The sequence below is a fragment of the Henckelia pumila genome, chromosome 4, assembly GCF_033568475.1.
Source record: "Henckelia pumila isolate YLH828 chromosome 4, ASM3356847v2, whole genome shotgun sequence".
Lineage (NCBI taxonomy): Eukaryota > Viridiplantae > Streptophyta > Magnoliopsida > Lamiales > Gesneriaceae > Henckelia > Henckelia pumila.
In genome coordinates, this window is record NC_133123.1 from 14,675,097 (window position 1) to 14,736,044 (window position 60,948).

At 32.8% G+C, this 60,948-nt stretch overlaps 4 protein-coding genes across 6 annotated transcripts; 2 read left to right on the top strand and 2 right to left on the bottom strand.

The window, feature by feature from the left end:
* The first annotated feature begins 720 nt into the window (after positions 1-720).
* On the top strand, positions 721-4,740 carry LOC140865116 (general transcription and DNA repair factor IIH subunit TFB5). The gene is made up of 3 exons (XM_073269631.1): positions 721-980; positions 4,140-4,181; positions 4,286-4,740. The coding sequence occupies exons 2-3, from the start codon at positions 4,147-4,149 to the stop codon at positions 4,461-4,463; spliced, it is 213 nt and encodes a 70-aa protein (XP_073125732.1). The 5' UTR covers positions 721-980; positions 4,140-4,146; the 3' UTR covers positions 4,464-4,740.
* A 2,320-nt stretch (positions 4,741-7,060) lies between these two features.
* Positions 7,061-11,430, bottom strand: LOC140866883 (uncharacterized). Its single transcript, XM_073271946.1, has 8 exons — positions 11,084-11,430; positions 9,784-10,068; positions 9,230-9,289; positions 8,935-9,144; positions 8,225-8,343; positions 8,026-8,123; positions 7,554-7,678; positions 7,061-7,456 (listed from the first exon to the last, which is right to left on the bottom strand). The coding sequence occupies exons 1-8, from the start codon at positions 11,303-11,305 to the stop codon at positions 7,292-7,294; spliced, it is 1,284 nt and encodes a 427-aa protein (XP_073128047.1). The 5' UTR covers positions 11,306-11,430; the 3' UTR covers positions 7,061-7,291.
* Positions 11,431-30,619: 19,189 nt separating this feature from the next.
* Positions 30,620-36,928, top strand: LOC140867647 (protein NRT1/ PTR FAMILY 5.4). Its single transcript, XM_073272701.1, has 4 exons — positions 30,620-30,694; positions 30,799-31,016; positions 31,236-31,738; positions 35,848-36,928. Exons 1-4 carry the CDS (start codon positions 30,628-30,630, stop codon positions 36,719-36,721), a joined length of 1,662 nt encoding a protein of 553 aa, XP_073128802.1. The 5' UTR covers positions 30,620-30,627; the 3' UTR covers positions 36,722-36,928.
* Positions 36,929-37,348: 420 nt separating this feature from the next.
* On the bottom strand, positions 37,349-54,436 carry LOC140867646 (flowering time control protein FY). Of its 3 annotated transcripts, none has more exons than XM_073272698.1 (18): positions 54,050-54,436; positions 53,490-53,581; positions 52,041-52,109; positions 51,035-51,139; positions 50,010-50,105; positions 49,856-49,938; positions 49,702-49,773; positions 48,391-48,488; positions 47,757-47,816; positions 47,608-47,668; positions 47,421-47,508; positions 47,166-47,229; positions 45,206-45,284; positions 43,778-43,867; positions 40,591-40,679; positions 39,276-39,817; positions 38,973-39,182; positions 37,349-37,725 (listed from the first exon to the last, which is right to left on the bottom strand). In XM_073272698.1, exons 1-18 carry the CDS (start codon positions 54,360-54,362, stop codon positions 37,618-37,620), a joined length of 2,319 nt encoding a protein of 772 aa, XP_073128799.1. In that variant the 5' UTR covers positions 54,363-54,436; the 3' UTR covers positions 37,349-37,617. The 3 variants fall into 3 exon arrangements, with proteins under 3 accessions (XP_073128799.1, XP_073128800.1, XP_073128798.1); XM_073272699.1 differs by having other exon boundaries at positions 38,973-39,179; positions 39,276-39,820; XM_073272697.1 differs by having other exon boundaries at positions 39,276-39,820.
* Between the last annotated feature and the right edge of the window lie 6,512 nt (positions 54,437-60,948).

Sequence of the window (60,948 nt, forward strand, 5' to 3'; positions counted from 1 at the left end):
TTTACTATTATATTAAAGTTGAAAATATTAGAATAACTACTTTGAATACACCAAAATCTCATAATTCCAAAATTACCTTTTCAATTAACTACCCACAAAAAACTTTTCATTCATTTCATTCTTTATTTTTTTAAAAAAATTACATATAAAAAATTTTTATTTTACACATGCGTGCATTTTTTTCTAGTATATTATATATATATATATATGTGCGTGTGTATGAATATGAATTAGCGGTTTGTAATTTATCAATTTATGCTACCAATAATTTAGTACCGGACAAAGACTTTTACTTATTTTTTACTCCATATCATTATTATTCCCATTTAAATTTATTATTATCTTTACTATCTAATAATAAGTGAATGTCATAGAAAAATTGACTTTGATCCTAATATGGGTGAACTAATATATCCTTGGTTGTCTTTTCTATTTTTATTTTTTCAAAAAGGGCAAAATGATAATACTACATGAAAAACTTTTCCACTCTCTCCATTTCCTTCCACACGTTTCTCAATATCTCATCCATCATTTTGTTACATATTATTACATAAATATCCTCTTAATTTAATATTCCCCTACAATAAATTTTAACTATTAAATATCATTTAAATTATAATATTAAAATTAAAATATCGTAACAATACAAAATATTTTTAAATAAATTTTTTGTATTATGTTACACCCTTAGTTGGCTAGTTATTATTATATTTACTTATCACACACTAACCATATTCCCTTCTCCCAATTTCTGTCGCCGGTTTTCTCAAACCCATCATCTCTTCCTTCCCCAATTTTTTAATCGCTACTTCCAATCTTGCCCAGCGTCTCCCCTCGCCATCGAAACCCATCTGCCGACCAATGATGTCGAATACAACTTCAAAAGCCTACGGTTCGAGCAAGCCCATCAACAAATAGGTTGAAGCAAGCGACGTGGGTGAAAGACAGAGTCGAAGCCAGCCTTTCAACTCGGAAAAATAGTAAATTTCTTCCATTCTCGCTGCTTTTGGATCGATTAATAGTATTATTCTATGATTTTTGAATGAAGTTTTTGTTTGGAGGAGAAAATGTGTCGTGAGATTAATATTGGAGAGAAAAAATTATCAAAAAGGTTGAAGCAAGTGGAATTTTGCTCGCTACCTTTAATAATTGGGTATTTCATGTGTTTTGTGTCTTTATTTATATATATAAACATTCTTGATAATATTTAAAGCCAACTTTTACTGAGGTTAGGTGTGAAATCTGTTATTCTCTTGATTATAGAATCAAATTATTTGAGATTGTGTGCCTCAATAAGTACTATTCAAAGTTAATTATTCTGATGATTCGGAAACTATAACGGTAAATAATTATAGTATCAAAAGTATTTGCATATCTAATATATAAGCATCAGCCGAAGTTGTAAGTCTGAAATTCCAATATTTTCAATCTCCTTTTATGATATATCTACATTTTCATGTGTCTCTTTCCTTTTCTTTATTTATGGAGTTCATATCTGTATCAATGTCTTTTCCTATGTTTAAATCAAATTACTGTTTCCAAATTTTATTTCATGTGAGAAACAGTAAAATCATGGTCTTCTTAAAGGTGATGGATGTTTGAACTAATAGCTTTAATCTAAATAGACCTTGTAATTCACCTTGGATGTTTGATATAGTTAGTTGCTTATGTTGATATTTTAGTTGGATGATTTTGATATTCAACCTGTTGTTTAGTCATTTATTATTATTGTCATTCTACATGTGCTTGTTCGTTCTAGCATGATTCTTTTAATTTCTTGAAAATTTCCAGATTGTGCTTAGTTTTGTTAAAAAACTGTGCAGTAATGATTAATGTGTGTGTGTGTTTATGTCTGTGTGTGTGTATATATATATATGTATATATAAAAGTCGTCTTATAAACCTCCATACCTGATGTGAGATTTTGAACATGTTATAACTTATAAGTTCTTGTTTAAAGTTGTATTATGTACACATCAAAAATATTTCCAATCAAGAAAGTTTCCTGACTTCCGGTGAAAGAGCCCATTTTGTTCCAAAAGTTTTTTCAGCTAATGAATTTTGTTCTGTAACCATTCAATTTTATATATTGTTTATTTAAATTTTAAGAGATTAAAATACTGGTATAATTTTTTACTACTTCTCTCGAATTGCACTGACAAATAAACTTTTTGCAAGATATACAGGGCATGGTATAGAATTTATCAGTTCAAATATGTTTGTTTCATAAACCTGATTTTTTTTTAATTCTAAATAAATTATATATTATATAAAAACCAATAATAAATACACCCCAAAATGCTGGAAAACAAAATAAAAACAAAAAAAACAAATAAAAAAACCAGCGTATACCATTATTGGTACACTTTTAATGATTCCGAAATTTCCGGATTTGCTGGTTTTCGGATTTGAGGGCTGGCTTTGGTACACTTTTAATGGTTCCGAAATTTCTGCTAAAACTTGTCCTTCGTTGATTATTAGCTTTGGGGTTGATTTTAGAATCATTCTCCTATCATGACTGTGATTCAATTTTTAATGCTGCATGCCGATATTTGCTGGTTTTCGAATTTGATGGCTGTTTTGGGCTGGTTGTACACTTTTAATGGTTCTGAAATTTCTGCTACAACTTGTCCTTCGCTGATTATTAGCTTTGGGGTTGATTTTAGAATCATTCTCCTATCAATAGTTAATGAATTGGCACCACGTATTAAGATTTTGTTGTGAATGACAGATGTATGATAAATTTCAGATTTTGTTAACTCATTGTCAAATGGCATGTATGTGCATATGTATATTTGTTTTGAGGATAGAAAACTATTTTCAGCAATAGTGGCCTGTCTGATTGATCTTAGGATTTGTAATGGGATGGTTTAACCAAATTTCAACTAATCTATTGCTTGTTTGGCTTTGGATTGCATGGGGTACACGGTTGATCTGAGGGTTGTTTATGACAATGTTTGAATAATCCTAAACCACATAGATGTCAAGTTTACGGTGAACATATCCCCGGGACCCTACATGAAACAACTACCCAATGATAATAGTTTTACCTCCATCAAATGGAGCAATTTGTTCAAGTTGACACAGATGTGCTAGACAGTTAAGCCGTTGAGGCAACAGATTTGCTATTAGCATAGAAATAGTGATAGACAATGCAAATTGATTGGTGAATAGATACGCCAAATTGATTGGTGAATACACGAACAAATGTCCGTGGTACAGAGACAACCATGAAGCATTTATTTATGGTGCAACGGTACCATGTTTATCTCAGTTTGCTCCAGAAACTAGAGTCCTAATTGTGATATATTTGTACCTTATTTTGGCGTTTCAGCATCATATTTTAAATAGTAACACTCATGTGAGACGGTCTCATCCGTGAGACGGTTCAACTCTACCTATATTTATAATAATAAGTAATACTTTTGGCATAAATTGTAATACTTTTTAATGGATAACCCATACAAGAGATCCGTCTCATAAAAATGACCCTTAAGACCGTCTCATAGGAGTTTTTGCCTATTTTAAAACATTGAACAAACTAAGGGATGGATTAGTACTGAAATCTGAATGCATGCGTAGGATTGTCAATCTCATTTGCAGTTACCAGTTATTAATACTTTCATCTGATCCATCATTTGTATCACATTAGTTATTTAAGCTATACAAAAGATTTGACGAATATGCCGGTTATCGAAATTTCAAATATTATGTATTTGTTCTATAGAGTTTCCACAGTAAGGCTTCGATCAAAACATTGATGCAGTTTGAACTTTGATCTGATAAAACTATTCATTTGATATTTTTAAAAATTTTATAATTTTGTTGAAAATAAACCATTGAGTAGATGGAGTGCGATAAAGAATGAAAATATAAAAATCGGACTTGTTGGTCTTAGAGGATAAATGTTAGGTTCTTTAGGACCTTGACATGTGAGAAATGGGAAAGGAGAATTTTGAGGTCTGTAGAGTTCTTGTTAATTTTCTGAATTTGGGAAATTATTACGTATGAGTTAAGGTATTCACAATGGGGAAGGCATTAACCATGTTATGAACTCTGATTAGTCGGAAAAAAATGTACTTTGAAGATTTGAATGATTTGTGCTTATGTAGTCTTACTGATGATGTGCGTGTGTTGCAGAATTATCATGGTGAATGCCATCAAAGGATTGTACATTACATGGTAAATATTATAATTATCATTCAAAAAGGAAAACATAGTTGTTTTTTCCTCCTTTTCCCGTTTGTTATAATTTTCATCTTCGAATTTGATCTGTCTTTATGCAGTGATATTCCAATGGCACAATTCATCATCAACATGAATTCTTCGCTGCCTCAATCCCAGAAGTTTATTATACATGTTTTGGATAACACACATCTTTTTGTGCGTTCGGATATGGCCGGTATGATAAGAAGTGCCATTGCAACATTCAGAGAGCAGAATACTTATGAGAAACCTGCTTGATTTACATGACATTTGGTAATGTTTATGAAGCTAATTTGGAGTTACATTGTTGTATACCGGAAGTGGGCGAAGTTTATGCTATATCACGAAACACCACCAATGTAGTTTTTATTGTTGAATCATGTAATTTATATATATCTTGGTATTTGGTGGATACTTCAATAATCGAGCTACATCTTGTGTATTTATTCTCTAACATGGATTAGAATATGGAAAATCGTGCATTAAAAAAAGATGTAAATTGCATTTACCATCCGGCAAATTCGTGTGCGTATGTAAAGTTATGTTGTTATCTGGGTGCCTGATATTTGTGTGTGGAAAACATTAAATTCTTCTGGGATGTTTGTGCGATCTTCTCGTGTCGTTCAAGATATCAAAATTATATATATTCCATTCGATGCAATGAAAAGATATGTGAGATTTTCCAATGAAAGTGAAGAAGTAATCTTATTAAAGCGGAACTCCCTATTGCTATAGTCTTACTTTAATTTACAAGTATGTTTTATTGCATGTATCATTTTATTTTAAATGAAAATGAATTTCGCAATTAGAATTTTAATTTCTAAGAACACACGCGTAAGGCACATCCATATAATTTTCCCTTTAGATCATGTGATCGGGAGATTTTGATGACATCCCATTAGATTTGCGTCGGTGTAGATAGACATTTACACCAACAAATTAACTAAAGATGATAAAGATGCATGCATTTGTGTGTATGTATTGTGCATGCATCTGCATGTGACATGTATTGTGCGTACAATATGGGACCTTATTGTTCCAACTTAAGAGGCTGATGAGCACTAACATTCGATGAGTTCAAAAAATGAAGTTTGTGATATGTTTGCCAATGATTTAGATGGCAAAAACAGCAACCCTTTTGGAAATGCATGCATAAGTATCCAACTTGTACAAAAATCATGAGGCAATCCGCATGCTAATATTAGTGCTTCATGATTTCCTTTTCTCTATTCTACATGGGGAAAAATGTCATTCTTTACCATGCATCACTTACTATGTAGTAAAGAAAAAAAAACTATGTAGTAAAGAAAGATTTTACAAAACTTCTGCAAATCTATACTATATTGTAATTTGTAAAGCATTAAGATTTTAGATTAACCACTTTTGTCTTCACTATCACACCAAATTTTAAAATTAAATAAAAAGATACTATACATACATATATATATATATATATATATATATATATATATATAGATAGATTTGATGCATTCAAATTTGAAGGACGGATATTGGCCTCTCATTATCCCTGTATTGAGGTATGCCCAAATAAGATACCGTGTTGATGGATATCATACGACACATGGTAGTTGGATTCCTCAACTTGTGAACTATTGTGTGGGGTGTGGGGTTGTATCGAGCCATGGGCACAACCCATTGGCACACTAGGTTGCCCCTTGATTGCTGAGTTTAAGCATATCAACAAGCGGATAAAAAAAAACTTACAATAATTCCTTAATAATGACGAGTGAATCGGGAATAGCCCAACTTGAGAATTAAGCAACCATGTCGTTCGAATCGTATTCTGAACCTTAGCGGCAGGTCGGGCCCAAATCCCATACATATCAAAACTATATAACACATATATGAGCACTGTTAAGATGACGTCCATTTATTGAATCTACAATGGATATGCAGCATATCAAAATTATATGTGTGCGCGCGCATATAATTTCAATATGTTGCATACTCATTTTACATTCAATAAATAGACACTATCTCACATAAATGTCATATATATTTATATATATATTTCACGTCTAATAGATAAACATCATATCAACATTATTCACATAAATGTCTAGAGTGGATATATGACATGATAGCGCATGCCTAGAGAGGCGGGCGAAGGGCTAAGCCACTAATGTCGTGGCGAAGGAGGCCTACTATACGTATACTGGATTAGTAAGCGATGAAAAGTGACCAGGGCTATATTCAAATAATTGAAGAGGGAGGTCTATAAGACTCGTCAGTTAAAGACGTAGTTATTGTTGCTGACAATCAAAGACATCATATAATTGTATAAATAAAAACAGACAAAAATTGGACTGATTTACCTCGAGGTTACTTTCCAAGGAAGGGCGTGCCAACGAGAAAGCTCAATTGAAGGACGATCTATGACAACTACTGAAAAGGACTCGGTCTAAAGTCTAGCGCCTAGTCTTCCAAGCAAGGGACACAAAGAATCATATCAAACTGTCCGCTTTCTCTCTCCTATATATATATATATATATATATATATATATATATATATATATATAAAATATTTTCAGTTAATTTTAATTTTTTACAAAATAAAGAATATACACTTTCGCTAGTATGGATGTAACATCCATAGATGGAGCTTCGACCCTGCAGTTGTGGTATTGCCCCAACTGTATGGAAATGGTCCAGATTTGCACATATAATTATTTTCATGTGGGGTTCATAAAAAATGTAAACCCCACATAAAAATAAATCAAATCTCAACCCTTCACCCTACCGTTGGGGCAATACCACAACTGTAGGGTCGAATTTCCCCACCAAATAGCCGAAGTATAACCCCAACAAACAAAACAAAACAAAACATATCTCATTCATCAAATAACGATACAAGCGTTTACATGACTGCAACCTCGCACAAAGGACGTGCAACCAACATTCCCGAACTAGGTGCATTTCTTCAACTGAATTTGGTGACATTTTTGTCTTCATATCCTGACTTGAATCTATTATTTACAATCATTTTACATCTATACAAATAGTTGATCATCTTCTCACATTTTCCCCATCCAAAATGAAGGAAAATATCAGGCATGGCATTGAAATTACCATGGTTCAGTATTGTTGAAAAGGACACTTCTGTTATCTGACTGACTACTCCAACCTTCCTCCATCAATATCAGCTTCAGACGAATAATTAATTTCTCGACAGCATCGTCTTCCTCCAAGCTGTTGGCTAACTGGGATTTCAACTCAAAGGCGGAAGATCCCTACGATACATTTATGATTTATCAGTAAAATTGAAAAAGGGAAACTGGATACACATACATTTAATACACACACACACACACATACACGTGCATATACCTTTTTATCTTGGTAGAGCTTAAGGTACTGAAGTGATTCAACATAGAATCCACAATGGTACAACAGAGCAGCATAGTCTCTCAGTTCTTTTGGATCGGTCTGGAGTAAGATGAGACGTTCACATGCTGTTAAAAATACATTTCAATGAGAACGAAAATGTGAAGCGGCCACAAGCAAGGAACGGACCTTTAACCTCGAAATATTTTACAATAACAACGCAATAATAGAAGATAACAAAAAGAACCGCAAAACCACATTGTTGCTATGTTCTTCGAAAGGTAAGAACACTAAAAGACTTCGGAATTCAGTTCCACCATTTTTCATATTTGCACTCTATAGGCTGTTCCGAATTCACCTAATTTGGTCGACATATACCAGAATTATGCATGTTGTTCATCGTACTTCGTGTGCTAATAGTGAATATAGCAACCAATCAAAAGGATAGAGAATGAACTCACAGCAATCTACAAACCTGACAGAGCACGGCGTATATCCCCAAACCGAACGCTGGTCCAAACACCTCGTTGCAGCCTATGCCTAGCAGCCTTGGCAGATGCAAGCTCCAATGCACTGATCATACAAAGAAACGGGCTCAAACAAAAAGGCAATCTGAACCTGAGGAGAAGATGAAAATTTTCTTGAAATGGTCTTGAGAAACTACACATCAGTACCTTTCTTTATTTTCGTTGGGTCTGTTGTAACAATGAGCTGCATATGCTGCCCTTAGGAATGGACTTCTAGCCTGATCAAGCTGAAATGGCCAGAAAGCATGCTTCAAATCTTGCAATATCTGAAAATAGTCAATGTTACCAGATAATCAACAAAATATACACGGGCGAGTAAACAAGTGCAAAGTTAGATTAAATAAATTTGAGTATCACTCGTTTTTCAGAGCTAACAAAAACTATAAATCATTAAACCCCAATTAGACTTTTGACGCAGTTCAAATGTACCTAATCCAAATCTCAGAACTATTATCGCAAACCACACAGAAAAACACAACTGCACTGATTTAGAGAAAACTAATTAAGTTTGCTCTAAAAGACCAGATAAGGAAAACTTAGGATCACCAGGCTTTTCAATTTCATTATAGAAGGGGTGTTTGCACTAAATTCCTGGAAACTATAAGAAAAAGCACGGTAAATATTTATCAGTCATATATTTCAAACCTGCTCCAACCAACTTCAGGACACATAATGAACAATTAATTGATGGTTATAAATGACCAAAACCATCAGATTAAATGGTAAACATGCACAAATGGGAACGTAAAGCATGTCTAAAAGATGGCCATTGCACGTTGAAGAAGCAAATATATACATCGATTACAAAGTAAGCACAGGCACACTACAAAATGCAGTGGACAAACAAGGAAGATTACCTCCACCAGTAAAGCCTGTGATGTCACAACATCTAGCTGATCTGATTCTTTGCTTTCTTGTTTGTGATACCCTATGGGAGAACTATAAGAATCACGTGGGAAGAAAATTTCCACATCAAAATTTAGGACTCCCCATAAACGTAGCATCTTCAGAATCTCTGAGTAAATAAGAGAAAGCATTGGAACAGAACCTGAACGGTGCGTCAACACCTGGCCAAAACAATCAGTACTTAACCTAGAGCCATAAACTAGTCATCGAACTTGCAACAAAAATAACCATGAAGGAGACACATACTGAATTCAGATAAAGAGAACGCTGCTCCACCTGATTTCTCGCATCTGTTCTTCGAAAAGCCTGAAAATCAAAAACCACAAGTTGCACTTAAGAGCCATGAAAAAGAACAAGATGTTTCCCAAGACAGAGAAGGAGGGAGTTATTTTGCTTCTCAGGGGTGCAGGACCGGCTCTTGAGAAATAATAGTAAAAAACAAGAGGTCAAGTATCAATTATATTTTATCTTTACAAACGTTTTAACTGGATAGCCATTTTTCCTTCCAAGAATTCTATCAGAAACCTGTCTGTTTTCTTTAGAATTTAAAACTCAACACTGTAGATGATGCAGCGTGCCTGATGTTCATAAATCAATTTGGTAGAAGTGTTTTAAACTAACAAGCAGCACCTCTCTTCATATAAAGGATAGTATAGATGAAAAGAGAAGCTTTTAACAACTAAGGATCACAGATAATCAGTTTTTTACCACAGCATAGTGACTAACTGCCCACATAAGATAGACACATATATATAATACTCACGAAATTGTTGACAAAGTGGAAAGAAATAGAAACTTACTTTGTTCACATATAAGTATCTATTTAAACACTCCAGAAAATCATCAGGGGAGGATCTAAGAGAATAGCTGTAGCGAGAGCAATATTCCACAGCAAGACTGTCCATCCTAAAAAGAAAATCGTCAACTGGAAGCGGAACAGAAGAGTGTGATATTAGGGAGTCATCCTCAGCAGCTATATGCAGAGCGGCTCTTCGCAAATCAACATCTTTATTTACTCTCATGCTCATGTCTCTCTCGACATCAGATAGTTTTTCAATCTGTGAGTAGAAATCCTCCCTTGCTGCCTGTTCAGCACATATAAAACATTAAATCTTTTTCCGAACATTAAAATATCATTCTAGGAGGAAAATCCATTGTTGAACAAAAATATTCGACAATTTTTTAAGGAACAGATAAAAATTCTTAATATAGTTTCCCAACAAACAGGTCATGTGAAATATGACAACTTTGTGGTTCTTCCCAACTTGCTATTCTGTTTCTCTCATCCTTCAACTGAAGTAAAAAAATATGTTACCAGAAAACATTGAAAATATAGCAGATTGATGGTGACATATAATGATGATGAATGTTAAATTTTATCCTGCATCCTAAACCCATCCTTTTGTTAGTAACATAGAAAATTATCTACTGGAAGGTCTTGTGTACAGTTTTTGCCACTCTTTGTAGCGAGAGATCAAATCCTTGACAAAAACTATCTTTATCACTGTCTCCATTTCCTATATTCCTTTAAGTAAAATCATGCCATGTCATGAAACAACAAAAAATTGACTTCTGCTTGCCACTTCCAAGAGGAGGCTGGGAACTTGACTATCCTCCCTCCTCCCAAAAAATGAGTACTATATTAGCTGTACAATAATTTAACCAATTTTATTGATGGATTCTTGAGAGTTTGTATGGCTAACGTTTTTCATATCTAAATTCATGTCATATAAGTTAATTAAATTTAATACACTACAAATAATTGTTAACTGTAGTAACTGAGTTCTCATTATTTACTTCAAAAATAAGTCAAGTCGACATTTTGACTGAAGTGATGAGATCAGGAGATAATCAAAAGGGGGATAAATAAACTAGCAAAACGCTCGATAAACACTGGATTTCAACCACTATAAACAAAAAGCTAATAAAGCACAAAAACATGCAATCAAACAGCACGACCGACCTAGATGATTTATTGTATCCAATGATGAGTTATGCAAATGCTAATTTCACCTCAGATGAATCTAGCAAAATCTAAAAACTTCAACAAAACAAAAATCACATAAAGCAAAATCGTATATACTCAAAAGAATAACCCACCCGAGCATGAGTGGTATCGAGGCCAGAAGAATCAAGAGCATCGTGGAGCACAAATTTCAACCCATTATCCGATGAAGGTGCTTCACATTTACAGCAGCAATTCAAAAACCCAGCTGAAGAAGGATGCGTACGGGATTTCGGAAACTTCCAAAGATAATTACGATCATTCGACGGTGATGAAAACGCCGTAAATGTATTTGTGGAAACCCACGCAAACGCCATAATCAACCGATGAATTTCAAAGAATCTACAACTCTAATTGCCAAAACAATGTTCTAATTTCTCGTGGTTATATTATATTGCATGTATATGTGCTGGAAGTATCGCGGTTTCCAGGTGGAAATGGAACCGCCATTGTTGTGAAAATAAATATCTGTTTTTGTTTTTCGGAAATATCATAATCATAAATATTAATCTTTACTATTATTAGCTACACACGTGGAGAGAACATGGGCTTGTGATAATAAATTGGATTTAAAATGGGTCATGTAAATTATCATATTATTATTTAATTATTTTTATTAATAAATAAAATTGAAAAGTATTTTAGTCTACACACATAAATTACCAAATCAGTTATGAATAAAGTTGAGGTTATTAGAGGGACGACCCACTGTATCAAGCCGGTCTTTTTCCATCCTATAATTTCTTCAAGTCAAGCACGCTTAACTTTGGAGTTTTTATGTGATGAGCTTCCGAAAAGAAGATGCACTTTTTTGATATGAACAGTACATATGAAATCTTTTAAGCGCTCCTCAACTATGCAGTCTGATAACTACACAGTCTTAGAATCCCTCTCATTCCGGCACGGGATCGGTTCATTCATGTCTCCCTCCGCCTAGAAGCCTTCTAGGAGCCGCTCATTGTCCGTGCAACCTCTTGGCACCGGCGATCACTCCCCGCCTCCTCAGCCCCGGGCGTCACATGCCCACCAGCTTCTGCTTGGTTCGTCCACGAACCATACCGTACTAAGAGAGGTTGGCTTTGATACTATTTATAACGACCCACTGTATCAAGACGGATCTTTCCAGCGTGCTTATGTCCTCACTCACACACCTACTTTTGCATACTTACATCTATACCTACACACACATATACACTTAAAAACATATTTTACAACACATTTAATAAATGAAACCCAAATCCCCAACCCTAGCCCCAAACGTGTGTCTCTCTCCCCCATTTCTTAAGCTAGCGGCCGCTCCCCCTCCCTTGCGTTCCAGCCACCGCCGCCGCCCTCCTCCACCGCCGCCGTCGCCGGGAAGTCACCGTGGGAAGGTCATCTAGCTGCTGGTCGAAATTCAGCCTTCCCATCCCCTTGTTGGTTCGATTTTGTGAGGTGTAAGCCAAGGCAAGTTTAGGCATTTTTTGGGCATTCAACCTAGCTACTTATTTTCTTGTGCTAAAACTCTTGTTATATTTCGAAATGTTCATGGTTTTGTCAAGTATGGATTCGGTTTTAAGTTATTTCCAGCAAGGTAATATGTGAAATTTTCGAAATATGTATATGCATGAAGTTTAAAGAGTTGTATGGTAAATTGTTATATGAGACATGAAGGATTTTGATGCATATTGATTCATTCGAAAATTTCAGAAGTGTGCATGCCCTAAATTCAAAATTTATATGGTGTTAGGGCTGAAATTGAAGTGTGTTATGAGTATTTCATTGATTGCCATTTGACTACACTGGTTGTTAAAGAGTTTAATGCATTTTGGTGCATGCTCATGCTTATTTTCGAAATGTAAGTTGAAGTGTGGTTGAGGGCTGCCTAGCTGCTTGTGTTAAGTCCCAAGATATGTTATTAGGTGTGTTTGGTGGGTTGGAAAGAGGTAGAGTTAAAGAAAAGGGGCATAGAGTTGGATTATTGTAGTAGAGGTGAAGTAGAGTGATGGATGCATTATGTAAGGGCTACTAAATTCTGGGCAGGGGAGTCACCATTTCAGGTCTGGTCGTGTCTTGGGCTGGTCCTAGGTCAAGATTAAGACGTGGTCACGTTGGTATAAATTGGACTCGATTCGGTTAAGATTTAGATAGGTTAAGGGTCATTTAAGTTGAAGGGTCGAAGCAGAAATTTTAAGAGCAAAGTGTGAGCTATTGAGTGATTGAATAAACTGAACGTGTGAGCAGCAACAATGGATTGGTAAGGCCTGGTCCTAAGTCAAATTTAGGATGTGGTGGTCGCGTCGGTTCATTTTGAGAGCAAATCGAGTTAGTATTGGTCAAGTTAGGAATTTCTCAAGTTGAGGTGTCTAGTGCAGAATTTTTGACAAGTTTGAGGGCTGTCCGGAAATCTATTTCGATCGGGTTGCTCAGGTGGTCTTTGGAGGCCATAACATGTTCCATGAGTTAGTTGGAAGTGTTTAGAGAGTGTAGGTTCAAGCAGGATTGATTTTGATTAAGGTAAGATTGAGTCATCAAAATCTCATAATTCCATGATTACCTTTTTCAATTAACTACCCACAAAAAACCTTCCATTTATTTCATTCTTTATTTTTTTAAAAATTACATATAAATTATTTTTATTTTACACACGTAAAGCGTGTGTATTTTTTCTTTATATATATATATATATATATATATATATATATATATATATATATATATGAATATGAATTAGCAGTTTGGAATTTATCAATTTATGCTACCAATAATTTAGTACCTGACAAGATTTTTACTTATTTTTTACTTCCTATTATTATCATTCCCATTTAAATTTATTATTATCTTTACTATCTAATAATAGGTGAATCTCATAGAAAAACTGACTTTGATCATTAATATGGATGGACTAATATATCCTTAGTTGTCTTTAATTTCTATTTTTTTTAATAAAAAATGACAGAATGATAATATCACAGTCCATTTCACAATTTTTAGTTTCATAATCCACCATACGATTTGGCAAAGAATATTTAAAACATGATACAAAATTGTAGCTTAAATCAAATGAAAAACAATGGCTTCAAGGAGATTTTACCTTCAAGTGCAAATTACTCAAGAATTGAATCTCTTATTCTACGATTTCTCATAAAGAAATGAAAAATCAAAGCAGAAAAACGAAAGAAAATAGGCCATCGAAGGAGAGATGAGAGAGAGGGTTTCATGTTTTGGAGAAAATAAGAGGGGTAAAATGGTCCGAAAAAGAATTTTATTTAATTACCAAAATATTATAATCATTTTTGCACCATCAAAATCATAATAAGACAAGCTTTTAAATTCTAATCAAATTAAGTATAAGTTATTACAAAATCTAAATTTAATAAACACACAAAACTATTTTTTAAAATCTAAAATGTAATAATCACTTATTTTTATTGGATGCAAACACTACTTTAAATCACTAACAGAATATAAACATCAATACTTAAATATTGGTGAAATGTATTTCAACAAACACATGTATCATAGTTAGTTTGTTATGAAAACACGTGTACCAACTCAAATGCAATAAAACGCTAAAGTTCTCCTGCAACTCATATAGTTATCAAATTTAGATGGAAGCAATCATCTTGTGCAAGGTTGGAGTTAGAACAGGTTTAAATGGCCCACACTTCATAAATCACTGTTAAGACGAGCAACACTCGAGAGAGGATAAAATTGCATAAAACGGTAATGAAAAATGGTATCCGATTTTATATATATTTTTTAAAAATCAGATATATAATATTAATATTATTTGCAACTTACCTTGACGAGAAAGAGATATCTGTACAAAATATGGATAAAAAGTTTATTCTGTTCAAGATATATTCCAACATCAGGAAATATCTAAAACATGAAGATCTAATTAATGTTAGATATCAAGAGCAACTAGGAACATATCAAATTACTAAGATTTTTCAATAGGAGACGAAAAACAATGATGTCGATCTCATCATGAATATGCAAAGGTATTTGTGAGAACACTTTGGAATGCTTAAAAAATATACCAACAAGTTTGTCCTAAACGCAAAAGTAGCAGGTAGGCTACAACAAGTTGATAAGAGCACAATCTTGGATCAAATCACTGGATCTTTATATATTCAGTTGTGGTTTTTATTGCAAAAGTCCATCCTCCAAGCTAATGAGAAATCATTGGCTTCTCAAAAATGGAGTTTTCGATTACAAAACTCTATACTCGTAGTTGGGGAGTTGAGTATCAAAACACAAGTGCTAAATCGAAGATCATTTTTTATGAGTCAGCCTAAGAAAAATTGAGGCTCTTGGGATTGAAGAGAGAAAGATCAACATTGGACCTAAAAATGACAAGGGTAAAACTGAGATTGATACTAATGAATCTATAATTTTTTTCATTTCGCGTATATAAAAAGAACTGAGAGAAATTAAAAACTAGAGCATGAATTCATTTGGATGATAATCGAGTTGACATAAAAGAAAATACCCAAAGACATGGATGATACACAAAACCCATTAGAGGGATGTCAAGTTGTGATATGAATTTAGGGACATTTGCGGTAAACGAGATCCTACCTGTATAGGTAGTACCTCAAAGAACATCTAATGGTGGAGATTTATCAATACATGTGAGGTGCATCATTTTTTCAGTGGACCAACGTATATATATTGATTAATTTCCACCCTTAGATGCACAATGAGGACACTACCTATACATGTAGGTTGAAATGATTCGACATTTGCCTCCGTCTATACCACATCACCATGTTTTCCAAAAATAACACTATTACTAAAATGGATCTCAGAAGCAATTCATGAAACAAGTAATGATTGTTTGTCAGTATGAGACATTTTGGAGCTTTACTTCTTCGATGCAGCATCAGAACCAGCTGGAAAAAACTCACACGATTGCTATGTTGTAGTCGATTTGATGTACATGTGTGTACAAAAACAGAAGAGGGAGCTAGAATATAAAAAGGTGTTGATAGGTGGAATCGAACTTTTGATCTCTGATCAAACGTTCACTTATTGCACTAACTCGAACACTATACACACACACCAAGGATTATTGATCTTGTCAGAAAGGTCTATGATGGGTTATGACTTATGTCCAATTCAACTATCTCCCGAAGTCAAGTTCGATGATTTAACCCAATTGAGCCCAATCTTATTTAATTATTATTTATCATGACATTTTATCATTCAGCAATCTCCCTGACTCAAGTCCGATGCTTCAACCCAATTGAACCCAATCTTATTTAATTATTATTTATTATAACATTTTATCAAGTGTCCATAAATTAAAAAAAAAAAAAGCCTATAAGAGGCTCAAACTCGTAAAGATTTTTGAAAATTTATAAATAAACCAAGTTACCTCATTTTTAAGGTACACTATCTAGTCAAATACTCTAATTTTCTAGAATTTTTATTGAACAAACACTGACTTGAGTATCAAAATGTCTTCACCGGACAACTAAAAATGTTTTATAATATATTACAACAGATAAATTTTTTTAATAACTTGGGTTAACCATTGCTCAAAGCGATATCATGTATATCAGTATATGAAGTAATTGCTACAGGAATTAGTTACACTTGTGCGGGTCTAGGCTCGGATGTGACATGGACATTGGAAAATCACCATGACATTAAAATTTTAAATAGATCGAGATTCAACAAGAATGGAAGAATTGTTGAAATATTAAAATTAAAAATTATTAAATATATAGAGAAATCATGTGGAGAACTGAAAAGCTTATTTTTCAAAGATTGTAAGTGTACCAATAAAACATATCATCTCTTATGATATGGTCTCACATATCAATATCCGTGAGACTCGTCAATATAGTTCATACCTAGAGTAAAAAGATTAATTTTGGCATAACAAATCATATTTTTCATGGGTCAGACAGATAAGATCTGTCTCACAAAATTAACATGTGATATGGTCTCATCATAAGAGTTTTTGTGCTCATAATAATTGTGAAAATTCATGAGAAAAAATATTGATATTAAACTTCTATTGAAATAGAAATGTAAACACTAAAGAATACAACGAGTACTATCCTAGTGAATGATATGTATGCTTTGATTGCATATTTGCACTCCACCCGGCCCTTTTAGTCTGATGTTTTTACTGGAATATATTGTGCATATATCTTGTATATTTGTTTACATTTTATCTTTATCTTTTTAGGTTATATATAAATATGCATTGTATCATTATTTAAGAAATATATATATGCAAATATATTCTCTCAATACGTTTGTACATTGTATCTAGAGCTCAAAACCAACATCACTAACCCTACACCAAGAACTAAAATCCTTCGCCGCCCACCTCCCATACATAATTTTTTTTTTCAGCCGCTTCTATGGATGCTACTACCATCATGGTCGTCTCTCCCACTACTCCGATCTCCTTCAATGTTATTGTCCATGCGCCCTTGAAGCTGACTTCATCCAATTATCTCTCTCTACACAGTTCATGACCCTCCTCACCGGTCATAATCTTATTGGTTTGTTGATGGCTCTCATCGATGTCCACAATGGCGGAGCCAGAAATCCTAAACTACCCGGGCTAAAATTTTAAACTCTAGAATTGTTTAAAATTTTGAACCGAATCACCCGGGCTACTATCAAATTAATCTAAAATTTTCCCAAAATCAATATATATATAATTTTAAAAAAATTTCGGGCCACCCGGGCTGCTATATGTGGCTCCGCCACTGGATGTTCAGACAAGCTACATAATGTCGTCGGTGCACATGTTGCTTCGTGCCTATCTCGCCTGGATACGTCAGGATAAACTTATTCTGAATATCCTTATTGGATCTCTTTCTTTATCTCTGATCCCGTTTATTGAATTGCTCGCACATCTAGAGATGTCTGGAACACTATTGCTCTCACTTATGTCAAACCCTCCCGTGGTCGCATCACCCAACTCAAAACACAACTTCGCAATCCGGTGAAAGTCTCTCAATCTATCACTGAGTTTATGTAGTTTATCAAATTCAAGGCTGATGAACTGACGCTCATGAATGTTCCGCTTGACATTGAAGATCTCACCATCAAAATTATTCATGAACTTGATGATGATTATATATTATAAGGAACATGCAATCTTGTTCGAGGAACTCCATGAAAAGCTTCTCAATCATGAAGCTAATCTCGTTGCTTGAAGGGATCTCAAATAACTCTTCCGACCCTCATCCCTCGGTTGGGGTTTTGTTTACCCTGCGGGCGACGTGTAACCCCATGATTGGTTAAAATCAGTGGGTCTCATGTGGAGTCCACTGATTTTAACCAATCAAAATTCGCCACACTACCCACAGGACACTACCTTGTGGGTGGCATCGACTTAACCCTCGGTTGGATCCAATAGATCACAAGCTTTCCTAAAAAACAAAAAAAAGTCATATTTATGTATGCATGCAATTTTTGAGATTCATTTCACTACATCACTATGAGTACGAACCTTATAATAGGCAGAGTTATATTTCACATGCATTAACATAGAAATTCATGCACGTGTACTCTCGACTTATTAAGAATAAATTTGTAGGCTTAAAAAGCTAAGATGGATTTTCTCTACCCGTGTCAAAAAATAAATACAAATAAAAAAGGAGAATGAATTGCTATGGCTGGAAACTTTAGAGAGTTTAATTATTATTTATCATTTTTAATTAATTTTTTACATAAATTTACTTTTTTTATCCAAAATCATTAATGATCATAAAAATTGCATATATATATAACAATATTTAGTTAATGAATAATATTTTGTTTCCATTTTTTTTTGTGTTTTTCTACATTTATGTATACTAGTAAAAGTCACATGCGGTGCACGTGGGGATATCTTTTATTGTCGATAAAAATTATTAAATAAATTAATTAATTAAGATGAGAATATATTAACACGCAGTTAATAAATGATTTTTGTGGTGATAATATATACTTTTTGAAAAAAAAAATATTACATGTCTTAGTGATGTAATCAATATAATCTTTGACATTGTAACTAATAAAAATATTTGCAACATTTTCGACAATATAACACTTGCAGTTTCAATGTTTGTATTATTTACGGTCATGATTATTTTACATCCACATTAACAGTTTAGAATAAGACATTATCAATAATTCAGGCAAGCTTATAAATATAAGTGTTACGTTTATTATAGTTTTGATTAACACAATATTGATATTGAAACTTATGTAATTATTACAGCTCGATCGAGTTTTCTATTTTTTTTATTAATCTTGAGAAATTACGACATTCTTCGTACCATGAATTCGTCTTATTTTCTATTTCATGTATGTATGATTTATTTTTTATTTTTTAATAAGTGAGATATGTTAATCAAATTATATTAAATATGATTTTTTTAATTTTTTATGTTATATGTTGATCACTATTGATTTATGAAAAAAAAATTGGTATAAATAATGCATTCTAAACCTTAATTTAAATTATTGCATCAAATATTTTGTATTTTATATTTGGGATTTTTCTCTCTTTAAAGAATTTTCATATCATGTGTTTTTTATTCTCCATGAAAGAATCATTATTATCATTATCTTTAATAAAAATTCTTGTAATATTATCTTCATCAATAATTTGCATTTTTCTATCATTATTATTTAATCAGACGGTCTCTTTTTTATGCTAAAAATATTTACTTGCAAAGAATAACCATAATTTCATCATTCTCATCTGCATTTTGGCATGTTATCGTCTTCCATTACTTGTATATCAGTATCGTACATTCTAGCTATTTTTTTCAAAATCTACTGATCTATTTTTTTTTACAATGCTTTCATTGCTAAAATTTTTGCTTGAATTTTGAATGTCTTTAATTATTAACATTCCATATTTTATCTCAACCGTTTTATTGCATATTTTTATTTATTTATTCATCTGATTGAAAATTTGCATCAATGTAATTTTTACATGATTTTTAATTTAATGTGAGACGTGTGATTCATAATTTTTCTAGATTTTTTTTTGATTTATTAAATAACCCGTAGTAGATTGATTAGCATAGATATATTTACAGACTTTAATAATATTTAAATAATATCAATCTTATAGTTTTGCTAAAAATAAATGAAGATATTCTTCTTCAACTCTTGTAAAAATGTTCATTCGTTAATTATAACATCATCTCATAAAATAATTGTTATAGTTGTTAGATTTTTTGAGAAGGAAAAATAGTTAATTTTTTAAATTTTAACTTTTACATATATGATATTTGTGTGTTGGTTTGTTCTTTATTTATTATTTAGGATTAAAACTTAACTCCACATGAATTGATTTATTTCAACATCGATGTGTAATTTAATTTATATGTATATGTATATATATATATATATATTAATAACGTTTAAAAATATGATATTTTGTTATATTTATGAACTCATGATATAATTATTTAGTTCAATAAGTCCTTACGCAAATTAAAATATACATAAAATTTTTTGTTGAAAAAATATGTCATTACATCTACAAACAAATAAATAATAGAGTATTTTGGTGTTTGAATCTTTTAGTAAACTGGATAAGTATTTAATTTAATTAAAATTTTGTGAAAAAAATATGTTCACTTTATCTACAAGAAAAAAAATAAATTATTTTGATGTTTCAATCTTTTTGAAAACTGAAAACTTATCTAATATGCACACATTGTTAATTTTGACCTTATCATAATAATTTATTTTACAAAAATATTCTCATATAATTTATCAAGTGTACTATCAAGGACAAAGTTGAAAATACACAATGTAAAACTTTGACATTGGTTTACACTTTTATAATTGGTATAAAGGTATAAATAAGTAATATAATATATTACTTTTATGTCATAACCAATATTTAACTTTTACATTTATATCCTTATATGTATTTATTTTTACATAAATTTATGTAGAGTAAAAGGGCAAAGTTGTAGATTCACAATTGTAAAATTTTACATTTTTATTCACACTTTTAGATAAGTAATAGATAATAGATAGATAATATATAATAGATATATGTATTTATTTTTACATAAATTTGTGTAGAGTAAAAGGACAAAGTTGTAGATTCACAATTGTAAAACTTTATCCTTTTATTCACATTTTTATATAGGTAATAGATTTGTATTTTTTTCTATATCTATGAATATTGATGAATTGGTTATCATGAAAATTACTTATTAATAGATTCATGAATTTATTGAGATAGATCATCCTGATGCTTTAAAAAAACAAGAATACATAACGTGTTTAATTAAAAGATATTCTTGAGAGAAGTTTTGTTATAATATTACATGTTATTAAATTAATGTTTAGTTGTCAATACACTCTTGACAAAAGACGTTAGACTTTAATTAGAAAACAGAAATTATGTAAAACTTCTCATTCATTAATGGAAAGCGAGAAATATGTAAAGTTTGAAGATCAAATTTTCTATGCGACATATTAGAAACTAGCATTCATGCACAGCGTGATATAATATATAATCCTATGTTACATATATATATATATGTATATATATATATATTATCGTGATTTATTTCTCACTATTACAAAATAGGTGGTTAAGAAAAATAACATGGAGAAGAATGTGAGAAAATGGGGTATTTATATGCTGGTAGAGGTAATTTGGTACAACCATTAAAATTATCAAAAACGGTTATTCTAGCATCCTCATGCATTATAATATAAAATAGATATGTAAAGTTTGAAGATCATTACAATTTTCTATGCGACATATTACATCCATGCGACATATTATATTTTCTAAAAATATAGTCAATATATATATCTTCTAAACTATATTTTTTAGGACAACAATTAATATCATACATGCATATTGCTGTAATTTCCAGAAAGCAAACCATTCCTTGCAACGTAACGGAAAATTTGAAGAGTACTTCCATATTCCAAATATGGATGTCAATCAATCACATTTTCGTAACACATTTTCCTTAAAAAAAATAATAATAACAAGTCCTCTAATGCACAATTTGAGTCAATTTACCAAATGTGAGAGCTCTCTTCGAATTTCAAAATTTACATCCAAATGTTAATTAGCCGTTGCCAATTCCTTCCTCTCCATATATATATATATATATTAAATCCGAAATAATCCCCTTAGATTCCATAAAACATTATTAGATTTCTTGAAAGATTTTGTTGGTGTAACAAAATTAATTAGGATCCGATGAATTCGAGTCGATGTGCTGCATGCCGATATTTGAGAAGAAGATGCCCTTCCGATTGTATATTCGCTCCTTATTTTCCTCCCCATGATCCAAAAAGATTTATTTGCGTCCATAAAATCTATGGAGCTAGCAACGTTGGAAAGATGCTTCAGGTCACTTGCATTGCATATATATATATTGTATCTTGAATATCATAATTTCTATTAAATGGGACTTTTCACCCGGCCCTCACAATATTTCAATAAATTGATCCATTTTTCATACTTCTTCAAAACATATATATACATCATGCACGTATCATATAGACAAAAAATCAACCACAAGCTCGATCGTCTACTTTTATTGCTTCTGAATTCAAAATGTTCTTTGTTCCTGATTTCTTACAAGCAGGAACTTCCGGTGAATCGACGAGCCGAAGCGGCCGACTCCTTGTTCTTCGAAGCTCGATGTAGACTTCAAGATCCTGTCTATGGTTGTGTAGGAACCGTCACAATTTTGCATCAACAGATACACGATGCACAGTGCCAACTAGCAAGAATTCGAGCACAGATTGCCGCATTCGGAGCTCGGTCCGCCCAACAAAATCATCAGTATCAAGTCGAAGTTACGCCAACTTTCAATCCCATTTCCTCGCCAGTGCAGTATGATAATATTGCAAACACAAATAATTGGTTCGACTTCAACTTACTGTAGATTGGTTGGCTTTTTTCTTCTTTTTTTTTTTTGTTAAAAATAAAATAGTTCCTTGAAGACTCTATTGATCATTTGTTGGCTGAATTTAGGAGATGGTTTCAATTGTCATATTTACTTATTAGCCAGATTTATTAAATATGAATTTCGGTGTTAGTCACGTATATATCTTTCGGTTTTTGAAAATTTTAGTATTTTTCATCGAGGCTGATGTGACACTGCACGTAGCTCAGTCTCGGAAATTAAGACTAAAAAGTACCACAAACACACACACACAAAAAAAAAAAAAAAAAAAAAGCGCTGGACTAAGACTAAAATTTGACAAAATAGATTACCTAACAAAGAGACAAAACATGCATTTCTGAAAATAAAATTTGATCTGAATAATTAGTTTCATGTGCCATAATGAATTTCTTAATTGTACAGCTTATCTTATTTCTTAATTACAAGTGATTAAACTTTAATTACGTAGAGGCATACGTCCTCGAATTTTTATCATGAATATGGTAATTAATAATACAGCTAAGGAGGGTCTCCACGTAATTAAATTTTAATCACTTACAATTCAGAAATAAGCTAAGTTGTACAATTAACAAATTGATTATGACGAGGAGACCCATTATTTAACATGACAATAATATTCCCCTTGATGAATAAGATGCCAAATGCACAATTGGAGTCAATTAATTACCAAAACTGTGTAAATTTTTTTATTACTAAAAAAAGGTGTGTTAGTCAAAACTTTATTTATAAGTGTATTATATATATGAGTTTCTTTCAAATGCCCACCTATCATGCCCACCAATGATGTGACACTATTCTATTGGACCTACAATTTATCACATTTTTATCACATTCAATAGAATAGTGTCACATCATTGATGAGCATGGTGGTGGGCATGGTAGGTGAGCAATATATATATATATATATAATCTGTGAGCGTCTACATTTACACGAAGAGTTATATATAGATAAGGTATACGTATATCGTATCAAAAATGGCATACTATATACCGTATTGAATTTTATAAGAAACTTTTTATAACGATATGATACCAAAACTTTAGACATACGTATATATCAAGATTTCGGTACGGTATCAATATATACCATTTTATATCAAAAATAGGGTTGGCCGATTAAACCAAAACCAATTTCTATTTAATTCGATTCCGTCAATTATCTAGGTCAAATCAAAATTTTAATCACCCATTTATCCAACTGCCGGAGATATACAAGCTCCACCCGGAAACTTAACTAGTTGACCCACTACAAGGTCCCCAAATACCGCTCGCCACGAGGTTCAAGTCTCAGAAATCTTGAACCTATTGACAAGCTATTTTTCATTATTATTAAAAAAAAATTACCCTCCGTAATTTATTTTTTTTTCTGCGGAAGATTTGATTTATATTATTTCAAAATTAAAAACTTGTGTTATTTTATTATCCATCTTCAATCAATAACATATTTGTACCATCTAGTGTCTACACTCTTTCGCTGAATATTTGATTTATATTATTTCAAAATTAAAAATTTGTGCCATTTTTAATACCAGCTAGTGTCTACACTCTTTTTTATAAGTACTCTTGTTTCAAATTAAAATTAAATTTCGAATGGAAATATATATATATATATATATATATATATATATATATATGTGTGTGTGTGTGTGGAAAACATAGTGATAATATTTGATTATATATGTTAACGAAAGGCATGCAGGGAGTATGATTAAATAAGAAGATAAAATAAGTTTTTTTGTCCATTAACTTGTTTATGTTTTGGTTTTGGTCTATTAACTTTTTCAGTGTGGGTTTTAGTACACTAACTTTGCATTTTCAGTGGTTTTTGGTGTAACTGCATACGTGTCTATTTCTGATTGGTACAAAATGATGACGTGGACCAATCAGAAGCTGACACGTATGCAGTTGAACCAAAAAACACTTAAAATGCAAAATTAGTGTATCAAAACCCACATCAGAAAAGTTAATGGACCAAAATCCAAAGGAGATAAAGTTACTAGACCAAAAAACTTATTTTTCCTAAATAAGAATTAGGAAGAGAAAATTGAGAAATATTTTAGAACATAATCAATGTGATCTGTTTGACCTTGTTTGACTCGTAGAGTAAATAATGAATGATACTCATACAATGATAAAATGAAATATAAAAATAACATGAATATTTTTTAAAATACTACTCTTATAAAACTTAAACCAAATTAATGTAAAAATGATACAAAGAATATTTAAACCTATTATGCAAAAGAGACTACAAGTCTATATATTTGTAAGCGATGAAGGGATATTTATTTAAAATTACCTTTGATGAATAAAATATTATTAACAAGAATAAAATTATACAACTCAAACAACATGCCATTAATGCCTGGACATGGCAATATTCTTGGATGCTAAATATGCTTCAACAGAAAAAAGAAGCATAAAAACTATGTTAATTTGGTTTTTTTCTGAATTTAAAAGATTGATTGATTGATTTGATATGAAATGCTCAATGGCACTATAAATATCCGGTGCATGTATCTCCCACCACCACAAATATCTCCAATTCACAAAAATAAAATAATTAATAATATCGATATCTCGTAATTAATTTGAATTATATATGTACAATAAAACAAATTAAAAACTAACTCGTAAGATTTTACATCATACAGACACAATTACTGCCGTAAACTCAAATACTACTACGTATTTAACAATACTAAGCATTATATGTTATTTAGTTTAGCAATTTGATCATTATATAATATAAATAGTGATAACATGATCATATTTACTAGGTTTTAGATTTTAACGAAGTTTTTATGCGCAACAATTTAAGTATATATTGATTGGAAAATATGTCTCGGAGATAAAGAGATAAATTCTATTCAATTGTTTTTTTAATTGATATTTTTCTACATGTTTTGAAATAAGAGATAAATTCTATTCAATTCTTTTAATTAAAATAACATATTTTCTGCACACACACACACACATATATATATATATATATATATATATATATTATATTTTAAATCACATTATAAGTTACCTTGGACAATAGGTATAGGTCAAATTGATATATAATTACACGATTTTTTTTTTTTTTTGAAAGAATATAATTACACGATTTAGTAGCACAAGATGTGGTTAATATAAAAAGTCAACTATTTTCAACCTAGATGGAAAGGACATAGACAAGACATTATCAAGGGAACATGTTTTGTTCTGCCATTATTTTGTCTAATACAAATTAGATTTTGTTTATATTATGCTGAATGAAAAATATATCTTCATGATTATCTAACATACATAAATTACCTCAATAATTTTCATGTTTAATTGTTTATGATACTATATTAAGAATTACTTGTGAGCACGTATGGCTGAACAGTTCAAACATCACGTTTCAATTGATCTTTCAACCAATGTTTTTGAACCGGACCGGACCAGTCGGTTCGATCGGTTCGACAGGGAACCGGTTGGTTCTCCGGTTCGGAACGAATCCAAGAACCGAAAAAGCGGTCCAATCGATCAGAACTAGGGGTGTTCATCAGTCGGTTCGGTTTTAATTTGTCTAATTTCGGTTCGGTTTTCCGGTTTTTGGTTTATGAAAAATATAATCCGAAGTCAAACCGTTTTACTTCGGTTCGGTTTTTGTACTATAACGGACTGGTTTATACGGTTCAGTTTGGTCGGTTTTATCATTAATAATACATAACACAATAAAAGAAACATAAATTTCATCCAACATGCAATGTAAATACCCCAACACACAACTTAAAGTTATAGTCATATGGTGAAAAAATAAAAAATAACAAACAATACAAAGATAAATATTCAACCACAATCTTATAATATTTTCAAAAAAAACTAAACAAATTTTGATACGGTTAAATTAATATTATAAATACATTGTAAAATAAAATATGTTTTTTTTACATGATTTCTTAGTAAAAACTTTAAAAATAAAGTTTAAATGACTTACATAAACAAGAATCAACTAAAAATTACATAAACAACAACAATGAATTAAATAAACAACAATCAACTAAAAATTATTCAAAATTATTATTCATTCACTAAATATCATCTCATAACATATATAATATAAATAAAAAGTATAAATAATATTATTAATTTAATTCAATTTCGGTTTTTTCGGTCGGTTCGGTTTTGACATATATAATCCAAAACCGAACCAAATAAACTTCGGTTTTGATATTTATATTTGAATTACAAAATACGGTTTTCGGTTCGGTTCGAACTTTGACTTTTTCGGTTTGGATTTCCGATTTTTTCGGTTTTATCCGAAATATGAACACCCCTAGTCAGAACCGGTCAAAATCGGTTAAGAACCGGAAAACCGTTTCAACCGGTTGAACCGATTTATCGAAATTTTTTACTTTTTTTTTTTTGAAAATTTAATTTTTTTTTTTATTTTTAAAACTTAAAAATTTAATATTTATATATATATATACATTATTATTTAGAATATTTACTTCATTTAAACAATTATTTTAATAATTATTATTTTTTTAAATTTATTATTTAAATAATTTATAACTATAATTGATATTTTAAATATATTTACATATTTATTTAGCTTTCAAACTATGTTAAATATATATTTTTTTGCCTATTTATATAATTTTGGAGTTTTTAAAATTCAAAATATATTATTTATTATATTAAATTATATAAACAGTTTTTTGGTTCGACCGTCCGGTTAAAACGGTCCGATCGGTTGGACCATTTTTTTAGTAGACCGGTTCGATCACCGATCCGGTTATGAAAACACTGCTTTCAACAATAACAATTATTTCGACTCGACAATAATTACATACAACGTTTCAAAGCTGAAAACATGCATTGTGGTTAGGGGTGCAAATAAACCGAATCGAGCCGAATAATGGTAAAAATTTAAGGTTCGAATTCGACTAAAATTAGGTATATTCAAGTTTGAGTTCGAGCTCTATTCGAAGCTCAAAAATTTCAAATATTTTGATTCGAGCTCGGCTCAAAATATTCAAATCTATTCATGAATTATTTGAATTATTGCTCGGATATTATGGTTCAAAAATCTCAAAATGTCCGAAAAGCTTCGAAATATATATATTTATTATATTATTATATTAATAAAATATTAAAGCTTTCGAACTATTCGCGAACTATCAAACAAAATAATTTTGGCTCACGCTCGGCTTGAAAAAAAGTTTGAACATGTTCGGATTCGGCTCGAGTTCGAAAAGTTTGAATACGAATCAAATATTTATCGAGCCGACTCGAAAAGCTCGCGAACTGGTTCGATTCATTTACACACTTAATTGTGGTCCATCTATATCTTTTTTGTTTGTGAAAATAAGTGTTTATATTTATTAAAAAATTAATATATTTGAATACTTTTATTTTTCAATTAAATTTAATTTTTTTGATTTTGACTTAAATGGAGTATTTTGAAGAAAAAGTTGTTTAAACCTTGAATGAGTGAAGATAGATTTTATGGGTTACTCATCTACTATAGCATATATAATATTATCTTGTTCTACATAACTCCATATAAATTTCAAGTTCAAAATATGATATTCTCATTCTTTAAACAAATATTATCCCACATTTAAGATTAAGTGAAAAATTGTATTTTTGGTCATCTATGTTTGTTAAATTCTATTTTTGGTTATTTATGTTTGTTTTTGTCCTCAAAAGTTAAGTGTTTATATTTATTAAAAAAATTAATCTATTTGAATACTTTTTTTTTCAATTAATTATTTAATTTTGTTGATTTTGACTTAAATGGAGTATTTTGAGGAAAAATTGTTTAAACCTTGAATGAGTGAAGATAGATTTTATGGGTTACTCATCTACTATAGCATATATAATATTATTATCTTTGTTCTACATGACTCCATATAAATTTCAAGTTCAAAATATGATATTCTCATTCTTTAAACAATATTATCCTACATTTAAGATTAAGGTGGAAAATTGTATGTTTGATCATCTATGTTTGTTTAATTGTGTTTTGTGGATTGTGTTATCGATTTCAATTTAGTCTCGCATTTTAAAATTTGTCATTTTTCATCTGTATTGATGTTGTGTTATTACACATATCAACGTCATATCGACACAGTCACATTGAAAAAATAATAAATGGAATTAAAAAAAATCAAATAAATATTGAAATTTGAAAACACGGATACCAAAAAATCGAAAAAAAAAACATATAAAACCAAAAATATAATTTTCACACACACATATGTAATATAAATGTGAAGTTGATAAATAGAAGAATTATCAAAAAACTTTGACCTAGCTAGTTGATCATGAGATGCTAGCTAGCATGTAGTACCTTCATATTGCCTCAAACCATTCAATTTAATTTGGCCATATGAGGTTTATATATTTTTGTGACCTCACGTACATGTTTAGATCAATTTTAGTTTGACAATGTGATGTCCACATATTTTTATGGTAAAAAAAAAAAAAAATTTGGTTCATTAATTTGTTTATTTTAATTTTTTTGTTTTGATTCATTAACTTTTCAAAGTTTGGTTGTAGTATACTTTTGTTATTTTAGTTCAATTGCTGATATGACAGCTCGACATGTCAACAATTTCCAATGACACATCATCAATATTTTGGTGACACGTCAGCAATTGGACCAAAGTAGCGAAAATTAAAAGCTAGCGTACCAAATCCAAACTTTGAAAAGTTAATTGACCAAAACAAAAAAATAAACAAGTTAAAAAACCAAAAAAGGGAAAATTGCTTTTTTGGTCCTGTATGTTTGTCACTTTGCGATTTCAGTCCTTTATATTTTCAAATTTCAGTTTTAGTCCGCTATCTTTATTTTTTTGTCAATTTTAGTTTTTTTTTCCGACGTGGCGTTGACATGGCACCAATTCAATGCTGATGTGGAGCTGACGTGTACAATGCCACGTAAGCATTTTCGAATAAAAAAAGACCGAAATTGCCAAAAATTGAAACATGCAGGACTAAAACTGAAATATGAAAACATGTAAAACCAAAATTGCAAAGTGACAAACATACAGGACCAAATTTACAGTTTTCCCGACCAAAAAATTATTTTCTCTATTTTTTTGGACCTCACATATTCACATCAATTTTAAATAACTAAATTTAGTATCATGATATTTACTTTTATGCTTAGCATGAACTCAATCATAAGATGGGAACATGTCATAAATAATTCACGCCATCAATACAAATGACCTTAAATATTACTCCTTCCATCCCAATTATATTGCTCACGTTTCTTTTTTTGTTTGTCCCAAATATATAGTCATATATCATATTTAGTAATTTTTTTTACACTTCTTTACTAATATACCTCTATTAACTACACCTTGAAAATTGTGCAATTATTTTTTAATATATTAAATAGGAATAAATAGAAAGTTTATATAAAATTTGATTTCCCAATAATTTTTTTTAATCTGTATGAAAAACAAAATAGGACAATGTAATCGAGACGGAAGGAGTATGATGTTACGCGAATCCGAAAGGAATTGGCCAAACCCCCTAATAACTAGGGAGATTGTGCTTTTGTACCAAATTCAACAGGAGCATTGATGAGTGGTAGCTTTCTCAAAGTCATGAAGACATTTTTTTGACAATTAAGTGGGACAAAAAAATAGTAAAGCACACTTCCTTTCTTGCGTATATATATAAACGAAACCTTTAATTAGTATTCTCATCTTGCCTTTCAATAAATTACACAAATCATGGCTGAGAATTCCCTAGAGGAAAAACACAAAAAAGGTGGTTGGAAATCAGCCATCTTCATCATTTGTAAGTAAAGATCTATAACATATAATATTATGTATTAATTCAATTTATGCATACATATATATATGCCAAATGAATTCATGTACGTACTAAATTTATTTGACCAGTCGTGGAGATAGCGGAACGATTCGCGTACTATGGTGTGGCCGGAAACTTGTTTATGTATCTAACAAAGATGTTGGGGCAATCCACGGCCGCAGCCGCCAAGAACGTCAACACTTGGCAAGGCGTCTCCGCCATCTTCCCGGTGGTTGGTGGCTTTCTCGCCGACTCTTACGTCGGCCGGTACAAGATGGTCCTCATCTCCTCCACCATTTATCTTAGTGTGAGTTTGTTTTTATAATTTTATTTTATTTTCATAATTGCATGATGTTTGGCTTAATATAGGAAAATATCATAATTAGGAATTAATGAAACCAATGGAACAGTAAAATAATAATGACTTTATTTAATTATATATTAATTATTTTTCATGGCAATTATTATCTGAGTACTGTATGAAAGAAAAATAGTAATTAATATATAAATTGGATTTAATTAACAGGGATTAATTCTGTTAACCTTAGCGGTCTCTACAGTTCCTTGGGGGATTCGCCATACAGTTTTCTTTACAGCATTGTATGTTGTTGCAATCGGAGAAGGTGGCCACAAGCCATGCGTCCAGACTTTTGCGGCCGATCAATTCGACGAGACTTCGCCCGAAGAGAAGGTGGCAAAGAGCTCCTTCTTCAACTGGTGGTACGTCGGGATCGTGTGCGGCGCCGTCGCCGCGGTGCTGGCCGTCATCTACGTGGAGGATTATGTGGGCTGGACTTTCGGTTTTGGGATGCTGGCGGTGGCGATAGCGGCGGCTCTCGTCGTGTTCTTGATTGGAAGTAGGACGTATCGCCGCCAGGCTCCGGTGGGGAGCCCGTTTACCAGGGTGGCCCAGGTGGTGGTCGCCTCCGTCAGGAAGCGGCGGCTGCCGGACAGGGAGGTGCGGGGGATCTGTAACGAGTGTGATCGGGGTGGATTCATTCAGGCTTTGGGTCCTACCACACAGTTCAGGTATATATATATTTGCTTTTTAATTGTTTCTGCGTATATTACGTACCTTGGTTTGGTAAGAATCAAAAATTTCAAGCCACTTCAAAAAGTATCAACTAAATGTCGTGTAGTTCATCTATTATTAGAGCTGTCGAAGTGATTTGGATCCGGCCCACCCTTTCCCGCAAAATAGGTGGATTGTGGTGAGTTGCGGACAAACCCGTTAAATATAACTAAAAATTGGTGGGTTGGCCCGCCTCGCACCACCAAATAGACAGATTGAGTTGATAATTTCTCAACCCGCCTAAATGGTGAACCGCCCCGCCATGCCAATCGGCAGGCTTTGGTGGGTTGCGACTTGGTGCACCGCCCCGCCAACAGGATAACTTTAAAATCACATGTGCATACCTCAAGCAATTAAGATGGAACGATAAAGACAAATAAAACCTCAAGAGCATGACGATGAAGCTTGTAGCTTATTTGGTATCAATGTATCAAGTTTAGAACAAGATCTCGAGTTTGATATCTAATTACAACAATATCTTCTCCCAACTAAAACAAATCTCAAGAACATGCATATAATTTTTAAACTTAGCAGGTTATATATATATATATATATAGAGTTCTTTTATGGTGCCCAACCCTATATGTCCACTTCATGTCCACCATGTACAATAGATGAGTTGACTGGTACAATAAATGAGTTGACTTGTACATGGTGGGCATGAAGTGGGCATATAGTGTTGGGCACCATAAAAGAACTCTATATATATATATATATATATATATATATATATATATATATATATATATATATATAGTTTCTTTCAAGTGCCCACCTACCATGTCCACCAATGATGTGACACTATTCTATTGGACCTACAATTTATCACATCTTTATCACATCCAATAAAATAATGTCACATCATTGATGGACATGGTAGGTGGGCACTTGAAAGAAAATATATATATATATATATATATATATATATATATATATATATATATATATATATATAATATTGGTATAATATCGAACGGACCTCTATAAGTAATGTTTAAAGATAACCACATTTTCTTATAATTATAATTATTGTTATATAATCAACCCTTATATTCAATGTACACGCATCCCATATGATTCAATGAAGCCTCCTCAACTACGTCAAGCATTTGTTTTGTAGAATTACTAAATCATCCAATATATAAAACAAACGATGTGGCAATGATGAAAATGGTTGACCTTCTCTTGGTCAATTATTGGTCCCTAGCTAATTATATTCTCTTCGCCAATTTGGTCCATACCCCCTAGCTAGTTATATTCTTAATTATTATATTCATAACACGAATCGATCGATTCATATCTATATTAAAATAATAATAATTTTAATATAAAAATAATATTTTTTGAGTTGAACCTATGTTAGATATTTTTTATCATAAAATTGACCCATAGAACAGTATCATATGAGTTTTGCGTTTTTTCGAGTATTAATTTCATAATTAAATGAAACAAAAGCTTTCTGCCAGTTAATTAATTTAGATTATATGGTGCTAGCTAGGGAAATAAAACCCGTTTCTAAGACAAATAAAACTTCTTGCATGTTTGTTTGGGGAAATTTTATGCCGCCCTCCGGGGTGGTGCCCGGAGGGCAATCCAACGGCCCCGGGCCATGACACATCACAATGATGTGATGTGCAAAATGGCCTGGGCCATTGGATCTGTCAGATCGGGCACTACCCATGGGGCGGCTAAGAATTCCCCGTTTGGGTGTGTCTGTGTCGGCTCAACTATTAATTTAAACAACAATTAAAATTACCTTGGGTCCACATGTACTAAATTACATTAGCAGCTGCCCAACATCGATTATTTTAATTAATCACCCAAGATTATATCCACTTATAATAAAATTAGATTAGACTAATATGAAATTATTATATCTAAATTTACCAATTTATCAATATAATTTAGTTTTGAGAGTTTAAAAATACAAAAATAAAAGAAGAATATTTATTTATTCATTTTATTCAGATGGAACAATAAAATATTTTGAAATAGAACCGTAAAATTGACGCGATATATTAGTCATTGTGAGTCTGTGACAAATAGGAAATTATTATATTTTGACTAAATGCACAATGGGCATTTACTTGATGAATTCATAGATTTACTTTATTTGGGTGGATATATTTGCGGATTAATTACTTAAAAATTGTACAAAACTTAGCCTTTTATTTTATTTTAAAAAATATATAGCTTTTAACTTTACGAGCTATGTTATAGACGAGAAATTTCAAGCTACTTTAAGTTTGACATGATGTGGAAGATCAAATATTAATTGATTATTTATTTTTAGTTTATCAAATATTTGATTCAATTTTTACAATTAATTTGTGTCATACATCGTTATCTTATCCAATTATATTATTTATTATCCTTATATTATTTATTTTTATCATCTTATCAATGAGCAAGTGGTGTTTACAAACTAGAACGAGATAATAAAAAGATATGGATATATAATTTGAGTGATAAAATACATTAAACATAAAGTAATTTATTTAGTGTAATTAATTATAAGAAGTTTGATGTAAATGTTAAGTGTAAGTTATGCAATCAATCATTATTTTATCATTCACACCAAACAGTAAGCTTTAATTAAGATGTATACTTGATTACTAAAGTTGTCAAAATAAATTGGATGCATCCGGTTGGATTCGTCTCGCTCCACCATATAGGCGGTTTTGGGCGGACAATTTCCCAACAATGCTCAAATGGTGAGCTGACCTCCCTGCCCCCGCCAAATGACATATTGTGGCAAGCGGATTGCGAACCAAAACCATTTCAATCCTTTAAATGTAACTAAAAATTAACGGTTTGTCTACCCCATCAAATGGGTGAGTTGGGTACATGGCTTGATAATTTCCCAACCCGTTCATATGGAGTGCCGACCCGTCCCGTTGAACGGTAGGATTTGGTAGGTTGCGGGTCGACCCATCCACGCTTTGACGGCTATATTAATATTAATAATAGATGTGAGGTTCACAGAAAATCATTAGAACTCATGATAAATGTCAATCTTTAGACACATATTTCGTATAATATCCTAAGGCTAAAAGTAGCATCTCATTGCCTGTTGTAAAGTCAACACAAGAAAACGTTTTTACACATTAGAGAGACTTTTAGATTTGGTGTTGTGCACAACAACACAATTAGATTCAACGACTCTGCAATTCACAACATTGTGTAAACACTACAGATGATCTAAAATATGGAATCCACATGATTCAATAGCTCTATGGTATGGTGTTGTGCACTAGAGGAGATCCAAATTCATTAGAAAGGACGTGGGCTCATTTTTGTTCACATATTTCTTAAGTTGGCATCAAATCAAATCAAATCAAATTAAACCGATCGATTTGGTGCACTTATTGGTTCAAGCATTAAGACAGCCTATCAAAATCATCGAACCTTGCTTACATAAATATAGCAAGAATTCAACATTGCTATGAATATATTTTGATATTTTTTGTATTAGGGAATTGTTTTTTTTATAAGAATCCTGATAAATAGGACTAAAAAATTTTAATTTTGGATCAGCGAGGTTAACATTATAAGTAGTCTGACGCCCACGAAAGTTTGGTGTTACTCTACTTTATTTGTCATTATATGAAAGTTTATGATTGGAGGAGAGAAAATGTGTCAATATAACAAACTATTTTAAAGTATATCACGAGAAGTCGTTTTGTATTTAAAACACAGCTTTAAAAATATATAAAAGTTTAATAAACATAATTATACTCAAATTTTACATTTACATATTTACATTCGATATAAATGCGATTATTTTTTACTAAGTTAATATGGTACGTTCTCATAAATTTTATCTTTGGCACAAAAAAAATAATTTAATCATAACTCATATTTTTGTTTTAAAAAAAATACCTAACCTACTTATAAACTACCCTTACTCTCTTGAGTTGAGTGTTTTCTCTATGGTCTATATTTTTGTTGCATCAAAGCAAAAACTCGAATGGCAGTGTCACAAGTTAATTTTATGAGACTAACGTCCAACTTGACTCGACTCACCAAAAGTTTAAGTATGGATTCAACAAAAAATAATTTGCAGATTCCTCGACAAGGCGACGCTCATGGACGAGACGGATACATCGAGTGAGCAAAAGAGGAATCCATGGAGACTTTGCTCCGTAAGCCAAGTGGAAGAAGTTAAACTAGTCCTCCAACTCATCCCCATTTGGCTCAGCTGCTTGATGTTCGCAGTAGTGATAGCACAACTCAGCACATATTTCACCAAACAAACCAGTACCATGAACAGATTCATCACAAAAACCTACCAAATCCCACCAGCATCATTCCAAGTTTTCACAGGTCTCACCATTCTGACATCCGTTCTACTATACGAAAGAGCCTTGGTTCCCTTTGCCAGAAGATTCACAAACCACCCCTCGGGAATAACCATGCTGCAACGAATTGGGATCGGCCTAATCTTCTCCATTCTGACCATGGCAGTTGCTGCATGCGTCGAGTCCAAAAGGGTTCGAGTAGCTAGACAAAACGGACTGTTAGACGTGCCGAAAGCGGTGGTTCCGATGGCTGTGTGGTGGGTGATCCCACAGTACATGTTGTGCGGGGTTTCGGACGTGTTTACGATTGTGGGATTGCAAGAGTTGTTTTACGATCAGATGCCGGCTGAAATGAGAAGCATCGGTGCCGCCGCGTATATTAGCGTGACCGGAGTCGGAAGCTTTTTGAGTATTGGTTTGATAAGTATCGTGCAAGGGGTGAGCTCCAAGGCTGGGCATGAGTGGCTGGGAGACAACTTAAACAGGGCAAATCTTGCATACTTTTATTGGGTTTTGGCTGCATTGAGTGCTGTTAATTTTTGTGGGTATGTTTATGTTGCAAGAAGGGTCGTCTACAAAAAGATTGGAGGAGAATGCGAGGCTCATTCTAGTTCTAGTGAGAAAGGATCGGATGACTAAAATCAATATGGGGGATTGCATGTCGATGGGAGAAGATTTGAAAAGGAACATGTAATACAAATTTAGATTTATTAGTCATACCCCTTTATAAATTCTTAAAACCCCACAACTTTGAATCCCTCGCATGACTTCACCATATATATACATTTCTCAAATTATTGTTTCTGTGTATTGCATGGATAAAATGTTGTAATAATAAGACTTATGGAGTTCACGTACATTAATGCAAGAGCAAATCCGTCAAGTGATGCTTTCCCATCGGCCGTCGGCCATGACCGGAACTTCAAGGAATCGATGAAAATTGAATTCACTGAGTCCACAAATTTCTAATTGAGACTCAACGAGCGCACCATCCTGATACAAGAGCGAATTCGAGACTAATCTATTAAGAAAATAGATCGAGAAGATGATAAAATTGCGACAAGAAATGAGAGACTTATTAGTTTGAATTACAATATGCATATCCATTTCGTTATTACTTTCTCCAATTTATATTCAACTATTATAACTGCTACTAGCAACCAACTCGCACCAACTACCTAACTTTAACTTCTTCGGTTGCTCCCGCAATCATATCTACACTATAAATGACAACATTTTTCTCGAATGAGATCAAAATTCCATCAAATGTAGAATCCAACACACGTGTATGCATTCAAGGAAATCAATCCCCAGATGGGTACATGCTGAACATAAATTTATCCTCAATTCTCACCTAACAAAATAATTTGGCAACATATAGAATCCAGTACAAGAATCAGAAAAAAAATTCAACGCCTGACTAGATAGAAATTAGCAAAATTTGGTCATGATATATTCAGGTTGCAATGGTTATGTGTCCACCATTTTCCTGCCTAAATGGCTGGATACAAAACATAACGAGAACTACAGTGATTCTACTGATGAGCTTGACCGTGTGGCGGGGGGCCGGGGGGCAACGGTGGAGGAAGTCCTGACTGAATGCTAAAATTTGTCTGCATTCCAGGTGCATTCGTATTTCCAGACTGCAGCAAGTAGTAAGCAACTACATTAGTCTAAACTTGAACAGAGTGAAACAATTGAAACCTATATTAACAACGTGATTCGAGAGGTGACGGTAGTCTAATCTTGTATAGCGATACAACAGAAACTCCTTAACCACATGAGACTGGAGACGACAAAAACAGATGCATTCATGAGAGAAGGCAGACCAAAAATTATTCTGATCAATAAGATTGTCACAGTGATGAAGGCATACAAAATCATGTCAACGTGTTAAAATGTTTCTATTGGTCCACCGAAGGAATTGTTTAAGAATTTGATATGTTCTCTTGTGAGCATCAGGTGTCTCATCTGCTATATTAGAATGCTGATCCTTGGAAATTTTCAGGTAATGTTTTTGTTTCGGATAACAATTTCTCATTTTTTAAGAAAACAACGAGGTTGTCTCATTTTATAATCTTTCATAGAAACTCATTTTCATCTCTCTTAATATAATCATTTACTAATTTCAAGTTATTTCAAGACGCAGTGGCAATGCACTTCTCACGAAAGTGCATTTCTCTGTTTATCTCGTGCTACACGAACAATAAGACCTCTCTTCTGAAGATTTACCATGTTCTTTTCTAGTCAAACGTGCATTTGTTAAAGAAATGTTTTCTCAAATCTTGGTTAAATTTTCTAGGTATCATGATTCTATGTCCATATAATGAGAATTAACATAAATACTCTATCTCAATCAGCTAACGATAGGGGCAAATGACTCGAAAAGGGGAAAACGGCGACACATGACCTGAGTCATTGTAGATAAAGATGCAGGATAAATAGGAGCCTAAAGCCTAGGGGCAAGATACAAAGCCAGACATGTGCCTCTCGGAGCGAGACACACTTGAGACATAATATCGTAGAATCTAGTTGTATGAAACTTATTACACAGAGATTACATGGAAAAGCCAAAGGGTACACTAAAAGACTTTAAGACGCAACAAAGAGCTCACTTCATTAAACAGTTTCGCCTAAGATCGTGTTTTACAAACTAGTAACATGATTAACACTGCCGACACTATTCAGATTTAAAAAACCACACAAGTCTGCTGTCAAACTAGGAATTATTATCAGCTGCATTGGTGCATTGTCATACACAAACAACAAATACAAGGGGAAACATCCAATATTCACAGAGATATCCTACCGCCATAGCTGACTAGAATAGAATGGAACAAAATTATAAGATTTTACCAGGCGGCTTATGGTGGTGACTAAAGTTACTCACCGGGTAATGATTAAGACCAGGCATCATTGGCATCTGCCCAGCTTGAGGCCTGCTGAAGCCACCACCAGGAGGATACATTTGAATGCCAATTGTGTTGGAAGGTCCACCTGGAGGAATATTTCCTGGTGGTCCTGATCCAGAAGGCATGGGATTCATGCCCATAAAATGACCTTGGGGCAACGGTGGACCCATGTGATTCATACCACCCTGCTACATGGAAACAAAGGAATGCATGTAATAAATGTAGCTCAAAGTCATTACCTAGCAGAATTTGTGTTATCCCGCCGCTTTATAGTTTCTTACCATTTGACCGGGCATGGGCACTGGGACAGAATTTGGCATGGATTGATTAGGTAAAGACCCTGGCATTGAAAATGGTACATTTGAAGGCATATTATGTGGTTGCATCTGCGGGGGAGGGCGAGGTAAATGAGGATGTGGTGCAAAAGGTAAATGAGAAGTGGGCTGTGGCTGAGGCAGATTTTGTGCCGGAAATGGTAAAGAGGACATGTGCTGCGGTAAAGATTGGTGCTGTTGGGCTTGTGCAGCATTTTGTTGATAAGACTGATGTTGGTTGCTTGTGAGAAGAGATGGGTGTGGACCAGGCGGCAGAGGAGGGGCTCCCCCCATAGGCATCGAAACTGATAGAGGTGGTATCTTTTGATCTCCTTGAACAGATGAATCAAGAGAATTAAGAGATAGTGGCATTGCAACTCCAATTCCTGGGATTGTTCCCTCATTCCGAGGCATCCCCATTCCAAATGGACCAGGGGTTGTCGGGAGCTCAGACACTTGGAAAGGACCAGGAACCCGGCCTCCCAAAGCAGGACTTTGCTCACTGATACCTGCTAAAATACTAAAACGTGACTTTTCTAAAGGTCACATGAGCTGATAAAAACTAAAATTTTCGACAGCTATCGTTCAACATGCCAGAAGACGAAACAGGTTCAATAGAAGACAAGTCCCAATGAAAATTTACATTAATAATTTGATATTAAGACCATATCTTCTCCACTTCTCCTCTATGTAAACATTGTTTTATCAGTAAATATATTTGTTAAAAATATCAGACAACTTATAAAACAGTGTGCAGCTTAGGGGTGTAAACGAATCGAGCCGGTTCACGAACTTTTCGAGCCGGCTCAATAAACATTTTATTCATATTCGAACTTATCGAACTAGAGCCGAACTCGAACATGTTCGAACTTTTTTCGAGCCTAAATTATTTTGTTCGATAGTTCGCTAGCCTTAATATTTTATTAATAAAATAATTATAAAAAAATATATACATTTCGAAACTTTCGAGCTTTCAAACGAAATTCTAGAACCTTAATATCTGAGCAATAATTCGAATAAGTTTGAATATTTCGAGCCGAACTCGAACCTCATTTCGAGCCGAGCTCGGGCCAAAATATTTGAAATTTTCAAGCTTCGAATCGAACCCAAACTCGAATATACTTAATTCGAGCCGAACATTAGACTTATTTTTTTACTATTATTCGGCTCGATTCGGTTCGTTTGCACTGCAGCTATCTTAAAAACCTCAGGTTTATACTAGTTCTGAAATAGGCCAACCACACAATTGCGAAATGACAGATCATATCCAAGTGAAATTAACCTTGATTTTGTCCAGGGATGAATTTATCACGTGAAGTGTCACCAGGCCTGTTTCTGCACCAAAATTTTGTTGCATGATCATTTCCTCCACTGCAAAAATAACAAGTACAGTCAGTTGAAAATTGATCATTCTCGCCGCCTTGGAACTCATATTGTTCAATTAACCAATATCAAATTTTAAAACAACTAGCAAGTGATCGTGCTCTTCCAAACTGAATGAAAACTAAAAAATATATTGCCCGCAAGTTGATTCATAGCTTTGCTTAATGCCCATTTTATGACAATTATATTTTAGTATGCTTGAGAATATTGTTATTTTTAGAGGTATGGTTTAAACACACTGGATCAGATCGGGCAGCCTTATTCAATAAATGTTAGCTTTGTAGTTGTATAAAATATTTTTTTCTCAATATTTATTTATTTCAGGTTTGCATAGGATGCTCTTCACTATTGCATGAGAGAGGAGGTGGATCGATGGAAATAAGAAAGAGTAAATCTGAATTAAATGGAAGCCTATAGGTGCTATGAAAAAAGCTCTACAACTGCAGCGCAGAAGTTTAAAAGAAAGGGGGGGACTGAGAATAGTAGAAAGGAAACACCAGCTCAAAGTCAATTTTAATTCAGAGATGCAAAACTGCAGGAAAATACGTCCCTAAAAAGTTCCAACAACCCAAAACACATCTCAGCGAACATAGTTGGTCCACTTTGGATCAAAAGAGAAATTGCATTCTGTCCAAAAGCTCAGTCTGTAGCTATAGCATCTAGCTCCCTAATCTTCTTAACAGCCCAAAAACATATAACATTTAGTCGCCAGTCTATGAAAAGGCCTTCGTCAAAGCTAAACAAATTTATCTTATTGTCAATCAAATATGAGGAATAAAAGTATTGCCATCTTCTCCAGTAGAAATCATGCTCCTAAGTTTAGTATTTTATTTTAGTTTTTTACTTTTTTTTTATAAGAAACAAGATCATATTATATATATATATATATATATATATATATACATAAAGGATCATGTGATAATTACAAAAATCGGTTAAGATATTCGCGGATGGAACCCTTAGTGCCCACTAAACATCAACAAGATATTTCAGTCCAATCTCTAACTAAATCTAGAATCGAGAACATAACAAACTCTTAATGATTTCTAATCCACGTAGAGGTCCTCAGTTTGATCTTTTCCCAACACATAACTCCCGATTCCACTTTATCTTCAATATTCTCTTGTTTCTCTCCAGCCAGACGTGCCAGCAAATACAGTGAATCACCACCCAGTATTTTATTACAGTTAATATAAGAGAAAACTTGAGGAATCAAACATGTTCAAGTAAAAGGTGGATCTCCTCTCCTTGTAGGCTCCAATCTCATTAGTGATAAGTGCAATTTATTGCACTTTTAATTCATATATTTTACCTTAGATTTTGTTGCTTCACGAGCGATATTACGCGTTTGTTGTTTTTGATGTTTGCATGAAATGGGGCAATAATGAGATTTTATAGCTTTTATGGAGTGGAAAGAACCCAAAATGGTGATGAAAAGGGAAAAGAAAAGTGAAAAGAAGAGCTAAGGGAAAGCAAATCAGAACCAGCAGCGCACCTGCGCTTGTTTACAGGCGCACCCGCGCAACTGGCGGCACCCCAGCGCCGCTCAAGTCACGCCGCGCAGTCGAGATCCAAGCAATCAAAACAGAACTCGTCGTGCACCCACGCAGATTTCGTAGCATCGCGACGTTACATGGATGGAGTATTTTTGGAAGTTTGGACTCTTGATTTTAAACAGGATTGGCTTGCAGATTTTGGGGATCATCGAGATTTGAGGAAAAAGAAAAAGCGGCGGCCACCGCAAGGGCAAGGTAAAGTAAAAATCGAAGGTTGAAGAAGAAAGAAAAAGACGGAGATTGCATCGATCCGGGGACGGAGAACGCAGCCTCTACCTTGTTCTAGTCCTTCTCCTTCTTAGATTTTTATTGAGATGAATTATTTGAAGACCGTGTTTCATTCTATTTTTATTTTCGTTATGAACTAATCTTCTCATCTAGAGGGTCGATTAGCGACACCGGAAACTATGTTTAAGATCATTTGATGTCGGTTTTATGAGAATTCCTCGTTTGATTAATTTGTGACTGTTTTCTAATTTATTACTTTCAATTATACCAGTCATAGATTGACTTATTTGTATGTTTGAGTTCATCATTCGGGAAAAGGGATTCTAAACAGGACATAGGAAAATACATCGTGAATGATCATAGTGCAGAAAGGCACATGACACTAACGAAGTATAGAAGAATTTCGTGCTACTCATATTATCTGACATTAGATTGTTAGTAGGAATATTGCGATCTATATTAGATAATCAACATATGTTCATCACATGGAAAAGGTGACAGATAATAACTGAATTTTAGGCTAATGAATTGAAGGGGTAATAACATAACATCATCAGGACTTAATCATAGTCGAAGGTTGAGCGAAGTCGCACCTCTAGAACTCTCTTGCCAATTGGTCACGTTATTAAATTGCAACTTGATTATTTTAAATTCTGTAATAGTTGAAGATCTTACCAATAACTCTAAATAAGATTAATTCAGATTAGTCACAAGAATTTGGTGTAATATTAATTATTCAGTCTCCGTGGGAATGATACTTTACTCATTCACTTGACATCTTGCGCTTGCGAGCGAACAAAAAAACACGCAACAATAAGCTCATAAATCAGTAGGGATCATGAAAATTCTCAGAGGAGAACTTGAAGAAAATACATATATGCTACAGATGGAGTAGTCTCTCAAACCAGGATTGTAAAAAGAAAGGGTGAAAGAAAGAGCGTTTTAGTCACAACATAGTTTATTATTATTTCATGTGTTAAACATTGGTTTCAAGCACCAAAATTCTGGAACGGTTAATGAATGCTAGATATCATCCAAGTTAAAACTATGAAATAAATGTAAAACCAATATAAACATAGAATCAATAAAAAAAATGTAACAGAAAACCATAGAGAAAACAAAGTTCTTTTTCAGGCCATACAATTTCTCAAAATCCAAATTACAATGACTTGAAAAATTGATGTATACTACTGATTTAATTTTAAATTTTCAATGGACATGCTTAACCACTGTACTTCCCCGACATTCTTAACATGCACTGATACACACTTGTCAAATATCTTCTTACAGATAAATTGGTACCTGCATAGAATGTATCCAATAGGATGCCATGCAAGGTCCCAGACACTGTTATCATGTGCATTCTGTATCTCAACCTGCGGAGATTCATGCCTGCCCACATAAAATAAGATGAGCATTGGCGACAATTAAAGGTTATTCCCTCGCAACTATCATGCTACCAGTAAAGCACATCATACCCGTACTGCAGAGAAATTAGAAGCCTTAGTATTGCTCATACAAAGACAGCAACAATATCATGGCTATGTTTTTTTTCCAGGAATGAGTTGTTAAGTAATGTTCATAGTAAGCAGGAACCAAATCAAAAACTCAAAAATTTCTCGGTGTTACTCCTCCACCTTCTAAAAAAATCCAAATGGTGAAAGAGACTTAAATATGACGAAACTCGAATAAATTTAAAAAACCTCAATTTTCACAAGATCTCAAGCAGGTAACAGAAAGCTAGAAATTAGTAAAAAGCAGAATTCATGGGTATCCATGTTATCTTGATACACGCTATACAGGAAACTTATGGCGCACAACCACCATAGTTTCGGTTCTTATGAAGAACTGTGAAATAACCTCTTCTGTCACAGTTTTGACAAGTTCTGCCCATAAATAATTAAAAGACCAATTTATACTTCTGCTTGAGAAAACTGAAATATGCTGGAAAATGAAAATTAAACTCCAAAAAATTCCAAACAAAACAGTATCGCTAATTAATATTACAGCTAAGAAAATTATAATGCGGCAAGTATAAGAAGAATGGATATACAACTAGCTTTTCTCACTTAACAATAAGTCTAGAATATTTACCTTCAAAAAAAAAAAGTCTAGAATATTTCATAACCACCAAAATTAACTTGCAAAATTAAATATGCAACTATTTTTCATCAACATAAACTAAGTGATTATGTGAAGTTTGAATTCAGGAAACACTCAGATAAGGCAAAAATGAAGGGTTTAACATTTTGCATGACTTGAAAATCATTAATTACTCAAAATTTATATTTAATCTATTTTTCACCAAAAATTTAGCACAACTTTTATAAAAATTCGATTACTAAAACTGATTTTTTTTATTAAATTAGCATAATTTGAATCAACCAATTTATAACATAGAGATCTTCCATGCTTTGGCAAGTTTATAGTGTTATTACTCAATTTTACCAATTTGAGGTGTTGCATCAAAATTAGTTGTAGACAAATTGATCGAGTATTTCAAAACCAAAAAAAAAAATAGAAAAGCCTCCTTGGAAGCTCCTTACCATAACAAACCTCAATAAAAGACTGAACAATCTCCATTCACTGAACAGTATATACATGTAAAGTCATTCATAAAAGGTTTTGAAGAGAAGCAGTGATTTGCGCACTGGGAAAGCAAGAGCTGAAGCTCAAGGACTTCAACACAAAAGTATGCAAAAATATCAAGGATGATAGCGAAGAATTTACCCAACTAGCCAATGGAAAATTGATCCATCAAAACTCCCACTAACAAAGTATTCTTCATGAAATGGATGCCAAGCTAGTGCTGTGAAGGTTAAAATACAAATGCAGGATCAGACTAAACCAAAATCTGTTTAAGAACAACAATAAACATGGTTCATTAACATTTTCAGCCAGGCAAATAAATAATTAATCAGAAAGGTCAGATTTGGCTACTGTTAATCTATTGTACTTGTTTCAAACTTTATCCTAAGAAAGATTCCAAATTATATAATTAAGTTTTAAAGCAAACGAAAAATACCAGGTTCTCAATCACCGAGCCTCAACTTTTTGGTTTACAGCTCTCACACAAGACATGCAACTGGTGAAACAGAAACTTTATTTTCATTAAGAGAATATCTTTATTTTGTTTTCTCATCCATTTGTTGAACTTACTGTGTCTCTCTATCATATAAGGGAGATAATCTAGACTTGCCAAATTCAATTCTCATTTATTCATGGTGACAGTGCAAAACACAAGTTCCAAGTTTTTCTCTTGTATGTCATCCACGAGTAAGGATGACATGAATCTATGGATATCATAAAGAAATGTTGTAAATCATATTTCATTGAAACCTTGGTTTTTTCGTTTAGGATATTATCTAGTAATTACAAGTATAACTCTGAAGGCAATAAGATTTGAATTGTATGTTCATAAACAAAGTTGAAATTGAATGAACAGAATATTTGAATCAAACTTTAGAATTGTATGTTCATGATCCGCAAACAAGATCTGCCTAACTTGAAAGATACATTTCGTGACATCTGAATAGTGTTATAAATCGTTACTAAACAACAATGGTGAGAAAGGAAGTGCTGGCATCATGTGATGACATTTGTTATGAATCCAGAGCCAATGGCTAAGAACATGAAGTCATTGGGCCCGGGCATTTCAAGCCCAGAAAGCCCAAACTAAAATGGCCATCAGAAGCACAAGATAGTTAATGTGTATGTTAGGAAATCAAAAAAGAAATACACGTGAAGAGGGTGGGGGTATATAATAGAGATGAATTGTATAGGAGGGTACACAGTTAGAGATTGGTGTGGAAAGAGCGACTAGCACTTAGCTATGGAGAAAGTATTGCACAGGGTGATTCACTCTGGGTTGTTTCCATTTTGCCATATAATTATAGCGATTTCCTCTTGTGTTCTTCATTTCTCTGTGTGTAAGTCCTCGTGTATTTGAATAACATAACAGCATTTGTAACAGAATTCATGCAGAAGCTTAAGGTTGTTCATTGGAAGGCTACTAAGAGATTGCATTAAAAAGTTCCAGTGAAATGCATACAGCACAAAAAAATTTAAAATATATATATTTTAACAATGAAATCTATTTGGACTCAAGTTAAGAAGCTGGCAAAGGTAGAAAATCAACATCAGATTATTGTATTGTGTATCAGACGTTGATGTGACTTGGAATTTCAAAAAGAAAAGAGTGGTCTCAGAGGCTGGTGCGAGAGCGAAGAAGGTAGAGAGTTCGCTCATTCAGCAAGTTAACAGATTAAAACCTCTTTCACTCCTTCAAAACAAAGAGCCAATATCTTCTAAAAGATTACGCTGGCTTGTTTTCATCTTCATGTTCCAAACTAGCCCTAGGTATTTGATTCTAGCACGAGGAAGAGTGTAGAGATAGATGCTGAATACTGGAAATCCGTACACCTATTTAATATCTCTCCATATGAGAATGATAGTTAAACCCTTTTATTAATTTATTACTATTTCTCTTCATAAACAACACTAAAAGCCCACAACTAAATGGACACCTAAAAATCTATTAAGCTAAATGTATATCTAAAAGTCTGTGAATTTATCAAGAGCCTATATATATAAATGAATAAACAAAGACAAATGACACTCGCATCTCAACCAACGAATGCATATTCTCTAGTAAAATAAAGCATCTCTAATGCAATAAGAGCTTGATTACCTGTGACATCCTTCCGGTGCCCACGAAAAGATTGAAGCTCCTTCATCGCCCTTATATCATAAAGCTGACAGCAAAAAATTTACTCAAGAAGCAGAAAGATATAATTCAAGTCTTGCATATTCCTATTCTTTTTTCAATTTCAACCCCTCCTGTCCAACCTTTCAACTTCTTACGCATTGTGCGCGGTCGGAGACAGTAAGACATGGGGGACAGCATTTCAATTAAGTACAATATAGAAGTAATCGACAATATTACCTTGATGATTTGGTCTTTTGAAGCTGTTAAGACCCAATTACCGTTTTGATTCCAACTCACACACAGAACTGTATTCTTGTGTCCATGACTGACAAGCCAAAACTTGTGCTCAATTAAATCAAGCTATGAGAATTAAATGTAACTGAAATTTGATTATAGAAAGAACGTGCAATAGCCAGTTGATTACAATGAACAGAGTTCTCTCCCCGACTTAGCATCCCATAGCTTGACAAGATTGTCCTTCCCGCCTATGAAATACACCCACTTCATTAGTTTAACTATAAGTTTTTCATAAACTGAAGAGTTTCAAAATGCATGAACAAATAGAGCATGCACCTGAGACCAATAATGACTTGCTAGGATGCCAGTCAACACACTTTACATCCCAACCGTGGCCTGCCTGAGTTCAAATGACACAATAAATTATAGGTTACTTTATGTGAGCATTAGGTTGTAGAACTAATACATTTGTAGTATGTCAGTAATCGCACTTATATCCCAACCAATAACCATGGCCACCATGCGTAAATTGCCATTTTGAACCAGCAACTTTTGCGGGGAAAGATGAGACCCATTAACTGATCTTTTACGTGTATGAGATTAAAAATAAACATTTAAATAATTTTCAGTTGCATCATGTAATGGAAAGAAAAATTGAAGTGATTGAGGACTTGTTTGATGTATTCATGAGATGTCAGAACATAAAATCCTGGCTATTTTAAAATCAGAGGTTTATCCAAAATAGTCAGTTTAAAACATCAGAACCATGTGGCCGAGAACTGGTGATTTGCATAGGCAGTAACAGAAAATTTACGAAGGTATTCTCTAATCTTGGGTCAAACCCTATCTTTTAGTGGCTTAACCATTTCTTCATGCAGCCAATATGGGGAAATAATGAACTACTGCAACAGCCAAGAGTAAACACAGTCGAAATAAAATCAGTCCTTGATCAACACTTTGAGGACATTACCAGATAATGATCGCTCCTCTTGACACCTAGCAAAGTCCCAGACTTTAACAGTTGTGTCATCAGAACAGGAGCAAAACTTCAAATCTGTCCTACAGAAACTGGCCAACATGTGACATGGATGAAGTTAGCATGCTTGTCAAACAGAAAATGCATGAAAATTATTGAATTTTGATCAAAGAAATCATCCAAAAGCAGTTTTTCCCTGTCTAAATATTACAATTAAGGAAATAATGTTAACACCACAATGTAGAGAAGTAGAGATAAATGCGCTCCACATCTTCGTTCGTGCACCTAGTATGCTGGTTCAATTACATGGAGTGCAAGGGCACAATGGAATTCCGGTGTAAATGAACAAAATCGAGCTGTATATTAGCTATTTTTTAATTCGAATTTTTAATCTAATAACGTTCGAGCTGGCTCTAGCTTGATACAAATTCTAATACATGAAAATTGTAGGTTTAAACTCGACTAAAATGTTTGACTATGACTCAATCCTAACCATCAAATGAAGCTGAAATGAAAAAAGAAACAACAAAAAATAGTACAAAGAAAAAAAAACAGCATCAGAAACTGTCGACTGCAAGATCTATGGGAGGAAATTGGGGTAAAAACACACAAAATCGCTTGGGTTTTTTAAGTTCAATCAACATCATCAATTGCTTCCTCATACACCATTAACATCACCCAAAACCCAGCTTGTGTATGGTTCCTAGATCTGCAGCTGAATCCTCAACCCTGGAAATTTGAAGGGGTTGCTATGGTAATGGAGGTGAAAAGTTAGATTAAGGCTGGAGATAGATTAATGTTTTTGTATGTTATGGAGTTGAAATGATAGCACTTGTGCAAAAATCAAAAAGTGGAAATTACTTGATACGCGTTGAGGATATTAGTAATTTGGTTTGATAGGAAGAAACAAAAGCCTGAATACTCCTAGTCAACAGAACTTCGTGGGTCAACTATGAAAAAAATATAACATAAAAATAACAAGAAAAAGTAAAAGTAAAAAATTGTGTAACAAATTACAGCGATCAAACAAAATATTTTGTACTTTTTGAGTTAAGCTCAAAAGAATAATCGAGTCAATTTAAGCACAACACATGTTTGAAAACTTCACTCTAATATTAATGTTGAGACGAATAAAAAACCTCACAAAAACCAGCTTGGTTCTTTACACCATCAAACAAAGTTTAGCCTTGTGACTGTCATCACCACGTAAAAAAACTAGTTGAAGAAGCTGAATGCAACCCATCCAAAGAAAAATAAAGAGAGATGATCACTATTCTATGACCTCCTTTGAGCATGTACATATACCTTAAGCCACGGACTGATTCTTTGTGAGCAGATTTATTGGCTTTCACGTTATTCATGTTATTTTGCCAATACCTGCAACCAGATGCCCGTCATGGCTTTGCCCAACAAACTAATGAAAAAACTTTTGACAATATTTGCATGAACGCTAGATTACTTTATTGAGCCACCATCATCCCCAGTGACCATCCAGTTCTCATTATAACTCCAAACCATTGATCTGACAGCTTGTTCATGAGCCTGTGAATAAAAAAAATTCATATAATTACTCTTTACTCAAACAATATGAATCAGCTATTAACACGAAATACCTGTAATATCATTTCAAAATTAAATGACTGTCCATTCCAAAGCGTGAATTCTCCACTCTGAGATCCTGTAATAAGACGTCTACCACTAGGAGTCCACTGCCAACAAATGCAAATACAATAAACTAAGAAGATAAAAACCTTCGTATTCATCACCTGGGATTCATTGTAGAACAGCAATGCTAAGTTCAATGCAATTTCAGCAGATCAATTTTAGCATACAAAAGAACGTAACAGAACTACAAATATATGGTTTTGGGAAAGAATCTAAAAGTTTGAGATATAGTGCATGATATACTACACCACATAGCCTATATAATATTAAGAAACTTGGAAAATTAGGCAACGACTGAGCACTATACATCTTATTTATTAGACATGGCACCTCAGTTTCAGAAACTTATAATTCTTGTTTTAATTCTTTCACATCCTCTTAATTAAATGGCAAACATGCTAACGTCGCAGACTGAGGTCGTCACAATCATGACTACAGTGACCTGCCCATACCCCTGGGCTCCTTCCAGATAACTCTTCATTGTTTCAGACTTCAAGTGAAATATCCATCAACCTTTATGGTTGAATCACCCAGCAGAAAGCCAATGGACAGTTCTAGCAAGTATTAAACACCATTTGGCAGTTCTAACAAACAATTGCTTCCAATTACTCGATAAGGTAACACACATGAAGAAAGGAATCTTCTCAGCTTACAACCAAAATACAGGCCTACGTAACGAAGGAAACAACAATGGACCAGAGAATTAAACTTTTAGTGAAGAGTAGAATTTCAATCAAAACAAGAGAAAACAAAATAAATTCTTAAGTTAGGATAAAATTTGGTTACAACACCCATATTTGAGATGAAACCAAGGAAGTGAAGCATCACGATGTCTTGTACTGGTAAATGACAAATATTAACCACAGTGAAAAGGTGTCAGGTTGTGGACGTTAATGCATCGAGAGATAAAGAACATGACATCCGGAAAATTTAAAAAAAAGTAAGAACTGGAGGTTAGTTTCTTTCAACTTACCAGAACTCGATTAATCGAACAGCGATTTTTATTCAATGATGTATGTACAAACTTTGCCGTGAAACTTGTTGATGGGTTATCTGAGTATGCCAAAGCAGGTAACATCTGCATACAATGATCAATGAGGGACAAAGAAGGAAATTGAGCACAATGTCATAGATGGGTCAAAGTAACTGGAATATATTATTAGAGCATCTCCAATCCAACACCAATTTGGTGTTTTACGCCAAATTGGTGTTGGATTTTTTGCTCCAACCCAGCGCTATTTTCAGCGCTAGGTTAGTGCAAAGCTACAGTGTTATGCTTTTGTTTTTATAAGTCATGTATTTTAAGTTTAATAATTAATAATTCATAATTAATAATAATTAAATTATAATAATTTCATTATTTTATTTCGTAAATTTAACATTTTATTTAATTACTTTTATTTAGTTATTTAATAAATAAATTATTTCTTTATAATTGCATATTTATTTGCTTAAAATAATCAAATTTTAATTAGTTAATATGTTATATAACAATGAAAGCTATTAAAAAAATTATACACACCAAATTTTTTATATAAATTTCTTAAAATAATATTTTTTAAAAATTTAATTAGTAATTTAAATTAATTAATTGTTTAAATCAATATCATTATAGAAATTAATTAAATTAATCAAGTTGATAAATTTTTGTGGAATAAACTATTAGTTGTAATAAAATAATAGGGAATATTCTGAGAAAATTCTTTTTAGTTTATATTTTAGTGTTAAAGGGTTAGAGATGAGTTTTATTTATGGTGTAGAAATTACATTATTTTGAAGTTAATGTTGCGCTAAATAGAGTAATGGGTTGGAGAAGGTGTTATCCACATCCAGTCGAAGATGCCTTCCTTCCCGAAAAACAGTCAAATATATGACACGAAGATGATGATGTTAACAGACATCAATAGCGGCAGCTAGGGTAGGAAGTAATAACTATGCATGATAATAAGCAAGTGATTCAAGAAGGGAAGTTAACAAACATCAATAGCGGCGGCCAGGGTGGGCTGCAATACTGTCCTGTCTCTTGCGTTGGCCTGGGACATGCGAATCTGCCAAAGAAAGCAGAAAATGGAAACCTGAGCAGACATCATGATACATAAGTTGAAGAAACCTGGTATGTACAACTCAGAATGATAGATCAAACAGAAAATAAAACCAAAAAAACACGCCAAAAATGTCAATTTGGTTATTCTCTAAGTTAAAGCATAACCTTACTCCACTACGGCAGTACCCACCCCAATATTTACTATGACCCCATAATTTGACAAGAAAATCGGACAGCTTAGGTTTGCAAAACAACATGGCATTACCAACTTACCAAGGGAGATTTGCAAAAAAATATGTTTTTGCAGAAGTGATTAAATTTTATATATTATATAGAAATGGAGAAAAATAAGAAGTGGGTAGTGTTTGAAAACAAAAGTGAAAATCTGAAAACTAGACGTAGGTAGTACTGTTTGATAAATAAGTGATTCTGGTATTAATTTTTTACAAGAATCACTTTGGAAAATCAAAATTATTTTATGACTAGATTTTGGATTTCAATTAAATTATTCAGAAGCTAACGCAGTCTGTGTTTAAGAAACACACAAAACTATTTTTTTTAAGCCAAAAGTCGAGAATGACATTTTTTAGTGATTGCAAATACTCTCTAAGCATCTTGAGAGCCTGGATTTTTTAATTGCAGATCAGATGCCTCTGCCTCCAATCACCAACTTAGAGTATCTTCGTCCAAAAGTGAAAACTTACTCTCCATACTTCTACAGACTTCCCCAATCCCTTTATAATTTTAATTTCTATCTCTTATCACACATTCAATTTCTGTAAGAAAGCCAAAAGGGTGAAAATCCAAGAACAACTAGAAGGGGAATCCTACTCAAAATCCTCTAGAAAACTGACATCACTTGCATGCTTTAGACTTCAAACACACAAAAAGATAGAGATGGGCCCGAAAGCATTGAAATACATACATCAAAACAGGAAACAGTAGGTTTTTTCAGGAGTGAAGGAAACTGTGAGTGAGTTTTGCAGCACTTTCTTAAATCAAGAGGAAACTTTTTTTATACACGGCGCATGTAATATTTTTTTTATTTCAATTGCTGTTCTTGCTATCACCTAATCTTGAGATTCTATAGACAATTGTTCATACTGTGGTTAATTTAGCAAGGTGGCAGAACTATAATATAGAATAATTGATAGCTTGACACTTTTTTGCAGATGCCAAATCGTGACATTGGCACCACCGCACCAGATACAAGAGCGCCTGAAATTAGACCCAAAAAAAACAGCTGTTCAAGTCAACAGCATGGAATTTATATCAACATCTTTGAAGCTATGATTCTGTTGATGGTGCATCTGAGAACTTTACATTGTTAGATCCAAATATTACGCAATAAGAACATGTAGATAACATTCGTAACAGGCATCACCTGCATATATCGTACAACAGTACTTGTATAATCAACTGCTCGTCTTTGTCCAATTTTCCTCATTCTTTTTGCAGCAAAACTATCCGCATTAGCTGCCAAATGTTTAGAAACAAGATAAGATAGAAAGCTCACCAATACTTGTCCTTGTGGCAACATTTATTCCAGAAATAATATATAATATAAAGATAAATGGAGAAACAATATACTTCACTTCTGCATTAAAAATAAAATTCAATTTATAATTCAAGCAAAACTACCATTTGTCAAGCATACGCACATTCAAAAATGATAATAAATATAACTTGTCTTAAATTGCCAAATAGCAAAAAACGATTCCAATTAAGCTCGAGTTATTTGAGGCTTCAAATGGGATTTCTTCTTTGACCACATGTTTTGATCACCAAAATTTTCTGCAATTCTAGTGCCAATCTGTCCACTTTACCCAAATTCCAGGAAAACAAAGACAACGACATGGAAAAAACGTAACCTTGAAAGAAATCAAATAAAGATAAGCAACTAAGATAACAAGAAAAAGAACACAACGACCAAGCATTTACTACCATCATACGGCTGCTGCATAGAGAAAGGGGGCTGAGCAGACGGATGTTGAAAATCAGGTGGGGGAGTGTTGAGAGTAGTTGAGGAAGCAGAAGGCTGCCGCATTATTTGAGGCGGCGGTGGACCCGGTGGAGGGTGTGGACCCCGCGGGAAATCATGTAGCTGCTGATGGTGGAAATGTTGCGGCTGCTGCTGATGCTGATGCTGGAACTGGTGAGGATTGGGGTGCGGGTGCAGCGGCGGTTGCGGCAGCGGCGGACCCAGAGGCGGACGTGAGTGTTGCTGCTGGTGATGCTGGGGATCTCCGCCATACATCGTTGGTCGGAGCTCGAACGTGAAATGGCAGTTTTTGAGAGACCCGTAGATTAGGGTTGTAATTGCTCAGTCCTACTTCCAGCCTGCACAGACTTCTAACATGAAATTACTTATTTATCCTCAAAAAAAAATGCAAACCGGAAGAAAACGAAAAAAAAAATTACTCAGAAACATTTGTATAAATTAATTTTTAAAAACTTTTTTATAAAATGTTTTAAATATTATTTTAAAGATAAATATGTGTTTAGACAATTATTTTATAAAAATATTTTAACATTTTAAAAATAATTTTGTTCATATATGTATTTCATAGTTCTATTCTAAAAACATCTAAAAACGCATGTCAAGTATTCTTTAAAAATTATACTTGGAAAACACTTTTTAAAATTTTTCAAAAATATTTTATAAAACTTGTATCCAAACACATAATTTAAATTTTTTTTATTTATAAAACACTAAAAATATTTTTAAGTTACATTCGCAAAATTTGAAAATAGGAGAGTTGATTATGTTTGTTCGAAATCGAATATGGCAAGATAAAAGTTAAAATATGATAAAAATATTTTGAATTAACCTGATAAAACAAAACAAGATATCTCTTCTAAAAATGAGGTTGTTAGAACGTACACAGTAGTAAAACATACTCTTTTGTGATGATAGCTCTGTCGCATCAACGTCACGTCAAAAAAAAATCTCATGCAATTATCCACTATAATAAAAACTCTGAACAACTTTTTTAAGAACCTTTCACACTTAATTCAAATATCTCAACTATTATTTATATCTTTCATATAATTATATTTGTACATAATTTATATATGATGTATTTTCTATATTCATATTTCATACAAAAATAAATATAATTTAATTAACTGAAATTTATATGTTTTTTAAGTAAAATATTATCCAAATATATAAATTTTAAAATAAGGAATACAACAATATTTATTATTTATTATAAATAATTCACAATATTAAATACGATAGTTAAAATTATAACATTAATTAATAATTAAAACTTCGACTACCCAATGTTTCAGTAGGTAATAAAACATGCAAAAATTACAATCAATGTTAAGAAGGAATTAAAATATATATAATATATGTCATGCTTCTTTTTAAGTTTTGCGCATATTTTGATGTATATGTTAAGATCTTCTGGTGTCATGCTACTAGTATCTTGCATAAAGATTTCATAATTCTGGTGAAGGGCCTCAGCCTCCCAGGTCACTACCTCGTTTTTTTAAGTTATATTCTCTGCATATGAATTTCTTCCATCTTTTGTCACTTAAGGTCCATTCTCTATTTTCGTTTTTCAACATTTATAGCTTTCAATTTGTACTTCCTCTTTGCAGTTTTATGTATCATTGGACGAATATGAACGTCACAGTCATCTATGTCAACGCTCATGTTGGTTGAGGATCGGTTAAGGGTTTGGGTGTTTTTTGCGAAACTACTAGGTAAGCTGATGTTTTAAAAGCACTGTAGCAATTGACCCTAGAAAACTCCTTAAATTGGTTTAGTTGAGGTTAGTCAACTAAGTCTTTTTCTTCTCGTGTGTCGATACTAATTTGCAAACAAGTTAGTTTGTGTGAAATGCAAACTAGTAAATTGAACTTGAGATATGATGGACTGGTTGCGTGTGTGAGTAATGAACTAAAAAGTAAGATTGCTCAGTGGTTGTTTGTGGATGTTCGAAGATTTCACGTCACCCCTTCTTCTTTCTTGGAAGGATTCACTCTAGAAGATTTTGACTATTACAATTGACTTGCAACAGCCCACTCTAAGACTAGGACTTACACACACTACCTATCCCAGAACTCCTGAAAACACTTCAATAACATAGTTCACGCCTGTTTCTTGTTACAACGAGGTTTGCAACACCTCAACTGATCACACTGATACAACATTGACTACAACACAACATTTAGCACTTGATTGATCTTCCAATCACAGACGCGTGCTTGTGTTCTTCGGTTTTCTTGAATATGATCTTCAGCAAGGTTTTTTTTCCTCAACTGATTGTGTATGAGTAGACTAAATGTGTTCAGTTTACCTCTGATAGTGAGAGTAGGGGTGGCAAATTTTTAAAAAATCCCGACCCGTCCCGATTCCCAACCCGTTCCCGTCCCGAATTTTTTCCGTCCCGAACTTTTTTCGACCCGAGTGTTCGGGATTTTTCCCGACCCGATCAATGTCGGGATCGGGATCGGGATAGGCAACCCTTCCCGACGGGATTCCCGACCCGACCCGAATATAAAAATAATATTTTTAATAATATTATTTAATTAAATTTTTTTTTTAATTTTATGTTTTAATATTAATGTTTTATAATTATATACCATATAATTTTTTTATATTTATATTTTTTAATATTAACATTGAGTTATAATTTTTTATTTTGTTTTTTTATTATTATGAATAATTATATGTTTTTTTATTAATCAAGTAGTTTTTTTAGTTTATTTGTAATGTACTAAAAAAATGTTTTAGTTTTTTAATGGTTATATATAAAAAAATTTTAATTTATTTGCAATGTATTAATAAATTGTTTGATTTTTTTCATAAATTTTTTTCAAAAAAAAAATTTCATAGAATTTTTTTTCAAAAAAAATATTATTCGGGATTACCCTCTCCCGACCCGATGGGATCCCAAATGTTCGGGATCCCGAACATTCGGGTCCCAACACATCTCGGGTGCGAGATCGGGAGAAAAAAAATATCTCAATTTTTATCGGGACGGGAATCGGATAAGGGGGTTATGGGACAGGTCCCGACCCGATTCCACCCCTAAGTGAGAGTATACTTGCGAGTGCTTTATCAAGATGTCGGTGCTTTGAGATGTCCCAGAGATGGGTATTTATACTTGACGGGTAACAATTCTTATTTGAATTCAAATCAATACTGTTGGCTTGTCTTTTCCGCAGACATTTCCTGACACGAAGATACATTGTGAGTGTTTTGCTTTCTGCGCTTGGTCTGTACGGAAAAGTCTATCCATAAGAGTTCCGTTAATGTGGATTGAATTGCTCAGATTCTTGATCAGTTTAGTCTTTAGTTGGGTTGATGTCAACTGATTCAGTTCAGCTACGTAAACTAAATCCAGTTGACTCCATGCTTTCAGTTGAACTATGCTCAACTACTTGGATGATTAAGTAACACTAATTCTTCCCTTACTGTGATCAATTCATCTTTTCACCCTGGATATACTATCATTGGTAAGATCAGTTGGTCTTATATTTAGTCTTGAGATTTTGATCAGTTTATCTCTTTGGCTCTCGATAGAGTCAGTTGATATGTGACGTAGACGGGATTAATACAATATCAAAACTCTATAGTTCCAAAAGCTCGTATCCGGATTGGATGAGGTTGTATGTCTCCTGACTCAGAGGTTCGAGTCTTCTTATTAGCATGATGATGTTGTGGAACATATTCCCCACACTCTCTAAGAACTCTCCATGCATGTTCATGTTTGAAAGCCTTGATATTTTGTAGTTTTTATATTATTTTTGAAAAGGGAAAATCATGCAGGTTAACTCATTTATCTAGTTTTTTACGAAAAAAAACTCAACTAATTAAATAATTTGGAAATAAATATTCTTGCAAACACAACTAATTAATTTGAGGAAAACAAGTATTTGTTTGGAAATAGTTAAAATTGTTTTTGGGGTGAAACTGACTGAAAAAAGACATTAGTAAGCAACAGTGTATTTGTAGGTGACTTATTTTATTTATTTATTTTTCAAAGAAAACAGTGATTTATCATATTTTTTAACATTAAAATATGAAGAAAAATTAATAAATGTTAAATATAAATATGCATAAAAATTTATATGATGAGACTGACTCATTGATCAATTTTATAAGACTGATCTTCGAACCGATCCAAACCAACAAATAATAATTTTTAGGGTGTTTTTTTAGTCTCGTATGTTTGTCATTTTGCGATTTTGGTTATATATGCTGTCATATTTCAGTTTTAATTAGTCTTTTATCTTTGTTTTAATTTTAGTTTTTTTTTTCGACATGACACTGATTTGACACCCATGCAACATTGATGTAGAGTTCAAGTATATAGTGTCACGTCAGCATTTTTGACGAAAAAAGATTAGTATTTCCAAAAATCGGAGCATGCAAGACTACAATTGAAATATGAAAACATGAATGAACAAAATCACAAAGTGACAAAATTAATTACCGGACAAAAATTGCATGCAATTTTTTCCCAAATTTTTATGTCAAAATACAAGTCAAAGAGAAAGTACTTAAGGTCATGTTTGGTAGATATGACGATGGAAGGTTTCTCTGAAATTTGAGAAGCGAAAATTCCAAAATACATGAAAATAAGCTTTCGTAATATTTAAAAGTGAATAGGGGTATTTACATAAACAAAAACTGTATACACACTTTTATAGGGATGACGACGGGTAGAGCTGTCAGATGGGCCGGCCTGCCATAACCCGCGGCCTGTTTGGATTGGCCCGTTTAGGCCCGCCTCCAAACGGGCCATAAAAACCCCACCCCGCCGTGGGTTGCGGGCTAGGCAGACCAACCCGCCAAAATTTTAAAAATATAAAAAAATCAAAAAATAAATTTGTATTTGAGATTGAAAAAAATATCTCAACAATGTTAAACCAATGTTTTTGGAACCGGACCGGACATGCCGGTTCGACCGGTTCCCGGTTGGTTCTTCGGTCTGGAACGACTCCAAGAACCGGAAAATTGGTCCAACCGGTCAAAACCGGTTGGACCGGCCAAGAACCGGAAAACCGGTTCCACCGGTTTTTTGAATTTTTTTTATTTTTTTTTTGAAAATTTAAATTTTTTATTTTTAAAACTTTAAATTTAATATTTATATATATACATATAATATATATTATTATTTAGAATTTTTACTTCACTTAAAAATTTATTTTAATAATTATTGTTTTTTTAAATTAAATAATTTATTATTTAAATAATTTATAACTATAATTGATATTTTGAATATATTTACATATTTATTTAACTTTCAAACTATGTTAAATATTTATTTTTTTGTCTATTTATATAATTTTGGAGTTTTTAAAATTAAAAATATATTATTTATTATATTAAATTATATAAACGGTTTTCCGGTTCGATCGTCCGGTTAAAACGGTCTGACCGGTTGGACCATTTTTTTAGGTAGACTGGTTCGATCACTAGTCCGATTATGAAAACACTGCGTTAAACAATAAAAAATAATAAGTGTCACAATCAAACAAATCATATAAAATTTTGATGTTAACTATTATATTTTGGATAAAAAATCGCATTTCCAAATAATATGAATAATATAAATAGATATTTAATCATAAAAAATAATAATGTAAGATATTAAAAATATTACAAATACTTAGTTAAATATTTTAAAATCAAATTATTTTAAAATAAGTATTTTTATGTTCATAAATAAAAAATTAAAAAACTTATTATTTTTTAAAACCGGCGGGTTGGCTCGTCCCGCTCCACCTCAACCTGCGGCCCGCCTCCAAATGGGCGAGTAAAATCCTAACCCAACACGCCAATTTTTTCATGGCGGGGCGGGCTGGACCCGTTTTGAATGCTCTAACGATGGGGTGAGTTTGGTTAAACCTGGGATCCGTCCCGCGAACCCGGTTGATCCAATTCAGATTATTTTCATTGGACTCATCAGAAATTATATAATTTTAAATTTATTAAATAAAAGAATTTAAAATTTTAAAATTTTACAAACATCATTAAATTTAATTTCAAATTTATATTCATAATATTTCGGACAAAAAAAATATTCTTACAAACTAAAATTCATCAACTTGTATTAATTATTAACTTATTTTTTAACCAAAAAAAGTATTTAATTAATAACTATTAACCAGATAAAATTATAATGATATATTTTCATATTAAACATATCATAATGAAATAAATTTATTTCAATACAAAAGTATTATAAACTCAAATTATGGATAAAGTATTAATTATTTAGTATAAAAATGCAATTACATATTTATTAATATTACATATATATTTAAAATAAATATATATATATATATATATATTAATATATATACTTTGGCGGGACGGGTCCGGGGTGGATTTGGCCAAACCCCGGGACCCGTCTCGAACCCATCAGTGCATGGACAATTTTAGCTAGGGCTAGACCCTCCCCGTCAAGCGGGTTTAATGCGGGGTCGCATCTAGGCTCGACCCATTGTCAACCCTACAATTTTAGGCGTGTCAAAAATAAGCATAACCTACCAACGCGACATGAATCAACCTGAAAAATATCGGGTTAGGGTTGAGATTTTTGGGTTCGAGTTATATCCGAATGCTAATCCAAAAAAATTAATCAGGTTTGGTGTTGGAGATCAAACTCTAGAGTTTCGGTGATAACAAAGTCAAAACAAAACCAAGGAAATAAACTAATCGGACTCGTCAAAGATTAAAGGTTAAAGATTTCAATATACGAAAGTTATCGGATTAAAGTACAGTGATGAAATCAAGATACAGATCAAACTTCACAGACATATATCTTATTACACTGGATCGATTGAAACAAGGTCAGATAGTCATCAACCAGATC

Bases quoted from the DNA above. Each gene is read 5' to 3' on its own strand.
- LOC140866883 (XM_073271946.1), bottom strand. From the start codon at position 11,305: ATGGCGTTTGCGTGGGTTTCCACAAATACATTTACGGCGTTTTCATCA. The intron at 10,069-11,083 runs GTGGGTTATTCT...TGTGCTGAACAG, and splicing joins TCGATACCACTCATGCTCGG to GCAGCAAGGGAGGATTTCTA. The intron at 9,145-9,229 runs GTATGTGTCTCC...TGTTTTGGCCAG, and splicing joins GTTCTCTTTATCTGAATTCA to GTGTTGACGCACCGTTCAGG.
- LOC140867646 (XM_073272697.1), bottom strand. From the start codon at position 54,362: ATGTATGGCGGAGATCCCCAGCATCACCAGCAGCAACACTCACGTCCG. The intron at 52,110-53,489 runs GTGATGCCTGTT...TTTCTTTGGCAG, and splicing joins CTGTTGTACGATATATGCAG to ATTCGCATGTCCCAGGCCAA. The intron at 50,106-51,034 runs GTAAGTTGAAAG...ATTTGTTGGCAG, and splicing joins GTTCGATTAATCGAGTTCTG to TGGACTCCTAGTGGTAGACG.
- LOC140867647 (XM_073272701.1), top strand. From the start codon at position 30,628: ATGGCTGAGAATTCCCTAGAGGAAAAACACAAAAAAGGTGGTTGGAAA. The intron at 31,017-31,235 runs GTGAGTTTGTTT...TTTAATTAACAG, and splicing joins CCTCCACCATTTATCTTAGT to GGATTAATTCTGTTAACCTT. The intron at 31,739-35,847 runs GTATATATATAT...AATAATTTGCAG, and splicing joins GGTCCTACCACACAGTTCAG to ATTCCTCGACAAGGCGACGC.
- LOC140865116 (XM_073269631.1), top strand. From the start codon at position 4,147: ATGGTGAATGCCATCAAAGGATTGTACATTACATG. The intron at 4,182-4,285 runs GTAAATATTATA...GTCTTTATGCAG, and splicing joins AAAGGATTGTACATTACATG to TGATATTCCAATGGCACAAT.